This window comes from Solanum lycopersicum, chromosome 9 (assembly GCF_036512215.1).
Source record: "Solanum lycopersicum chromosome 9, SLM_r2.1".
Lineage (NCBI taxonomy): Eukaryota > Viridiplantae > Streptophyta > Magnoliopsida > Solanales > Solanaceae > Solanum > Solanum lycopersicum.
The window spans coordinates 61621226-61684572 of NC_090808.1; the positions used below are offsets into that span (position 1 = coordinate 61621226).

Here is a 63347-nt window from a genome sequence, read left to right on the forward strand (position 1 = left end):
GCAAATTATCAGCTTCGCATGACGTCATATTCAACCTCTTCATATCCCCAACATATATATAGTAACAAATGGTCTTAAATGATTATGGAGGTTAAAATTCCTTTTAAATAGTCTAAATTCGTCGCACATATAATTTCATCATATATGTCGAATTTCTTGTAGGGAATCTTTAATTTTAGATCAACATATCATAGTAATTTGTGGGCAAATACTTACTTACAGTAAACTTCCTTTGAAGTTGAAAGATTGTGTATTCGATCATCGAGCGGCAAAAATATATTCTTGTCTCTTGTCTCCAACCTGATGATTCAACTGATTTTTTTTAATTTTGAAAAATATACCTTCCATTATAATTTTTAGTACTCATGATGATATTAATTAGCAAAATAGAAAGGTCTAGGAAGCTCTCAACTTTAATTAAAGGCCCTTGATAATGGGAAGTGAGTAGAAACTAAGTACTTTTCAACGCACATATCATAGTGGGAAGAAGCTGATAATTAGTTTTTAAAAACAATGTATTATTCATTAGATTAATGAAACCACTTTCTTAATTTCTAACTTCCACTAACACAAAGTCTTATGATTTCTACCATATCTAAAACCCTAAAAAGTATCATCTTACATTTTATAATATGTTTTCTTTATATTTATATTTGAAGTCAAAAAAGTCACCTGCGTTGCCAATTTTGTCTAACCATCGATAGTGAGATTTAATATACAATAACAATCGAGATGTGTAACATGTTAGAATATATAAGCATTATATAATATGAAAGTTATTTTGTTTTTCTTGAAATAAAAATTATATTCATATTGTAGAAATGGTTGACCATAGTAAAGAAAGATTTGATACTATGTATATGCAAGGGATCATCATTTATAAGAGATTAATAGTTTCATAATAAAATGCCTGATTATTTTATTATATATTTTGTTAAGGATGCTAATTAATTTCGAGATCATTTATTTAATTATTTATACTAAAGTATTTGAATAAATTATCTTATATAAATGATTGGATCGGATAAGTAGTACCATGTAATATCTCAACTCATGAGATATCTTTGTCTATTTTATAATCGTTTGATTCACAAACAAAATTATATTTCACTATTATAGTACTGAAATTATGATTAGGGGACTATTGTATTCCACCTTAGACATAGGACAAAATAATATTAATTTGAATGAGATAAGAAGATATATATTCAAAATTAAGTTTGTGATTAAAGTTATAATTAATTAAATAACTATAATTTATATTTTCAATTAAATCAAACATAATTTTTATCTTATACTTAATCATCAATATCCTATCATAAAAGCTTTTAAAATAAAATTAATGATTCGATGGTGTATGCAATAAGCATCATTAATACCTCATTTGTTTGCATTTAATGGGAGTTTGAATCTTAATCATCAGATTTGCCTCATCAAGTGTGTTTGTTTTTAAGGATTTAATCTTAATTATTTAGATTTAGTTTATTAAGTTCGTTTGTTATATTTTCTTATAAGTCTTTTAATGAGTCTCAATATATCTGAATAAATCACATATGTAACACACTCTTAACACCATTAGACTCAAAAATAAGACTCCTATCTTAATTTGACTACATGCATCACAATAACTCATAAAAATTGTTTTCTTATTTAATTAATTTAATTAATGTTAATTACAAGTTTACGGTTATAATTTCTTTTATTCTTATTAACTTAATATATTTTTTACCTTTCATAAATTAATCAATATATTTGAATTGATAAGCACTCCCATGATATAATATTTAGCATGATTCTAAAAATAAGAAAGTATTAGTTATTTGATCGATAACAATAGCAAATGTCTATTATAAATAAAATATTTTCCTAAACAATATATTTATTACTTTATATAAACTACTTTACGTTGCATTATATTAGATTTTCAAAGTTTTTGAATGGAAAAAATAGTCATATTAATGATGTAACTTGATGTTAAATTCTTAAAAGATAAATCATATTACCTTGTTACGGTAAAAATATTCAAAATATTATTCTCTATATAAAAAAACAATTTTACTATGAGGTTTTTATAATATTTTACTCATATTGCATTTAATTTTATATGCATGCACATTCAAAACAGATTGTCCCAATAATTCAGTGTAAAGATTTGTTAAAGAATAACAAAAGTTTCACATCGGTGATTAATGAGATGGGTGGACTCCTTATAAGGCTTGGTTGATCCTTCTCTCTTTGAGCTAGCTTTTGGGGTGTGAGTTAGGCCTAAGACCTAATTTCACATGGTATCAGAGCAGGGCCCGTCTCACCCGATGTTAGGGTCTCCAAAATCAAAATTGCCCACGCACCAGAGGCTAAGCATTGGGCGTGAGGTGGGGTGTTAAAGAATGACAAAAGTCTCACATCGGTGATTAATGAGATGGGTGGACTCCTTATAAGGCTTGGGCAATCCTCCTCTCTTTGAGCTAGCTTTTGGGGTGTGAGTTAGGCCTAAGACCTAATTTCACAAGATTTAGATACAATATCTTAATAGCACATCTAAATTTTAATGCACAGATTAATATCCAGATTCAGACGTCTTAATTTTAATAAAAACAAATGAGGTGTAAGTCATTAACTTCATTCGCATTGACTTAATGGTGTCGCGTGCAATTACTTTAGATAAAACTTTGTTCACATTGACAAAAGATATAAATCATTCAGTACTCAAATTATTATTTCTATCATTATAATTACATGTACTTCACATTACTATCAGCTACTATTATAACTAGAACTGTTGCTTATAATGATAGAAATAATAATTATATAACTATTTTTTAAAAATATATTATGTGTTTTTAAAAAAAAATTGACATATTGTATTATAAGTATATTAAAATATGTGATAAATATCTATCAATAAAATTTGTATTATATGTGAATAATAACTTATTCTTTATAATATGTAGTAAAATTGTACTATAAATATTTTAAAAATGATTAAGTGAAAAAAAAATTATTATAACTATAAATAATAAATATTTTTTAATTATAATATATTTACGTAAGTTTCCTCGGGTCATGTTGTTTTGTTCTGATTTGTAGGAATTAATGGAGTTACGTGTTATATCTCTTTAGTCATTCTATCTTCTTTTTTTTTCAGGAGTAAGTTGTTTTATGGACTGACCCTATTTTTGTAAAACTATTTTGTTGTGTATACAAAGCAAGTAATTTTCCAAGAATTGTTTTCCAAAAATACAACATCAATCACTAATTATAGAAATCGAACTATCAAAAAGTCTAAAAAATTTAAAAGAGGAGAAAGATTAACATATATAAAAGAACACACCACCAACTTCATAATCAAAGAACGTATATTAATATATGACCAATAACTTTTCTCAAATTAAGTAATTAACGTCAGCGCCACCCCCAAATGAGTCTTACCGTGCGTGATTCAGATTGGAAAAATTACATAGATTAATATATTTTAAAAAATAATTATTGAGTTTAGTGATAATTTTTATTTATTATCATTTATAGCAATAATGTAATAAATCTGTAATATGTATTAAAAGTGAATTATTTATGCAATATATTTGAATTGTTTTTGAAATATATTGTGTTTGTTTGGTAAAAAATGATCTATTATAAGTGTATTAAAATGTGTGATAAATATATTATCCATCATTAATACTGTATTATATGTGAATAATAAATTGTTCTTTGTAATTTATATTAAAACTTGTATTATAAATGAATTAAAAGTGATCAAGTGAAAAAAAATATTATTGATATAAATGATAAATATTTTTTTTTGTTGTAGCATATTTTTGTATGTTTCTCATTCAGATTTAGTCAAAGGTTCAATAAAAGCTCGGAGTTGGGAAAAAATGATGAAATAGGAAGAAACTACATAAAAACGTATTTAGTCCAAATTCTGTTGACTAAAATGACGGATAAAAATATGACGTTTTAACTCCCTATTTTTAGTTGGAATAAACAACAACAAATACTTCCATAATTTTTTCAAATTAATAAATCCCTATTTTTACAAAAGTCTTGTTCACTAAAATGATTATATTATCAATATAACAGTCTTTTTCGTTTTAACACTATATTATGATATATTTTTTCTTTTTTAAAATGATATTATGGACTTATTTATAAAAACAAAAACAAAAAAAAAAGAATTGAGTAGTAAAAGGTTGATTTAGTTTCAATAATGTTCATATCAGTAATTAACAACAATGAAAACTCAAAAATATATCAACACAATTCACCATGAAAAGAGATTTACGATTATTTTATCATTTTACACCACATATGTGCTCGAGAACTATTTTTCCCTTTTCACTTATAATAATAATAAAATAAGAAGAAGAAAAAAAAACAATTTTGGACATTTAATTACTATTTTTATGTATAGTGAACAATTTAATACATTTAAGAGGAAAACAAAAAGACTCCTAAAAAGTTGAAAAGGAATATACTTTTGAACATTCTCAGGTGTTTTGCATATAAATATTCAACTCCTTACTCCTCTTTTATTCAACGTATCTTAAACCTTTTTAACTTCTATTTGTCACAGCACAGGTGTGTGTGTCTCTTTTCTTTGCGCTTTTTGGTTAAAATTTTGTATATGAGTCACATCAATTGATTTTAGAGATTTTTTTATGATTGGATTGAATTTAGACTATCTAAATCAAACTTGGTGGGCAAAGGCCTCTAAATATATCCATATTTGTTTGTTACAATTTTTGTGCTCCTATTGAATTTCTTTTCTATGCATGATTTTGCGTTGTATCTTTTTGTTTTGTGCTTAAGGATTGTGGTAAAATAATTTTTTTGTTTTGAATTGGTAATGCCCTGCTATTGGAAACTGGATTAGATTACATGTTGAATATTTGTTTTGATTCGCAGAAAGAAGGAAAAATGGGTGGGGATATGAAGGTTTTGAACGCACTTGATTCAGCAAAAACGCAATGGTATCACTTCACGGCAATTATAATAGCTGGTATGGGATTTTTTACTGATGCCTATGATCTCTTCTGCATATCTCTAGTTACTAAGTTGCTTGGACGTATTTACTATCATGTTGATGGCTCTTCGAAGCCTGGTTCATTACCTCCTAATGTCTCCGCGGCTGTTAACGGTGTTGCTTTTTGTGGTACCCTTGCGGGGCAACTCTTCTTTGGATGGCTTGGTGACAAAATGGGACGAAAGAAAGTATATGGCATGACTCTTATGCTTATGTGTATCTGTTCTATTGCTTCCGGCCTTTCTTTCAGTAGGGATCCTAAGACTGTGATGGCTACCCTTTGTTTCTTTCGATTTTGGCTTGGTTTTGGAATTGGTGGTGATTACCCTCTTTCTGCTACTATTATGTCTGAATATGCTAACAAAAAGACTAGGGGTGCTTTCATTGCTGCTGTTTTCGCTATGCAAGGGTTTGGGATCCTGGCAGGTGGTATTTTTGCTATCATTATATCTGCTGCATTCGAGGCTAGTTTCAAGGCGCCACCCTATCAAGTGGATCCCCTTGGTTCAACGGTTCCTCAAGCAGATTATGTGTGGAGGATCATATTGATGGTTGGGTCACTTCCTGCTCTTCTCACTTACTACTGGAGGATGAAGATGCCTGAAACGGCTCGTTACACTGCTCTTGTAGCCAAGAATGTGAAGCAGGCTACTGCAGATATGGAAAAGGTTATGCAGGTTGACATTGGGACAGAGCAAAAAGAGCCTGCTGCTGTTTCTACTGTAAAGTCTGGCAATGAATTTGGATTGTTTACGAAAAAATTTCTTACCCGACATGGACTTCACTTGCTTGGCACAACTAGTACATGGTTTCTTCTTGATATTGCATACTACAGCCAAAACTTGTTCCAAAAGGATATATTCAGTGCTATTGGATGGATTCCTGCTGCCAAGACTATGAATGCAATTGAAGAGGTTCAAAAGATTGCAAGAGCCCAAACTCTTATCGCTCTCTGCAGTACAGTGCCTGGCTACTGGTTCACGGTTTTCCTCATTGATAGGATTGGCAGGTTTACCATTCAATTGATTGGTTTCACAATGATGACAGTGTTCATGTTTGCTCTAGCCATTCCTTACCACCACTGGACTCTCCCTGGCAACCATATCGGGTTTGTGGTTCTCTATTCACTAACCTTCTTCTTTGCCAACTTTGGACCCAACGCCACCACATTTGTCGTGTCTGCTGAGATTTTCCCTGCTAGATTACGGTCCACTTGCCATGGAATATCAGCTGCATGTGGTAAGGTAGGGGCAATGGTTGGTGCATTTGGATTCTTGTATTTGGCTCAACCACAAGACAAGACCAAGGCTGATGCAGGGTATCCTGCTGGAATTGGGGTGAGGAATTCACTCATTGTCCTTGGCGTAGTCAACCTTCTTGGATTATTTTTCACTTTCTTGGTTCCAGAATCGAAGGGGAAGTCACTGGAAGAGATGTCGAGGGAAAACGAAGACTCAACTGAGGAAGGAGCCGATAACAAGACTGTTCCTGTGTAAAAGCAGTTACTAGTTCCATTTTATCCTTCATATGTTCTTATAGTTGAAGCTATTTGTATAATGTATCCTTCATATGTTCTTATAGTTGAAGCTATTTGTGTAGACATTATACGTATTAGGTTATCTGTCATTGCTGCAACTCTGCGTTCCATATGTTTGTATTTTTTGAAAATCTCTTCTTGCTCTATAATCATATACTAAAGAGTGATTATATTAAAAAATTAGTTTTAAATAATTACATGAAATCCTCTTGAAAAATGCATAATCAAACGCACTTAATTGAGAAAAAGACTTTAAATATGTCATGCATAGATAAAACTTTTCTCAAAGTTCAATGACATATGTTGATCTTATATGACACAGGTCGTTGAGTATATTTTAGTACTGTTGCGCATTTCAACTTGCCCGTCTACATTGAACAATTCAAGTCAAATGTGTCGAGTTTCACTTAGTATAGTTAGTTTATTGGAATTTCAAACTACTACTTAAGATCACAACTATAAAAAATCTTTTATTATTTTTTTAAATTTGATGTCCAAACAACGTTTAAATGTAAAATGGAATAATAACTTAAGTAGCACTCAATACACATCTTTAGTGTCTCAAAGCAATTGAAACTAATTGCAATGTGCTTACAAAAACACATGTCATGTACATTTCATACCTAAACTTATATAAATGTTCCTCTTTCTTATAGAGCTGTAGACCAGCTACCAATAGAAAGAAGACAGACATGACTCATGAATTTATAAGAGGAATTACACCTTAAAGAAAAAAGAAAAAGGACTAAAAAACAAGAAGATAAAATCACAAAAATAGAGTTCAAAAATTGAAATTAATAATTGAAAAAAGAAAATGAAAACAAAACTTTAACCACAGGAGATGCTTGCTGCAGTGACCACCACTAAGCAACTCCAACTATGATTTTTTAGCCTGCATTAAGTGTGTTGAGAGAAACCAAGTCATTTCATGTACCGAGAACTTAAGGGTCGTGGATTTTTACGCGGGGAGAAATTTATCCACACCCGTTGTTTATACCAAACCAATGAATACATGGCATTTGTCTTTCATATGCACTTCTATCACATGGTTAGTTGATATATGAGAAAATTAATGTGGATTGGTAGGGGACTGGGAAAAGGTTGAAGACTACTTCAAAGAAACTTACCTGTTTCAAGTACTTCTTATGAACCTTCAATGCCTCATCTAATGCTTTTCTTGCATCCAAATTCCCAGATATTTCGCCCAAGATCTGGAAACTTTTTGTCGTCAGCATCAATGGACATAATGTTGTGGAATACACAGATAAAAAAGGACAGAATAATGACCTCTACAACATCATCAAGGCCTTTCGCCTCTTTCATAAGTCGCCTATGCTTGGTCTCTAGAACACTTGCAACCAGGAAAACAGAAAGAGCACTATTCGGTTCCGCACCAGTTTTCAAATTGTTCCTTTCAAACTTCCCATATTCCTTCAATTTATGCTTATCATTCGGTTTGTCATCATACAATAATTCAGAAAGAAGGGGTTGCCTCTTGTCATCATATGATGAATATATGTTTGGATTGTATTCCATGGCCCACATCACCTGGATAATAGAAAAAAAAAAGATCCATCAGAAGGGAGAAATAACTCCTACTATCTACATTTTCTCATGGCTCCCATGGTTCAGATGTTATGAAGAACTAGTTCTTTCCCATTGACCTTTTATGTCAAAACTTATGCTCTTCTAGAACACAAAATTTTGACATACAATTTCTATTAAACAATCCTTGAACGAGAAACGTAATTAAAGCAACAAATCCTAGTGCAAGCTATTTCGCAGTATGTATCTTATTCTTTTATGATAACCATGGTATCCGGACAAGCTTGCGTGCACCTTGATTAATTACACGGGATACCTTCCCCCTCCTACCAACAACATGTACCAGGTAACTCTATCCACCAAGGCTAGAACAGATGGAAAGAAATCAACTAGTAATTTGTCTCTAATGGGATGTGAACCTACCTCATGATTCTTTACCCACTTCATTGTCCACTAGGTCACTGCTATATATATAACAATAATAAATGGAAAAGAAGTAGCTTCTCACCTCCCAGAGATAGAGTGAGTCAACGAACGAGAACTCCCTGCGGAAAAGTACCATCAGCATGCGAAATGCAAACAGATATTCTCCACCATCTAGCTCCTCTGCCGATAGAATTATAGCTGTTGTGAGAGAGATAAAAGATATATAGAAGGAGTACCATCTAGTCCTATCCTCTCCTTCGTGTTTTGATAGTAAAGTAAGATAATATGTGGCATTCTCAATGTGTACTTGCAAAAATTTTACAAGTATTTTACATGAACCAACACTTGCAAAAAAGTAGAAATGCACATATGAAGGCTTTCAAGACTTTACTATGATTAACTTATGATTTGTTACTAGGGCCCCAATGACAAAATGCTATAGTAATTTGCGTCAGCCATCAGAGATATCTAACCATTAGAGATTGTAATTTTGTTGTTCCGTTTCTTCTAGCTTAAGGTAAGTTAATCTCCAATCACAAAAGTCTAGTAAAGATTTACCCTGCACAGTGGCCAAGATATGTACAAGGACAACTATTTCCTGTCCGAAACTCCAACCACATTTGTTAAAAGCTGAAACTACTTCCTTTTGTACCTATTCTGTCCAACTATAACTCTTAAGAAGTTTGACTCAGTTTTTAGATGGAAAAAAACTATCATCCATGGTATCTCTCTCTCAATCCTTTTCTCACATTCCTTTTCGAATGATGAAAGTTGATAACTGGAAAAAGGTACATGGGCTCCTACAGATAGTATCATGAGAACACTTGAATTTATCATTCACGATATTCCAAAATCATATTTCATCACAAGACACCAGTAAATCATTCAAGACGCTACAACCGAGATTAGGAAAGGAAAAGCAACAATGTCACGAAAATCTTCAGTTCTCTACTATACTCATGGCAATAGTGACTAAGATGATTAACAAAGACTAGGACCCTCTCTTACCCAGGTGTTGATGAAGCTTAGGATCGACGGTTTTAACAATTTGAGCTAGAGTACTTAGCTGAGACTGCACTCCAATAGAATCTGTGCTGCACTTAAAGTTCTCTCGCTGTTGAAATGAAAGTTGAGTGATTATAAATAGAAGGAAGGTATAAGCAGAGGAATGAGCACAAAAGGAATGCATCAGATGAAAGAAAAATATCAATAACGAGAATACAAATATATGTGCAAGTTACACCCCTCTTCCGGTGGTATGCAAGGTTTACCTGACCAACTTTACCTTGCAAGGGAATCATTTGAAAAAAAGAAAGATATTTTTAACTTGAAATATGTTTATAGCTAAATTCAAGGTAGATCACTAAAGAAAGAAACTCCAGCGGTAACTTTTTTAAATAGTAGTTCAAACAATGTTATGACCATTATGGTGTTTTTACTTTTTGTCCTTTACCTTTTGCTATTGCAACTCATGTAAGGTCTCTAATAATAGCATCTTAAAAAGTAACCACTAATAGAGCATTAACAACAATAGAGACGTACCAATCGACGCATTGCACGTTCGAAGCACCAGTATGCATCTGCTTCATTCTCAAGTAGAATTATCATTGGAGAGCAAATATCACTCATTCCTGTATACATAAAATGAGAGGGGATGTTGATGAATGACTTTGATTATATTGAAAGACAATGTCTTATACTCCTATAATACCTTGAACATAACCAATATCTTTATCCATCCAGGCATAGACAGACAGTACATCCCAAAGTTTTGCTTGATTAGCTTCACTCTCGTAAAATACAAGAGTACGATCCGTTCGAACAACATCCAAACCTAAATAAACATTGTAAGCCAAGATAGTTTCAGATATCATTAAAAAAATCAGTCTATCTTGAAACACCAGCTTCTTTAGACAGGCCAAAAGATTGGTTTCTAGATATTTCATATTCAAGCAACCAATGCATAGCAGAAGTTGTACAGCTGTACTAGGATCATGTTGATTACTATCACTTTTTCATTAAAAATTGCTCACAGTTCTTTAAAATATTTTGCTGTCACAAAGTTCAAACTCACTCCAAAAATATACCACGTTGGAGTTAAGAGAGAGCAAAGATTGAGTGACTCCATCTTTCAAGTGAACAACAACGAAGTGGAACTAAGCAATGCCAACATGCTTAGTAAAAGGCTTGTACAATTGACAAGAGTAAGGAGAAAAGCAGAGAGAATCACCAAAGACTCTTGGTACTTTTTTCTATTATGTATGTAAAGTGAAAACCAGCATATGCTTTCCTATTATACTGCAGCATTCTTATTTCATGTCCACAAAACCTGTGGAAGGGAAGCAGATAACTCAATTACCTAGGAAGCTTTCTCAAAGTGATGTACAAAATTCATCTCGCTATTGACCAGTCAGCATTGGATGTTGTTTGTTGTGGAATTTATATAGATCTATTTCTTGATATTGTACAGAGATGTTGATAGATAGCATATCTTTAGGATTTCCTCTTTATTTCTTTCCTTAGTTAGCTTCTAATGTTATTGTATTCATACATGTTTACCCTAAGTTGCTCGAACTCAGGTGCAGGTGTTCGATATAGGGACCTAGAGGTCGGATCCTTCATGATCTAATTTATAAGATTCAGGAATATGGATACGGGTGCGGTGATTCGCCTAAAATAATTAAAATATCTAAAAATAGAGTTATATACAACCTAAATTGTGAGATATTGTGTGGAGAACTTGAGGAGAATCATGAAAGAAGATTAAAGGAAAAGGGGTGACGTAGAAATTTCTATATAAAAGGAATTCCATTTTCTTTAATTTCACCTTAATTTTTGTATTGATTACAACAATCATTAAACTGTCCAGACTTTCCCCATCGATTTTGGTCAAAGTACCCAAATACAGTTGACCAAATCGGACATGTACCCCGCACCCATATCGTGTCAACGCGGGTAATGACGCCAAAAGTGAAGAGTTTGAGCAACTTAGTGCTTACCTATTGAATAAGATAAAAGTTATTTTCTTATAATTCCTTGCACATGGTATCAAAGCATAACCGAAGTTGTGAGACTTGAAGTTGTGGTTGCTGGAATTAGCCGCTGCTATATTTTTGGTTCGTGTTACTTCACCACTGGTGGTCTGTCTTACTGATTTGACATTGCCTTGAGAGTAGCCAGTTGATTTACGGTGGTTTTCTTATCATTGGACCATGTTTCGAAGATTTAACATCAAGATCAAGGTTCCACGATTTTTCTTTTGGTGATACTTTACTTTAAATTCCTTTCTCGGCTGCCATGTGATCTGTTTGGAGCCAGAATACTGTCTGATCTCTACTTCTTCCTCTTTGTTGCTTTGATTGGTTTTCTGTTGGGAGCCCTTGGCTATTCATATTTTAGTTTCTTGTTACTCTGAACTGCTGGATATTCCAACCATATGAACTCTCTTTTGGGTTATTTAGTTTTCTGTATTTGAGTTGAGCCTTTTTGTGGAGTTGACTAGTCTCTTGGTAAGACCTTTATATTGAGAGTTTTGGTGATTTTTCTGTTATTTTGCTTTGATATTGTGAGAATGAATGATAACAAAATGGAAGAGTTTAGAAAAGGTAAAGTAAGGTTGATGTTGCTCATAGGCCATCATTGGACAAAATAGTTTTGGTTTCGGCAGAGGATTATGCTAGATTCATTCAGTATCAGAAATCACTTAAGGAATCTACTTCAGTTACTACCTTTGTCGAGTCAGGGAAAGCATGCCTAATTACCTTTTCAAATAAATGAGTGATTGATCCAAGCTCCACAAATCACATGGGTAACACTAATATTTTTTCTAACTTCCAGCCACACAAAGCTCCATCGCCCATTACTGTAGCTGAGGGATCAACTTGTACCAATTTTGGATCTGGATCTGTTAAACCAACCTTATTTATTACCCTATCATCTGTATTAAGTCTCCCATACTGGCCTTCAATTTTTTGTTAGTAAACTAACGAGAGACCTTAACTATTACATCTCACTCTTTTCCGGTATTGTTTGTTTTGTGATATTGGAAAGAATTAGGTTATTGGTAAAGTACATGTACCTTATGATCTCTACATCTTTGATGAATGGGAGCCTTGGTCTGTTGCATTCTCAAGTGTTATTTCTTCATTTGAAGCACACTATCGATTGGGACATCCTTCACTATCTTTATTAAAGAAGTTGTCCCATGTTTCGGAATATTTCTTCATTGGGTTGTGATTTGTGAATTATGTCGATTTGCTAAACACCATCGCACCTCATTAAGCCCAAGGGTTGATAAGCGAGTAGAATCAGCTTTTTGAGTTAGTTCACACAGATGTTTGGGGACCATATCCTATTGTTTTCAAAACTGGACATAAATATTTTGTCACTTTTGTGGTTGATTTTTCTAGAATGACGTGGATATACATTATGAAGAATAGATCTAAAGTATTTTCCCATTTTTGTGCCTTTTCTGCTGAAGTTAAGACTCACTCTGATACTACTGTGCACATGTTGAGGAGTGATAATGCTAAAGAAAACTAGTCAGAATCAATTCAGTCTTATATGAGGCAACATGGGATTCTCCACCAGTCATCTTGTGTTGATACGCCTTCTCAAAATGCAGTTGCGGAAAGAAAAAACAGGCTTCTACGTAAGACGACTCGGGCACTATTTTTTTAAACAAAGGTTCCTAAACAATTTTCGGTCAACGTAGTCTCTACAGCTTGTTTCCTCATTAATCGTATGTCATCTACTCTGCTTGTAGGTAATGTGCCCTATAACATTATTTTTCCAAATAAGTCCCTATTTCTGGTGGAACCTTAGGTGTTTGGAAGCACTTGTTATGTTAGAGATATTCGACCATCAATTACCAAGTTGGATCCCAAGTCCTTGAAGTGTGTTTTCTTGGGATATTCTCGCCTTCAGAAAGGATATCATTGTTACTCTACTGAACTTGAAAAATATTTCGTATCAACTGATGTAGCCTTTTCGGAGGCTACACCATTCTTCTATGCACCTCCCAAGTGTACGAGTTAGGGGGAGAAAGATGAGAGGTTAGTGTACCAAGTTACCAGGGCTATACCAAAATGATCAAATGTTGTTTCTCATTCATCGTCCCGTTCTTCAATTGAGCACCAATGACTAATCTACTATTTGTGCCTTCAGCATCAGTTCCATCTACTCCAGCAAGATCGCCAGTTGTTCAGATTTACTCTAGGAGGTGGGAGACTAATGATTCCTATTCTGCGCCAGATCCTTCATCATCATATCCTACTCTTAACTGATCCTGTAGAAAATCTTGACCAACCTATTGCTCTTCGCAAAAGGTATACGCACTAGGAAATCCATATATTCCATTGGTAATTTTGTTTCCTATAACCAGTTATCTCCCGCATCTAGATCTTGGATTGTATCGCCAGACTCTACATCTGTACCCAAAACTGTTTAAGGAGGCTTTGAATCACTGAAGCAATGCTTGAGGAAATACACGTCTTAGAGGAAAACCACACATGGGATATGGTAGACTTACCTGGTGGAAAGAAACCAGTGGGAAGCAAGTGGGTATTCACAATCGAAGTTCATTGAGATGGCTCTGTATAGACACTTAAGGCCAGACTTGTGGCTAAAGGGTATGCTCGGACTTATGGAGTGAGTTATTCAAACACATTCTCTTTGATTGCCGAACTCACTTTTGTACGCTTGTTCATTTCTCTAGTTGCATCTGAGAATTGGCCTTGTATCAATTGGATATTAAGAATGCATTCCTTCATGGTGATCTCCACGAAGAGGTTTATATGGAGCAACCACCTGGTTTTGTTGCTCAGGAAGTATGGAAAGGTTTGTCACTTGAAGAGATCCTTGTATGGCTTGAAACAGAGTCCTCGAGCTTTGTTTGGAAAATTTAGTGAGGTCGTTTAGGAGTTTGGACTCAAAAAGAGAAAATGTGATCATTCAGTCTTTTACTGGCAATCTGTTGTTGGAACTATCTCCCTGTTGTATATGTCGATGACATTGTCATTGTAGGCAGTGATTTGCAAGTATCTCTCCTCTCAAGTCTTTCTTACATAGTAAGTTTCATACTGAAGACTTGTATAGTAGTCAGTATAATTCTCTTCAACTCAGAATCAAGAATACACCCATCAAGTAACGGAAAAAAAGGACCCGCTTATCTCAATGAATTTTAAGCTTATCAGAGAAATTAATAGGCGAGCCTGTAGGTGCCCTTTAGTTGTACTTGTAACAATTTGCCAGTGGCTAAGCATCATCTTTATGGAATTACAGTCAAGATACACACATAGTCTCTAAATCCAAAAAACCCTTCCTACATCTGCAAACTAAGTACCCCCGACATGGCCTAATTCCACTTCCCAAAGTCCATTACAGCTATATCTCAACTTCATAGAATTACACTGACTACTATACAAATATGTACCGACAAAATTGAGAAAAAGAAGCAACTTTAGATGTATCACTCCCTTTATCTATTTTGATCGGTGCATCTGCATTATCTTATGCGGGTAGATCTGACCTTTGAAATGGGCTGATCGATTGAATTGTCTAACAACTAAGAACTGCAATCCCAGAACCATATTTATGTTGACCATGTAAATAAATGCAAAAGTTCTTTGGTTCTCCTTTTTTTGTTGATTACGGTGGTATTTCGACCAGCTTGAAGCACATCAATTGATCCAATGGATATCCCAAGTAACTCCACCAATCAAATTAGCAGATGTGACCATTTACCTATTGTCGCCTCTGCTGGTATTAGAACCTTGATTCTCAAGATTGTTACTCCAACAGTTCCAGTACTAGGCTACTTCATTGGAGCTTCTCTTTTTAATTGGTTATTTATGTTTGTCATTTGTTGGTAACTTATTAAGACAACTACATAACTCAAACACCAATAGTTGTGCACGAAAAATTTCTAAGAAAATTTAAGAGAGTTATTGGCAAAGAAAGTTTTTGCAGTACTGGTCAAAGAGATGAAGGAAATAGAGGAAGAGATGCTGGTTGATTCTAAAAGTCAGCATAAACTGTATATATAGAGAGAATACGAAGTAGCAGAAGTACGAACCAATTTGATGCAAGCTAAGCTTCCACTGAAGCACTTTCTTGTCAAAATCACCATTACCAGCTGGCATGGCATCACTATTATCAGGTGAATTACTGGTACTAGTTGCACACTCTATAGGTTGCCCATCATCAGATGCTATGGGTTGCCCATCATCAGATGCTATGGATTTCCCATTATCAGATGCTATGGTTTGCCCATCATCAGATGCTATAGGTTGCCCATCATCAGATGTTATAGGTTGTCCATCATCAGAGACTATAGCACTAGTGATGAATTTTCCACTGCCGATGACAGGCACTATCTTTTGACATTCAGATTTCCATGCAGCATACTGCTCCCTGAGAATACAAATTTCTAATCGTTAATATAGGCCACTACTAAAAATAATAAATTAATTTCAGCATACTGATATTGGCCTTAAGCGTTTGTCTTCACCAAGTCTTTTGTACATTTATGCTATTATATTTTAAAGGCCATGAATCTCAAAATTGGACTGACCATTTTTCTTCTTGGTTCCAAGTAATATACCACAGAACGGGGATCAAAGTCCAGAACTAAATGAACTCAGCCTTTAGCAGGCATTCTTTTTCTTTAACCAATGATTTCAGAAACGTGACTCAAACTAAATCAGGGCATTCAAGGAATATGGTACATTTTTACTGAAGACATGGGCATTGACATAGCTATACAATAACTTATCCCAAGACTGGTTCATCCAAATTGACCTCTCATGATAAAATTCTACAGGTATGTTGATGAAAACTATCTGTGACCGCCTCCGAACATATTATAAAACTGAAATTTGAGTTCTTAAACTTGACAAACCTCATAGCAAGTCACAAGAGGGTTGAGCTTTTTTGCAGTTGAATAAGAGAATTCAAATTTTATACAAAATAAATGAGGAACTTCATGAAATAAAAAGGGTCAGATCTTGACACACCAGGAGACAGAAGGTCCGCTATAAGAAAGGGTGGAAAACAGCATTACAGACACCATCTTATCATTTCTATGCTCAATACTGAATCATACCAATATACAGCAGGGACCACTAAATAAAGTTAACCTTAGAGATCAAAACTCTATTAAACATGAGAAAGTCATCGCATAAAAGTAAATCAATTGTAACTAGTGCTTTGACTTTCTATAAACATATAAATGTACAAAATTAGAACATGACTACTTCATATCTTAATTTTTTACTTTACATTCTAAAAACAACCAGTTTGACTATTTGGTTATCACTGATAATAATTGCTGAAACGACTCACATTACCTTCGCTGTTGTCTAAGCTGATTTCTTTCCACAAATGTGCTATCAGGGTCAAAACAACCCAACAGGAACTCCCAGGCCGCCCCTTTAATTGATGGATGAATCCCCTAGCATTCACAGAACAATTAATGAGCTTCATAATTCTTAAAATTCAATATCCAGATAAACAGCAATACAAAAATTTCTTGTTGATAAATAACAGCAAGAGGCATATTAAATGTAATTAACCCAAACTCTTCATGATGAAATCAACAGACATGCCACTAGACCAAGTTATCCAACTTTTATGTATATTTCAACAGCCTAAATTTTATACACAGCTGACAGAGAGTGTCAAACCTATTGCACACAGCAGAACAACAAAAACTAATCACTTTTATGTGGTAAGATCATGCTAGTTTTCCAAGAGATGAAAGAGGGTCCTACTTCCATTGGCTAATAACTTCCTAGAGTGCTCAAAGAGCTTGGAATAAGGTAGAATATACGCCCCTACAGAGTGAAGCTATTAATGAGGATTTGTCGGGGAGAACAACTGCAATGATTTAACGTTAACTCACAAATAGATAGGAAAATAAAACAATTTGTAATACAAATGATCTAGTTTACCCAAGGTCAATAGGTTTTGGGGTGCAAGACCACTCACAAGTCCCACATGAGATTAATATTTAGTCACAAAGGTACTCAATTTCATTTCATCATTGCGCCGATAACTTCTGTTTAACGTACTAACTATAACTTGCATTCACCATCCAAACACCTGACCTCAAAAATGTAAACAACAGGCTGGAATAACACACTCTCTGTGTCACATAACTGGATCATGAAGAATAGTAGCCATGAGAGAAAAAAAAAAGAGAGCGGCAAGACAATGAGACAATGCAAAACAAGACAAGGATCGAGTGTTGTTGCGGCTCCATCATTTTTCTTGTCTGAGAGTAAAGTAAATATTAGCTACGCCCTGAATCAATCAAAAAGCTTATTGATTTGATTCATCCCATTTCATTTATTTGGGCGAGAGGGAGGCTGTGAGTCACCTGGGCTACGGATTTTTCCGTTGGTTGATTCTAGAAATTGAAAAGAAAAAAATTGGGTCCAGACCCACAAATGAATAGGAAGCGAGGTGAGGGTCCTTTATTAAAGGGGGAAAAGAGGGGTGGGTTTTGTCTGGGGGGCCGCCTTGTGCAACTTTAGGAAGGAGAGATCTTCAACCTTTCCAGCTTCCACAACAGCTAAACCCTTCAGTATGACTATTCAGAATTTCCAAAACATCAATCTACCTCAAGTAGAATCTTCCAAAGAAATCAAACATTAAACACAATTACAATACATAAAAACTTCAGTACTTCATGAGGAAACTACAAGCTGTCTCCGAATATGAACCCGAACTGTTTTATAGGAGTAAGATAATAATTGCAAGTTGAAGTCAGCTTTCAGTCACTTGCTTGTCTCTGTTGCAGAGCATACGCGATTTAAAATTAAGTTGTTATACAAAAATTGCTTATTTGAAAGATCCAATTCTCATCTTCCATACCTGCTCTTAATTATTTAAATACAAGAACCAGTAAAGCAATACATTTGACTCATTACACGCATCCAAAGGAAAATGAGAATGTGGTATACAATACAGGAATAATGGCAAAAAAGGTATACCCCTCGTTGTATTCGTCGAAGAACACCAGCTATATCCAAATAACCTTCTTTAGAGAATGCAGCTTTCCATCTTCTTTCACTAAGAGTTTTTCCTACCTGTCCAAACAGTGTAAAAAAGGCACAGTTGGACTTAGTTGTGTCATAAGCATCTGTAATCCTTGAAGATATCACAAACAGCTAGCTAATAATAACACTTATTTCTTCAAAAGGAATAAGACAAATGTCAACAAAAAAACTCTGGCTTTTGCCATCATTCAACTATATACCTAATTGATTGATTAAACATATTTGCATTTAGCAACCACCAACGGACCAAATAAAACAACTACAAGAATTTCCACCCAGTGTTTCTTTTGAAGCCTGGTATTACCTTTTGTCCCCATTTTAAAATTTTCTGCAGATATAACACCACGCGGCATAACTTTGGGTAGGGCATAACATGTTTTGTCCGGGTGCATGTACAACGTTATGCCCTACCAAATAATCTTGCAAAACTTAAAAGCCAGAGTTAAGTAACTGTCTTAGACGATTCTATATGTGCAAATCTCCCCAACAACTACACCATCAAAGCATGGACAATGATCTTCTAGAAAAGACAAAACCGGCATAAGTTTCTAAACCAGATGAGAGAAATCAATGTCAAAGAATCAAGGAAAAGGAAAAAGACACCATCAAAGGATGGAAAATGATTTTCTAGAAAAGACAGAAATGGCATAAGTTTCTAAACCAGACGAGAGACATTAATGTCAAAGAATCAATGAAAAGGAAAAAAGACACATTTAACTCTGTCAATATGAAGATAACACACCAAATGAATAAGAACAACAAAGAACAGAATCAGATATAGTAAAGTAGCATAGAAAAGGGAAAAAAGGTGATATTTTTTCAACACACCCTTGCTTTGAATCTGGTCTTGGGAACATCAGCTAGGCATTCAGGCCTAACAGGATAGTAACTGTCTAGCTCCTCCGAAGAAGAATTCTTCATAGCACGAACACCTGTCAATTCAAAACACAAACCCCACAATCAATCCAAAACAGGGGAAGAAAACTGAACAATTCATCCACTTTAATAAGAAAAAAAAAACATACAACAGACTCATTCAGACATTTCATCAAACATATAACCTACCATCATTCTTGAAATCAAGGGATGACTTAGAATTACCCATGTCTTTGTTCAACAACATAAGAAAATACAAAACTAAAGATCGCTAAGATTTCAACATAGAAAGATAAATAATAGAGATTGATTTTGAACTGCAATTGTTATTTGAAAGTTTCAAGTACCTGTATTGAATATGATGAAGATAAATTTGAATAGATTAACTTGCTGGCTTTTTTTCTTTTTTTTAAAATTTGTATTTATTGTCTTGATTCGATTTGTACAATGAAAACAGGGAAGATGAGAAATTGACGTTATTCTCAAATTTCCACTTTTTATTCGAAATATTTTATGGTTGAAATAACAATCAGATTTTAAGGTGGTTAGAAAATATACGAATGAACAGTGGACAGGAAAAATGAAAATATTTTAAATATTACTCTCAAATTTTTTAGTTTGATACATGTGTTTTTTTTTTAAATCTAGTTAGTAATAAATAATGAGTGGGGTGGCGGGAATAGAGATTTGGGCGAAATCAAGTAAGATGAAAGGGTTCATTCAATTTATAATTTGTGAAAGTTATATTATTTATAAATAATTAGAATTATTGTTTATGTATAAATATATAGAAGTAAATATTGATCCCTCTAAATACTTCGTGTGTTTACTTTTTGAATTTTGAATTCTCTTATTGAAAAATTCGACTCTCCAAGTGAATGAGATGGGCACTAAGGAGGTAAGGCAAAGATGAAGTTTGTTGGAGGATGGGATGATACAATTAATGTGTAATTTCACCTGTGAAACTTATTTATTTCTACTTTTAATGTCATTTCTAAGGAACATGTTTTTTTTAAAAAAAATTAATAAAATAAACGTGAAATAATTAAAAAAATATTAGATACTGAACACACCCTTTGAGAATGTTTTTGTTTTCTTCTAATTGCAGTTTGATGTTCTTTTGACAAGTTTTGCTTTAAAATTTAGGAGAAAATACCCGATTTTTCTCCTTTTAAGATATTCTTTTTAAGGTTACTTATGTTACGCTAAAAGAAACTAATATTATATGATATTATAATAATCATTCAAAATAACTTTATAGTATATTGTATTTACACTAAAGTAATAAATACAAGATATATGTATTTATGGTAATATGAACTTGTGTTGCTTAATATTGATCAAATATTATGCGTTCTCAATTTTATTTCTAATTAAATATTAATACTTAAATTTATCTAAAATATAGGATGCTGAGTAAATATTTTTGGCAAACATATCATTATAATGTCACTAGAGGTTAGATTAGTTAATCAAGTTGCTTTACCAAAGAGAAAAAGGAGTAAAATTTAATCAATTGGAGAAACTAGCTTTCAATATGACCTCATAAAATATTAAACTCATATTTATAATTTATTTACTCTTTTTAATTCATATTTAAATAAGTTGAATCACTCATATTTTATTTATACAAGTGAAACTAGTAGTGTCATAGAAATTCACTAAATTTTTTTAGAGCTCACAATGGTGCAAGCGAATTTTCAAAATGGTGCAAGTGTAACACTAGAAAATTTTAAAATATTTGACCTAATAAACGGACATGACTTTCAATTTGATTTTAGTTGATATATATGTCCTTTAAATTTTGAGTTTGTACAACAGTACAAGTACACTTAAACTTCTATAAATTTAATAAGTAGACATACGCATTTTATATGACAATTCATATGAAATATACTAGAACTGATTCGTATTATGGCATGCATGAGTCATGACATATATTATGTTATATATAATGATTGCGTATATTTATTTAACTTTATATAAATTTAAAGGGATAATGCACAAGTACCCCCTCAACCTATGCTCGAAATCCCAGAGACACACTTATACTATACTAAGGTCCTATTACCCCCTGAACTTATTTTATAAGTAATTTTCTACCCCTTTTTAGCCTATGTGGCACTAGTTTGAAAAGAAAAGTCAACCATCATTGGGCCCACAAGATAGTGCCACGTAGGTCGAAAAGGGGTAAAAAATTATTAATAAAATAAGTTCAGGGGTAATAGAACCTTAGTATAGTATAAGTGTTCAGGCATAGGTTGAGAGGGTACTTGGGCATTATCCCAAATTTAAATATATATTTATATTCACACAAAGTTGCAAAACAAAGATAATAATTATGGCTTAAGTTAAAGAACGAACTTCACATTTCAAATTTCAATACTTCTTCTTGAACTCTTAACACACCATGCTAAATACAATAATAAAAATAACACTACACACACATTTAAAATGTTAAATATTAAGTTATAAACAAACTTTTTAATAATAAACTACTTATAGCATATTATTATCAAGTTATAGCATATCAAGAAAAAATATATTATTTTCATTAATTTTTTAAAAATAATAATTAACTTATTTAAATAATTACATTTATTATTCAATTACTTATTTAAACCAATGTAGTTAATTAAATTTATTATTTTAAGTTACCTTTTTTAAACAAAACTCTTAATTAATATAATTTAAATTAAATATTATATAGTTATCTTTTTTAAGATAACTACAAAATAGGGATTTTATCAATATCTAAAACAACTGTAAAACGTTATCTAAAAAAAATAAATTTATATTCCCCAAATTTTTGTTCTTCCCCAAATCCTTTCAAAATCATTACCTTTGCATGCCTATCAAAATTATTCACCAAATTTCGCATGCCTAAATTTTTATTTTCACCGAAATTTCGCTCAAAATCGCTTCTCTCTTAACAGTCTTCTTCAAGAATTCTCAAATATTTGCATTCAAATCTTCAACTCTTGCGCTAAACAAACCGTACAATGTCGAAAAGAGGCAATGAAACACCGAGAAAAAATAGAAGATTGAATGATGAAGCAAGCTCAAACGATTTTCATGCTCCATCTTTCAAAATTTTATCACAAACACAATCTCAACCTTCATCTATTAAAGTTAAATCTAGATCAGGGAAATCAAAAATAGAAAAAAAAACAAACAAACATCCAAAGGAAAACGAGAAGAAGGGAAAAGGGAAAGAAAAGAAAATGAATCTGAGAAAAGGACGAAAGAAAGAGGAAAGAAGAGGAAAGGAAAAGAAATCGAGGACTCATCAGATTCTGAATCTGATTTTGTGGAAGAGTTGATAAAATCAAAATCTAAAAAATCAAGAGCCTCTGAAATCGATACTTCACATTTACAAGAAGAAGAAGAAACAATTAAACACAAAAAAAGTTCAAAGGTTAGTAAAAGTTAATTTTTTAAAACTTTTTTATGTTCTGTTATTTTTATTTTCTGTTATTTTGGTATAAAATAGTTAATATATAATTTTTGTGTATATAACTAATGTATAAATTGTGTGTGATTCTCTGTATGAAATTACAGATTTCTTCATATTACAATATCAATTGCTGAAACATGTATTTTTTATATATGATTCACTATATGAATTGTGTATGATTCACTGTATATATAAAATGTGTATGAATTGTGTATAAATTTTTTTGTGTCAAGTTTTTTCATACAATTTTTTTTTCAATTTATATACAGTGATTGTGGTTTATACACATCTCTATTCGCCGAATACATGAGCAATGGTGTTTTTGATATATCACATATTGATATTGATTCAAAATATTATCGTCAAAGATATGCTACATTACTTTGGAATTATGGAAAATCAAAGAATGATGAAGGCGCAATCAGTGAAAGTGAAGTTACAGGCACATTTGCTAGCAAGAAAGGTGGACCTCGAACTCATAAAGAACAAGTTATGGACACCACCAATTATTCTACTCCAAAATTCCGTATCGGGAAGTAGAAATCTTCATGGCACAATGTACATTTTTTTGAATGAATTGTTTTTTTTTTAACTTATGAACAATTTATGTATTTTCCCAGTTTTTTTATTATGACTACTGATGGTTTAATATAAATTATTACTGATTATTACTAAATGTGTCTCACTTTAACATATATGAACGCTGTATGAATCATGTATGAAAATTATATCAATTATGAATGTCATATTACAATTTGATATATAGTACATAGTAATGTTAAATTATTCCATAAATTTGTTTTGCATGAATACTATACACTTTCAAATACAAACAGAAACAGATATTAATTATATTACTGGTATAAATAATGTATGAAAAATTTATGAATTATATCATACAATTATACATTAATAAATGTGTATCACCTTCTTGCATACATTATTCATACCAGTAATATACATACAATTTGTTTCTGTTTGTATTTTGAAAAATTATATTTTTCAAAATACAAACAGAAACAAATTGTATGTATATTACTGGTATGAATAATGTATGAAAACTGTATGAATTATAACATATGATAATTTAATATGTATAACGTAAACATACATTATTTTTTTATATGCAAGTATTGAATTTGTATAAATGTATAAATTTTGTATGTAGTCCCCATTATGAATGCAATAACTGAATAAATGTTATATGATTATATGAATTATTATTGTTAAAATTTGTTAATATATGAACGGTTGTATATACAATGTGTGACATTTGTATGAAAAGTAATATTATTCAATAAAAAAAACATTTTATAACAATGTAAACCATCAAAAACACATATTTAACAGTACGACATCATTGTTTTTGTACAGGATAATTTGAACAAGTCTTCCTATTGTGTCCAACCCGATGGCATCTACTGCATGTGCTTTTTGTCCTCTTGAATTTCACATCTGCGAACCCCTTCCACCGTTCAAGTTTGGGTCTTCCTGTTGCTCTTTTTGGACTAGGCGGCATCAATTTAGGATCTGAAATATAACTTGGTATATCCCATGTACTCTCGGATGGGATAGGCTCGACAGGAATGGCATAAGCATCTTTGAAATTCTTGAGGCTATAAAAAGCATAACAGAAATCTGCTTCATGTAACTTCCTGTACCGGAGAATAGCAATTGCATGACCACACGGTATCTCATAATGTTGAAATCTTCCGCAACTACACATCCTTGTGTTCAAATTTACTATTTATTTCTTTGCTCCTTCAGCTACAGCATGCAGATCAACAGTTGAAGGTGTCACTTGTGAAAAAAAAAAGAATTTATACATGCTACAGATTAGTATGAATTAAAAATACAATACAGTGAAACACATACCCTCATATTGCACGACAACGTAATACTTTTCTGTAGATAAATATCATATTTTTTGGTCAGATTAGATGTAGTCTTATCAGCCTCCTCATTATGCTTGTGAATCCACCCCTGAATTAAAATTACATTCAGTGCGTCCCATAATAAAATTATAAATTTATTCATACATAATTAATACACACTTCATACACAATTTATATACAAGTCACTGTTTAACACACACTTCGTACAAAAATAATACACACTTCATACACAATTTAATACACAATTACTACACTGTTTATACACTATTATAATTTAATACACAATTAATACATTGTTTATTACACACTTATTACTATTTTATACAAAATTAATACACAAATCATACACAATTTATATACAAGTCACATATATATGCAATAACAAAATTTTAAATTAATACCAAATTAAAACATTTATACATACTGCATACTACACAATTAACTACTACACACAAACTAAAATACACTTTCATACTCAATTTATCCAATTTAATAAAAAAAATATACAGTTAATTCAAAATTTATATAGAATTCATATATATATTACAAATTAATAACAGTTACGTACAACTATAAAAATTGACTTTTGTATATATTGTTCATATACTATTTATATACATTAAAATACAAAATGTATACATTATTAATACAAAATGTCAGATTTTGTTCTACTGTTTCAAAAACAAAAAATTTGCAAATTGATCAAAAACTGTAAACTTTTTAATTTTAACCAGTAATCACATTTAACATCATTCTTCGTTTTAATTACACATGAAAATAAATTTAATATTAGGAAATATTTATTAGTGGAAACACTTAATAAATGTATCACAAAAAAAAATATATCAATTGAACATATGCAATATAACATGAGAAAAAAAATACGACACATTAATAAAATATTAGAAAAAATTAACCTAATGAATTCCATTTGCCACCATGTTTAATTAAAATTGACACAAATTTCTCCATCAAATCAAATCTAAACTTTTTCAACCTTCAATTTTAATTGTTTTTTTTAAAAAAAAACGATAAAATATGACAGAATTCGAATATATGAATATAGTTAAATTTCTTGAAAAAAAATGATACAAGTTTATGGAAAGAAGATAACAGAATACAATTTTTTAAGGATAAAAAATCAAAACTAATTATCATTAAAAACGGATTGAGATAATTAAGGTGCATATCTATAATTAATATATTTTAAAATCCCTTAAAAGGTGCACATTTTGTTATCAGTTAAAAAACGTTAACTACATTCACGGAAATTATCCAATTTTAATTAATCATTTTTTTATTTTATTTTTCATCCTAATTTTACAGAATAAATATTAATAATATTTTAATTTAAATAAATGCTATAAGTTGATATATTAAATGTTACATAATGAAAATCAAAATCTTATGCCATAACTTGAGAATATAACTACATAATATGCTATATACCTAATTTACACAATACAATACATATCACATATTTGCCTTCTTACGCAAAATTTTCCATTTTAAATACATATCACATATTTGTCTTTCTTAAGCAAAATTTCCAATTTTAAATGATGTGACAACAAGGTCCAAAAAGTGATTAGCCCACTTTATCCATTTTTGAGAATATTGGGTTATTCACAGTCCAATAGCAAATTTTGGGCCTAAGCCCATGTTAGTACATAGAAAAACCCTAGCAGTATATTACTCCTTAAAGCTTCTCCATTTGTAATCTGCTAGCGCTTCTAATCCTTCAGATCGCCGAAAATGGTGAGTCTATACAAATTTTACTTTTTTTTTTTTTCAGATGTTGAAGTTCATGAATGTGTTCGAATTTGATAATTTATGTATTTTGGTTTTGTTTTTTTAGCCGTTCAAGAGGTTCGTGGAGATTGGAAGGGTAGCCCTAATCAACTATGGAAAGGATTATGGAAGGCTCGTTGTTATCGTCGACGTCATCGACCAAAATAGGGTAAATTTTTTTCTGCACAATTTGTACATTTTGGAGCTGCTTGCTATACTTTTGTGAAGAAAAATAAAGATTTGATTTTTTTTGTTCTGTGTTTTTATTCTTGCGAGTTGTTTTGGAGGGTTTAATACAGGGCCTATGATGGAATATTGGAATATGCCTACATTGTCTGATCATTTTAACTTGATTGAGCAAATGTTGACTGAGGCCTTGTTTAATGATTCAGCAAGAACACCTGCTTAGATTGTTTATGAGGGAATGAAACAACAGTTTTGCTAGTGCAGTAATCTGAAAGTTCTGTTCTATTTTAGACGTAAATATTTGAAATGTGAGCTTTGGAATGCCCATAAGTAGAAAATAATACCCACCATTGTTGTGATTATAATAAATGTTTGTTTGGAAGAAAGTAAAGATTTCATTTTTTAGTGCTGTGTTTCTTTTTGCAAGTTATTTTTTGGAGGATCTAATATAAGGCCTATGATGGAATATGATAATATGCCTACATTGTCTGATCATTTTTACTTGATTGAGCAATATTGACTGAGGCCTTGTGATTTACAAAAATACTATGTTTAATAATTTTCAAGGAATATAGTCTTTTCTGTGTGTGATATAGGGTTGTCAAGTATGTGTTGTGTGGAATGGAATGTAGTTTTTCTTTGTACAGTTGTGTAGGATTTTTGAGTGACCTCATAGCTCCATTAAAATAGGATCAGTTTTGTGCTTTGTTTAAGAGGTAATGTTTGATATATAGAAACTATTTCTACTTGTTTCCCATAACAAGACTTATTTTCTGGCGATGCAGGAAAACTCTTCCTACCTCTGTTTGTTTTGGTTTAGCTTATAGATGATATGTGTTTGTTTTCTTGTTTCTTTTACTTTGTAGAATAGAGTAAAATAGAATGGATACAAGGATTATACTTTACAAGGGGAATTTGAATGTTTATATATCTTACCCCTGAAAATGAAGTGGTAACATTGTATGATTTACTCTAATTTGTATAGTTGGTAGTTTGCCTTGATCAGTGCCAAGATACCCTCGGAAACTGAATTAAAATTTAACTCATTTTCACTAATTTTTTGTAATTATAGGCTCTTGTTGATGCTCCAGACATGGTGAGAAGCCAGATGAACTTCAAGAGGCTTTCACTTACAGATATCAAAATTGACATCAAAAGAATTCCAAAGAAGAAGACCCTGGTTGAGGCTATGGAAGCTGCTGGTGAGTGGTCCTTACTAGTTCTTTTTGAAATTCTACAAGTTGCAAATTGGCAATTGGTTTAGCACTTCCATCTTCTTTAGAAGGAGAATAAACCTCAATTTATCTGGTTCTCCAGATGTGAAGACCAAGTGGGAGAACAGTTCATGGGGAAGGAAGTTGATAGTGCAGAAGAGGAGAGCTGCACTTAACGATTTTGACAGGTTCAAGCTTATGCTGGCAAAGATTAAGGTGCGGTTGTGCTCACTATTTAAGTTAGCTTCATTTTGTTATCTGTGCATCCAATCATCCGTCCAGAGAATGTAGAGTTAGTTTCTGGATATCAATCACTAGGCTGAGTTTCCATTACCTGCTAGATCAACATTTGAATGTGCATCTTATTGTGTTACTAGCTTTAGTTAAAATCCTAATGCACTGTTGTGTTTGCATTGCGGTTTACCTTAGACCTTGTTTTTCTTTCTCCTAACAAGACCTGATATATGTATTTTGACATTGCAGAGAGCTGGAGTTGTGAGACAGGAGCTTGCTAAGCTCAAGAAGATTGCTGCTTGAGAACTTTCTTATCAGTGTCATTGATATATAGGATTTTTGGATCTTGTATTTTGTTTAGCTTTGAGGGATGTTATTTAGAACAAGTCTGTTATATTTCATGCCTTGCTGCAATATTAAGACTTTTTGAGATCATTTTTGTCTGAGATTTTTTGTTTAATTATGATGGGAAGCTACCAACTTCTGCTCATCTGCTCCATATTTCCTGAAATTGCTTGATGTCCTACGTCGTAAAAAACTCTTCATTGTCACTCTGATGAGGTCTTGGACAGGCTCTTGGTGTGTAAATTCAAGAATTTCTCTTGGTGATGAAGAAAATTAAACAATTATTGCGTATGGTTCAAATATAAGAAATCTTTTTGTGCATGTTCTAAGTTAGCTACAACAAATATGTCAACATTCTTTAGGGACAGGCTTCATGCCTCAATAACCCATAAAAATCTTGCACATTTTATTTGGTTCCCTTTAATTCTTGAGTGTCTAAATGAAATTTAGTAGCAAATTTAAAGGATTGTTGATATATTAAGCAAATTAAAAGTACATATTACTGATAAGGATGTCATCTGATGAGCTTTCATACCTTAGTTAACATTAAACTGCAAAATTTACAAAGCAAAGAAGGTGTAATCATAAAGTAAGTTTTTCATCAACTCGTTTGTCATAATCCAAAAGCAAATTATGGGAGATTTTGAGTTGTACTGCTACGGGCAATTAATGTTGATTTGGGTTTTAGCTTTATGCTAGTAATTTGGGAAATGGAGAATAAATGAGCTGCCTTGAACTGGTAGTTATAATCATCTCTAGAACCTTGAACAGAATTTCTCCACTACACATTCGTACATCATCATCATCAAATATTTAATATTAACTTAGTACATAATACTCATCACTTCTTTGGATGAGGCTAAATAGCGTTACAATGACCAGAAACTCTTCAGGAAAAACAACACCAAGTTATAATGAAAAGTTGGATTAAGCTTTAGTTTTCATGTAGAAAATTTCAATTTACAGCACAGAGACATCCTTTTATAGGATCACAAGATTCAAACAACGAGAAGATTTCTCTTTACAAGTGCATCCCTTCCTTTACTTCCTGATTGAAAGAAGCTCAAAGCTCCGAAGAGGGTCATCTCGGCTGCCCTTCGTAACTGAAGTTCGGGAGAACAGTGATGGTTTCGGTTCAGCTCCAGAATGAATCCTTTGTGTGGCAGATAAGCGACCACTGCTTGACACTAATCTGCTGCTTGAGCGACTCTCTGTAGGTTCACCAGAAGAGCTCGGTCTGCTACTTGAAATCGCAGCCCTTCTAGACGAGCTGCAATTTCTTGAGGTACGGCCTCTATCTGAATCAGCTTGCTGTAAAGTTATAAGCATATACTTCTTAAAATTATTTCAGTCAATTTTACTCTTTTACTGAAAAAACAATCATTTCAAAGATGGACTATATACGAACTTAAAGACAAGTACTACAAAGTGGTGGTTAGACCAACTTTGTTGTATGGGGTGGAGTGTTGGCAGATCAAGAACTCTCACATTCATAAAATGAAAAGAGCATAGATGAAGATGCTACTACGGATGTGTAGGTATACTAGGAGATATGAGATTAAAAATAAAGATATCTGAGACAAGGGAGTGACTTCAATGGAAGACAAGATGCGGGAAGTGGGATTGAGATAATTCGTGCATGTAATGAGATGCACAAATGCCCTAGTGCTTAGGTGTGAGGTTGTCTATGAATGGATTCTGGAGAAGTAGAGGTTAACCGAAGAAGTATTGGGGAGAGGTGATTAGACATGACATGACACAATTGCTATCTCACCGAGGATATCACCTCAGGTAGGAAAGTCTGGACTTGGATTCAGGGTAGAAGGATAGTAGTTAGGAGTGTGTCCACACTAGTAGGTAAGAGTGTATTAACTTGCTGTCGATTCTAGTAGTTGTGTAGTATCACTCTTGTTTCTTGTTTTTTGATTTATGTTATTATATGTTGTTTCATGTAGTTTGATTATAGTACTGCTCTGCTACTATCTATTGTTTAATTACTGTATGTTCGTTTTCTAGACTGTTTTCCAGGGGTTCATCAGAAACAGCCACTCTACCTCTGAGGTAGAGGTCAGGTTTGGAGTACACTGTAACCCTATGTTGCTCGGACTCTTCGAAAATGTCAAGGACTGCGTGTGGGATCCTCCAAGTGTATTTTTTAAGGATCCGACACGAGTGCAGTAACATTTTGGAGAGACCAAGCAACTTCGCCGTAACCTCCCAAGAGTATGTTGCTATTGTTGTTTACTATATATGAGATCCTAAACTGTAATTCACTAATTAAGCATTAAAAGCTGAATGCTCATGCAAGCAAACCGATAATATTCTCCATTCCCACTGAGAAAAAAGTTACTTTAATACGTTTCAGAAAGAGAAGGATCAATACCACATCTTTAGATGAAGGTATATCATCTGAAGTCTTGTGTCTGGAGTGTTCCCCATGCCTACCAGAACTAGAAGCATTCCTCCGCGAAAATGCTCCAACGGCACCAGAAAACCTGTCCCGAATATCCTGTCCCACTAGATTACATGCCAAGCATCAAACAATGATAAATTCAGTAGTTGCAAACTCAGTATTCGTATTCTACATGAAAAAAATATCTCCAAACATTCACCATTTGAATAAACAAACAGAAGTACATGCTGGCTCATAATTTTGGGCATATCATCTAAGAAATCAAAAGTCAGAAAGGATTACAATAAGTACAAAACTTCAGGTCAAGGAAATTACCTGATGTCCTTCCCGGTCTTTCAGCAGATGGCACAGCATTTAGCGGCGCACTTCCACCAATATTCTGGTGGCAAAAAGAAATGCACACTTCCACCTTAAACAATTTAAGAACAGATTTTCAACAACAGTCAAAACAATTTATATAAGCACTTACACGTCCTCTAGAGCTAGCACCGATCTGAGGATACTTCAAAATGGTCCAATCAAACACATAGTCAAACTGATAACCTGCACCAGTGAAAAAGTTGAGATGGAGAGATCACAACACATACTTACAACAACAACAAACCAAAGTAATCTCACAAGTTGGGCCTGGGGCCTGGTAGGGTAGTGTATATGCATACCTTACCCCTACCTTTAGAAGGTAGAGAGGTTGTTTCCTATAGACCCCCGGCAAACACTTCAGGTTTAGATTGACTGTTACAGCTCAGACAACTTAAGACTGGAATAGTAAAAGTGAGAGAATCACAAATATACCTTCACGAATAAACAAGTCCCTAAAAAGCCTCTTCAAATATGAATAGTCAGGTTTATCTTCAAACCGTAATGACCGACAATAATGGAAGTATGATATGAACTCAGACGGATATGATTTACAAAGCACCTGTTAGAAACATCATCCAATCCTGTGTCAATTTACTCATCTGATCACTCACATCATCAGCAGATAATATAAATTAAAGGCAAGACAGGCTGGACGAGATAACAATTGGCTTAATAAGATAAATACATTTTTAAATCATCCATTTTTGGTATAAGTACATCTTAAACCACCTATCTTGACACTAAGAAGTGTATTCCAAGGTAATTCTATCACAGTTGACAAAAGGACGTCCACTTGTGAGAAAACAACTGCGTTTCACAACAGTGGTGAAGATGACATCATCAAGAATCATTAGTACTCATATATAGTACCTCTATTGGTGTCAACATCTTCTTCTCACTGATTTTATCATATTTCTGCTTCTTAGTACCAGCTTTCAATCCCTGCCATGGAAGACTGAGCAAGAAAAACTTGTCATCAAGTCATGAACATGTGCATAAATTTGCAAATGCATAGGAACTGGCCAGAAACAATGACAAAAAGAAAAAAGTGATAAAATCCAACCTTCCCCTAAGAAAATACATAAGCACATAACCCAGAGATTCCAGATCATCTCTTCTGCTTTGCTCTGCCAGGGAAAAAAACAAGCACATGTTTTATCAGTTACAATTGAATCTGTGGCTTACCATACCTGCAGTTACTTGACAACCTAAACATTATTAACCTACCAACTCCAAGGTGCGTGTTGACACTTGCATAGCGAGCTGTGCCAGTCAGATTCTTGTTTTCCCTAAGAAAAAATATTGACATAATACCATGTAAACGGCAGCTAAAACACATATTTCTCACAAATTGAACAAATCAAAGAATAATAAGACGTCTTTTCTCAATATATTCCTTTTGACTTCTCTGTCATTAGGAACACAGTAAGGAAACAAGGATAAGATTGTCACAATTTACTCGGAACTCGTTACACTAGAGCTTGATAATATTAAAGAGTAGAATTTTTTCTCAAATGCAGTAACGTCAGTCAGCTCAAACAAATTCATAACGTGATCAACAAAATGATACAGCAAGGGCACCAAATATAAGAGTTAAGCACCAAATACCAGCGACTGATATATTAATTAATTGGCAATATTAATGTAAATTAAAAGAGGACACCCAGTTCCATAAACTTGAAAAACGAGTTTGCCTTCCACAGTCTCCCTTTCAAGGATACATTGTGACATTAATGTCATAAGCACCATATAGCGATTGATATACTTAAGTTACTGGTAATATGTTAAAACCATATAAGTAAATGCAAAAATACCATAATCCATTATCATTAGGCTATTCCACTCATTAAAATTACCTGATGATAAATTTAAAGCAATATTTTTTAATTCTTTTCTGTTTTACATTCTAAATTTGGACTTAACTAACTAGCTTCCAATCTCAGCCAGGAAAAAACTGGTCAAAATTTTCCCTAAAAAGTAAGATAGTAGCTTTTCTGGATTAAACAAGGTACAAATACAGAGGCAAGAAAAAACAATGGGAATGTGTCGAACTACAAAACATCTTACATATCATGCTTCCCAAAGTATTCATGAAAAGACTGTCTACATTTCATAAGTGATCAAAATCAATCTATCATGTATACTCCGTATGTGATCAAATAACAAGTATCAAAATCAATCTATCATGTATACTCCGTATGTGATCAAATAACAAGTATCAAAATCAATCTATCATGTATACTCCGTATGTGATCAAATAACAAGTATCGATATCAATCTATCATGTATTTTTCCATCCAGTGATGCATACACGAGTCAACAGATTGTCCAGTGAGTGTATGTTGTCCCCTTGTCTTATGGATTGATGAACAGGAAAGGCAAAACACTGTTAGAAAGTTCACTTTTACTAGACACCATGCAGCTACGATTTATTAAGATTATTACCAGAGATTTCCTGGCCCATTTGTCAAGTACCTCTAGGATGGACCTACTCTCCAGCAAATCCTCACTAATGGTTGAGAATAAAAGTATCTGGATGATGGTGATATGATAGGAGCAATGAAAGAGGATAAATATGGTTCCTTTTCACTGTTTTTACTTTTTATTTTTAAAAAAATGAAGTGATAATAAGATTCATTGTTGCCATCCAACATTACCAATTTCAGAAAAAAAAGAAAAAAAGAAAAAAGAGGTTTCATTATTGGTATCCAGGGGACGCAACATGTTTGAGCAGAAAGGACGATCAGCTCCATTCCGGTATGTCTATACTAAGGGCAGAGCGCTGATGAAATCCAAAAATACAATGGGGGTAGTGATGGGGGTTAGATTTGACCAGCTAATAACCTAAAGAGGCATCTAGCCAAAAGGAATCATTCAGAAGCAATGTTGAACAATCACTAGTATTTAGTGTGGTAGCTGTTCAAAATCAATGTCAAAAGCATTCAGAAAAGAACATCATAGTTGCAAGGATTAATCGAGTAACAAAGCGGTTAGAGTGTACTACCTGTAGGGTATATGCTTGTGAGTTTGGAGGTCCCTATACTTTTTGGCAAGTCCAAAGTCAATTGCATACACCTGTCATTTGTATTAAGAATTGAGAACATTAGGGAAAAACCTTGACATCAAACACTTTGTTTTCTTTAAGCTTTAACTTCAACATCACAATTTTGGAAGCCAATGGACCGGTTTTGTTACAAGTAAAACAAAACTGGACTTAATGAGATGAACTTTAAGTCTTCAACTCAAACCCACTCATTAATTAGCCATTCATTAAAAATCTTATCATGATGTCACACACACAATTCAAGTATCATCATAACATAAAGTCCTAGATTCCATATTGATACCTTATACCTCTCCAAACGACATAACTCAAACTTTCAGCAACTAAACCAGAAGTAAATCCCATATTATAGCAAATCCATTTATGGAGAAAGTAGTACTATCTTAATTATTGATTTCATAAGCTCAAACATCCTCCATAAAGTGCATGATTAGCACTTCCAAAGTACAAGAGAATGAATGGGACAATCAACCAGTAAATTCAGCCCTGGACTCCCTCCATATATAAGTTTCATTTTATATAAACAAAAAATATTGCAATATAAGGAAAACAATTAAACTTGGTTTACTTTCAAAGAGAAAAATCACTCTTTAATTTTATTTCCAAAATACAACTACATTTAATGAACTTCAGTCAGCCCGAGTCTGAAAATTGACCAAGGTATTATCCAACCCTCAACGAGTTTGATTATCAGAAACCAAGCAGCTAGGGGTGGCGATACGGCGGTGTGGTGCGGATGCGTGGCGGGTTGAGCTTATCGCGCAAAAAAAAAAAACGCACAAACCATTTTTTAAAGCATTTTCAACCCTCTCCACCTCACCTACATAAACCCATCCGGCATAAATCTACACCACTTAATTATTCTCATTTTCATTTGTCTAAATCATGCAATTATAACTTGCCTCAAATTTCAATCTCAGTTCATTTTTTTCTCTATCCATGCAGTTGTTAATATAGCTACTATACTCAGATACTATCTAATTAGTAAGATAATAATAAATACTTGTTTCAGGCCAAAAAAAAAAATTGAAACAACCAATCAAAACCGATAAAGACACCACAATCAAATTAAACACTAAACCAAAGCGATAGTGTTCTCTCATAATTATTGTTAGTTTCAGAATTATTTACTTCGTATCCTATTTTTTTCTTCTCCTTTTCTCGTTTTGCTTATCATTTTGTTACTGTGCATAATTTTGTTCTCACGTTCAGTGTAATGAGCTTATAAACCCAGCAAATATGACTAGGAAATATTTCCTGCTCTTCCACTAAAAGATAAGAATATTATGTAACCGTTATTAAAGGTAAATAAAACTATGTTACAAGGACGAAATTAGGATAAGAAACTGCAATCCGCACCACAACCGCACTATTTTTTCAAAAAAGAGTTTCAACCCGCCCCATACCCGCATAAACTCAAACCCACCCTACCCCGCATAAGACCAAAATCCACTCCACCCTGACATCCGTACAACAGCAGCATAGAAGAGCCATTTGAAACAAACATAAAGAACAAGAACTGAGACACTATTCATCCAACACAATGACCAAATTATTATTTACAGTTCTTTTAAAAATTTGATTATCTGAAAAAGAAACCAACGAATATTAATTTTTGACTTGAATAAACTCCATTCATTCACAAAATTCTGACAGAAATGAACCAAAACCTGATTTGCTTTGCGACCAAGGCCCATCAGAAAGTTGTCTGGCTTTATGTCTCGGTGAAGAAATCCTCTTGAGTGCATGTATTCAACTCTATTAATCTGAAAGACACATACCCCAAGATTATTACCCTAAAATGCATAAGCAAACAGGAACAACAGTGATTTTCTTTTAAATGGGAAAGAAGAAGTACTTACTAGCTGATCTGCAAGCATCAACACTGTTTTCAACGAAAGCTTCCTATTACAATAGTTGAAGAGGTCTTCCAAGCTCGGTCCAAGAAGGTCTATGACCATTACATTGTACTCACCTTCGACTCCAAACCATTTAAGGTTGGGAATTCCAGCTACATCAGAATGGCATAGATAAGAAGATCAATCAGAACATATGGCATCCTCATTCTAAAATCTTTTTGCAAAGAGGGCTACTTAAGTGAGGGAGGAACGCTTACTTCCTCCTGAGAGAAGCATATATATTTTTGATTCATAGTGCAGTTGAGGGTGCTTTGTCTTGACAGATTCCTGATATTACAGTACCAAGAGAATGAATTCATGAACATATAGTGAGAATAGTACTGTTGCATCAACCATTAGAGTATTCAACTCCCATCAAAATATATGTCATTTACTATATGCTCGGCATTTATTTCTTTATCAAGTAAAATTTATTGATGTGAGACAAGCACAAAAACTGGTTAGATGTATATTTGCTCGTCAGCTAATAAACAATAGACCTAGTCTTACTTTCAACTTCCAAGAGCATCATGAAAGACAAAAATAGTTTTTTTCTCCACAGGTTATGATACCACAGAACGCAGAAGCTGACTGTCAGGTATGATTGCTGCTTTCCAAACTCTTCAACATTTACGTATTTACTGGTGAAAATGCTTAGATATTAATCCAAGGAAAAAAGAGCATTTTCTAAGCATCCAAAAGTGTAACATAGGCGTCAATGAAGTGGATGCAAAAACGGGATTAAAACCCCAGTGATGACAAATAAAATGCTAGGTGATTCTTTCAATCTGTCCAAGCCTCGGTGAGAGAGTTACTCGGTCCCTATGCTGGTAGGGGTAACAGATACGCGGTAGAGAAATCGATGTGAGCAAAAGCAAGGTTAGCAGGAAAAAAAAGGAACCCATTGTCGTTACTTGACAAGAAAAACCGGTTCTAGAAAATTAAGTCATTTACACAACTCAAAACATACTTTCTGATTCCCCAAGTTACAAATGTTCCTATTCAACACATCTTAATAGATCATTCAACCAAAATAGAACAATTATGCTTGCTCTCGTGCTTAATTATTACTAGAGAAATCTAACAACAGATATACAACTTAAAGTAATGTGATTACCAAGGTAATTATGGTAAACAAGGATTTTCCAATCCACCTTACCCATTACATCTGAATAGACTAAATAGGATACCATGACAAAACTCTAATACTACTAAAGATGAGCTAAACATCAAGTTAACAATAAATGCATTAGACATTACACAAACATAATAAACAACATAGCAGCACAAATTCCCCAGCCAGTCAGTCAGTTGTTCAACTGCACCTCAATTACAACTAATTACGATTGATTGAATACATGAATCCTCATTCATTCCCGTCTTCTATTCAGGTCCATTTCATTCCAAAACTAAATAATTTCTTATTTCAAGACAAATCTTAATGTACACAAGGTCTCCAAAACTCACACTCATTCCTACAGTGATTTTTCATGAAAAAAGTAACTAGTAAAGAAACACGGCATTTTTGGTTGGCGGTAAAATACCAGCTTAATGGCAACTTCTTCTCCATTCTGTAAATTCACACCTGAATCAAATTAAGCAGAATCAGATATGAGTAGCTACAACTAAGAAAACATAGGTCAAATACCAGCAACAAAGTCAATAATCGAAACAAATCCAACGCAATTAAAGCCATAAACCTAATAACATACCTAAATAAAGTTCACCAAAAGACCCACTTCCGATCTTCCTTCCCAACTTAAACTTCCCACCCACAACATGATCCATGGTAACTGAACAACTCCACTTCAAGATTTCAACAACCAAATATTTCAACAGCAACAATCACACGTTCCTATTCGAATTTCCACCCAATATACGTATCATAAAAAAAATCCAAAAAAACAGCCAGTTATGGATCAAATCCCAGAAATGGATAACACCAATTATCGTTTTCAACTTAAAAAACTAATCTTGAGCTATGATTCTCAACTCAGAACCAATTAAGATTGTCAATCGGCTACAATTTTCAAATACCGACAAGAAATTGAAACCCTAATTCATAAAACAAAATCACCGATCCCCATTGATCAATTTTTTTCGCATAATCAATGTACGAACCGATATATACATATATTTTTGTTGATTTGGTTCAGCTTCATTTGCAGATGAAGAAAAACAGGGGACAAATTAGCGACAATTGGGGAAAAAGAGAAAAACAAAAGCAGCTTTTTTTTTTTGCACGAAAAAAAGGGAAAATGATTATTGACTGTTTTGAAAAGAAAAAGGAAAAACGAAATAATTGTTTGAATTAATAGTTTTGTACAACGTGCGGGTCCGAATTTGGTAAAATTGACATTACTTTATAAGGTTAGAAATTATTCACTACTTAATTAAAGAAATAAAATCTTATCGGTAAAAAATAAAATAAAAGAAGATGTTATGTATCAATTTGTATTATATTATTTTGATGAATATCATGTTTAAATATATTATTGTCGTTTCTTATTTTTAAATAATATCATATATATTAATAATTTGTTATTGATGTATAATTATTATTTTTTTAAAAAGGTAACAGATACGTGATAAAATAAATATAAAAAGAGAGGATAACAAAATAAAATAAAATCACTAAATCTAAGTAAAGATAAAAATGTGGAAAACTAGATTTTCAGTGGTTTCAGTCAAGTTCGAAACTTTTTGTCAGCGAAAGTAAGAGATTTGCCTTTTAGATCGAGCTCATCGCATCAGGTTTGCCTAGTGCGGGTTATCTCTACTATGTGGCTCGCGAGCTATTGCATAGGAGTAGAGTTTTTAATTTGTGCGCTGCAATGGATAACGACTGCGAGTTTTTCTTGTCATAGAAAAAAATAAAATTAGATAATTATGCTACCACGCTTACATGATGATGAATTTGATAAAATAATATGTAAAAGTAGTATTTGACACAATAAATTGCTTTATCAGTTTAAAATTTTTAAATTTCAAATAAATGTGATTATTTGATTATCAATATGATAGTATCCTGTCTTTAAGATATAAATAAAATTATGAAACTTTTAGTACGATAATTTTTAAAATTGTATAACTCTTATTTTGCTTTGGTCTTTGACTTTTTTTACTTCTGCATCAAAAGCTAATAAAATTTGTGTAGATTCACAATAAGATTCTAAATCGTCATCATCAATTCCCCTCTATTTTAATTTTGAATATTTTTGCTATAAGGCTATATGTGTGGAAATCATTGTTTTGTATTTTATATTTACATTTATTTGATTTTGATTTTTTAGTTGAGTTGGTATTCCAAAGTTTTAGACCTTTTCTAATCTTTCAATTAAATAATTTTTATTAAAAAAATATTTAGGATTAGTCGAGCGTCGTGGTTGGTCCATGAAATTTCTATCCAGCTGCGAAATTGACTACTTTTCAAGTCATTGCTAGGAAAAGGAATTGTAAATGACTCATTCAATGATCCAAATTTGTTTGATTAACTTTTTTCAATTAAGCTAATACGCGAGTTTTATTTTTTAGGTGAGCACTGGATAAACCCTCCACTATGTATATTGTTGTACATATTATAATAATTAACCATCTAATTTTGCTATTTTATTTTTTAGATGTAATTATGACTTCTTTGACACATTAGCTATTGTATATACATATAGTAGTCTACCGATTCCCTCCGTTTATTTTAGTTGGTTCTTATATCAAAATAAATATTTCATTTTTCTTGTTTGTTTTAGCAAATTTAAGATAATTTTATTATTTTCTTCTCAGACTATTCTTAGTATTAAATGAGTATATAACTTAGTAAAATACACTTCTTATCAAGATTTTCTTAAGAAATCTGTCAGATTAATACAGATCAAGTTATATGAAACAGAGAAGTTGATTTGGCATTGGACATCAAGGAGATCATGAGCTAGAATTAGTTTCAGAAGGGGGTGATAAAATGTAAGTAAATTCTAATTGCAATAAGTTTGGTAATATAATTAAGCGTAGTTAATTTTTTATATTTCATGTGTCAATGTTCAAAGTTTTTTTAACCTAGGATAAACAACGGCCGTTATAACCTTTGTTATAATCTCTGTCTTCCGAGTGAACACTTTGTGCGCACTGGATAAATCCTTCATCATGTAATAGCTTGCAAACCGTACAAGAGATGTAAACTGTACTAAACAAGTCTTATGCGACAGACTCGACTTAAAAGGCATTGAAGAGAAATAATTTCAAATTATCCACACGAATGACCACCCTCTAAACCAACCAAGTCATCTTAAAAGACTAGGCTCAAAAGTTATACACAAGGAACCAGAATCAATAATTTCCCCTGAACATTAAATAATGCCACTAGACTATGGCCTATGTTACATAGTCTATATATGTAGCTAAACAATAATGTCAACATATATACTATGGCTTATGATAATTGGTACTATTGTACAAGCAATTTAGGTATATAAATATCAATGATGAATGAAACTATATTTTGAGCTAAACAATAATGTCACATTATTTAAGCGCATATTTGTATGATAAAAAACTACTAAATAAAAAATGTACGTAAAAATCTTGATGCAGGTCTTTATGAAATTCGATAACTTTTTAATTTAATAGGGTTGTTACTCACAAACAAGTTATAGTATATAACAAACTAGGAATGTTAATAACATGCATAATAGTCAATCACTAATATGTTGTTGTTGATGAAATGATATAAACAGTGAGAATTTATAAAGTCGATCGTGTAGTATGATATATTGTTGTTGTCTAATAACAATAGTTAGTACATATTCCAAATGAATCTTATCTAGAATTTGGAGAGGTCCATGCAGATGCAGTAAACAAACTAGTATCCTTCCACCCTAGCCTTAATGTTCCATCACCTTGTACTAGGCTATAACCATGAGCTGGTGGGAACATATTTAGTATCAATTGAGCTTGTGCCATTGAATTTGTACTCATTGGCACTTGAATGAATCCATTTTTTGATAGTTCACTCCTCCAATGCCTAAACTTATCCTCCCCATTTCTTGCTGGCCCTCCAATTGCTAATATGTTATTGATTTCTCTGTAAAGTAGGCCGTGTTCGACACTATGCCTGCTTGAATCATCACTCTCCAAGAAGGCTCCTAACGAGTCGAATATGGTTGAGTAGTAATGGAGGGATCCCACGAACCGGTCCAAGAAACTACCCCCTAGTGCTATTTCTTGTTCTACTAGTGTCACAACTCTTGGTGATAGTTGTTGGAGGAGTCTCATTGTTTTCCAATCAGGGCCAGTGGCATCATACAAAGAGTGTTGCACCCAATGTATGGCTATAGCCTCTCCCCTGCTAATTTTGAACGTTGATATGTCGATTTCCCCTGTTTTCCCCACAACTGGATGGAACTCAAATGACATACCAAGGCGTTTGGCGAAATTGGAAAGTTGTTTTCCTGTCTCAATCAATAGTTCCATTGATGTACCTACTCCTGTCATTGTAACATGTGGAGGCCCTTCCATACGAGTGGCGAGGATGTGAAACAAAGCCGGCCATTGTAGACCTTGCATGATGTCTACATCAATGATATGGACTCTGTCTCGACGATGAAATGCCTCAAGGATTGCTTGGTTAGAGGTGAAATGTGCAAATTTTATGAATGGTGAGATGTTGTTGAAGGCTTGTAAAGCAGTATGAACAGTCTTGTAATTGATCAAAGGGGAACATATACCTAACCATGAGTTGATGACTCTACTTGCCATTGCTTTGGCAAAATAAGCCACTACTCTTTCAGCACAAGAGGGTCCATATGGTGATGCCACTTGTGTTAACTCAAGTAACACTCTATGAGCTTCTCCCAAATTATCAACTGATATAGCAACAGCACCTTCCAAAAGAAGTGTGATCAAGTTTAGTCCTTGTTCATCTAGTCCACTCATTCCTTTAACACCCATCTCATCTCTCGCTACATGATGATCGTCATGAGTACTAGAGTTCCATTCATGTTGTTGTTGTCCTCCAATCCCCTCAGAGTTACAATCTCTTCGCGCAATTTTCTTAGGCCTTAGCTCTCCTAATAATGCAGAGACATGATATGTCGCTGTGTCTGTATCACTAAATTCATTTTCAGGCAAATCTTCAATGAGTAGTTGCCTAGTGACTTGCTCAACCCATTGGGAAAGTTCATTTCTTTGATCAGGATTATTAGCGCGATTTTCGGTGATTAATGTCTTGGAGGGATGATTAGGGGAACAATAATCCCATTGTTCATTGGGTTGATCAAGAGGAGTATGTTGATGGATTAATTCAGACTCTCCTTTCATCATGTTTTTATAAAGATAAATGAAGATAAAAATTTGAGTAGATGAGGAGAATTGAGTTGTCTTATAATAATAAAATGTACAAAGAAATGGTCGTAGGTTTAGGTTATTAGTTTATGATTGAATAAATGTGGCCGGCATAATAAGACATGCAAATAAAGATGAGATATTAATGGACAAACCATATGACAGTTCAAATGCTGATTTTATCTTAATTAATTTTATTGTTTTTACATCATCCTATAAAATAATTCCTAATACATTCTATTGATCTGTTTCTTTTTGACTCATCAATTAACTCCCTTAATCAAAAGTTTAACCTAAGGAGGTCGATCGAGTCAGGGATCTCCTAGAGGAAAGGTGTCAGATCGCAATCCCCTCGTGTTTTCTCGATCGAGTTTATCATGTTATTTATGGCTAGTAAATATAGTTGATAAAAAATTAAGTTATATATTAATGATAAATCACGCATTATCATTTTATTAAAATAGTAACATCCAAATGCGTGTCACTGAAATGGAAGGTACATAGACACAAGCCTTTTACTTTTTTAATTTCCTATCGAATGTTCATTAAAGTTAGAAGTAGGATTGTTTCGAGCTATAGTTAGTTGTGCAATAATATACCATCTTACTTCAAATCTTGATATGCATGTAGAAGCAAATATTTATATATCGACATGCAGAAAAAATAACAATAATATAGTTTTAGAAAGAAAGTTAAATAGATTTGTTATTTTCCTTGTTAGAGATAAAATTATCGAATAGTAAAATCAAAGCAATATTATTGAGAAAACCTAGTTGATGAGCTTCGACATCTCAACCGAAAAATGAGATTTTTCTATTTAAACATAACGTTACCAACAAAATATTTTTTTTGGAATCTACTATGTAAATACAAATTACAAAACATGATTTTCACATGTTTGTTAAATCCTAGGATGTATCATTTATTCTTTACCATAAGAACTAGTTTATTTTTAAAAAAATCCACATTTTACAAGAAGCAAAGACCTTAATCGTCATTTGGAAGGATACATTATAATACATATAATAATAATATCTCGATATATCAGTCGTGCAACTTTCAGACAAACGCTATATAGAAAGAGTCGACTGTAATACCTTATTTGATAGACTTTTGTAAATCTATAAAGGACTGTGGATCGTTTGGCAGAAACAATCTGGATTATTGAGATATAAATACATAGTAATAGACCTAATAGGAAATAGAGGTGAATCCAAGACTATACCTATTTAATAAAATTTTGAACCAAAATTATTGTGTCCAAACGAACATGTACTTGCTATCAAATACTGGATCCGCGTCTGGTTACTGAAGGCCAGAAACTGAACCAGTCATTTGAATATGCCATTACTTACGCGTAATCTGGTATGGTTTCAAAGCAAGTGAAGAAAGAACAAGTAATAGAGAGACAGATCAAAGTTGTCATTCATGACCTATATGATCTTAATCAAAAGATGAGGACTGTTGCAAGCAAATTCTACCAATATTAGTTTCATATCCAACATAACAATATTTCTTTGATATCAGCCTAAATACTTACATCCCTGACCAAATAGCCACTAACCAACTGCCAAAACTTTGCTAACAACAGTTCAACAAGCTCTCTATATATCATGGAGGCATGAGATTTACAAAGCTTCCTTGGGATTTCTGAGAATTACTTGACTCTGATCCTTCTGACTCGTCCTCTGTTGAAAAACAAGGCAGAAATAGAAGAAAAAACTGAGTTCTTGACCATAGCGGAAAAGGATACTGTAACCAAAAATATCATCCAAGATGAAGCTAATTTATTTCTTTCTGAATCGGTATTATCAAAATCAAGAATTAAATAGAAGGGAAGTGTGATAGATACTCTCCTCGAAAGATGAGGAAATGACATAAACTAAAATAACATGCAAAAAGACCACTGATTCTCTCAAGATACTACCAGCATAGGACTTCAATCCCCATGTATAAAACTGTTGAGTTTGACACAGATAATTATAGTATTTCATTCTAAACCAGATGAGAACCAAAACAAACACACGGGAAGAATCAACCGAATTAGATGCATTCCTAAATAAAGAGATGGGATAGGTAAGTATACCAAATAGTGCTTTGATTGTTGGCCTCTTTGACTTGGTATTCTTCTTCTTCAGTTCAGCTGTGGAAAAAAATGAGACCTCAAAGTCAGTTAACTTTCACAGAGCAATCAAGAATCACCACAAAGGAAAAAACTTTGTCCAAAGTACTTGCATCAACTTTTTACAAGGAACACCAGATCCCTCGATATTATTCCTGTACTCTTTGGCTTCAGCTTCTTTAAGCACCGTACTTTCAAGTTTATACAATTAAGATACTAATAATAAAGAAAAAGGCAGAGAACATAGCAACTAGAAGAAGCTAACAAATGAGGTCCAGCTATTTAATATATCTTAAATTTAATACCCACTGTGCTATTGTGCTTTGAAATCATGAAGTTGGATCTCATCTTAGCTTACAAAAATGAGATCGAACTCTAAAAACAATATTACAACCTAGAGATATCCAGGAGGTCCATACATGCAGAAGCATGAAGTGATTCAAGAAGACCCCATCTATGTAAAAAGAGAATGAAAATGCTGCATCAGCAATCGTCTTAAAATATCATAACAAACATCTTATATCTTATAAATCATATTTTCTCCAGTTTGACACTCTAGTTGTTTCCGCCATGTCACAGTCCTCTGGACTTAATGAGAGAGAGAGAGAGAGAGGGAGAGATACCCATTCCAGACGCTTGATAATCATTCACGATTTCAAAGTTTTTGTACGTATAACCCACAAAGTTGATGTCCTTCGATGAGAGCATCTGCAAAAATGTAGGTAAGAATGAGATAAGGAGGGCATTGACAAAGGTGAAAAAACTGTAGGGTCCAACGAATAATGAATACGACAATAAAAATAACGGAAACAGAAAACCTAAGGATCACCATGAAAAACAAACAAGAGAAGTCCAACTGCGGACATTTCTAAAGTGGGAATCACTGTTAAGGTATGCCTAAATATCCAACCATGTAATGTAGCATCTATTAAGGAGCCCTAACGTATATCTGCTTTTTCCCTCAATCAGTTTGACTTGCTACTCTATTATTTCTGACCCTTAATCCAGTTTCAGCACCAACACTATGCAACGTCAAGTTGCCCAAAATTTGCACATTTACATCACTATTCAACTCATCAGTGAAGTCCTTCCACGACTTCAATAAAAAGGCAGAATTACCACACACAGCTTGAGAACTTCTTTGCAACATTCCAATATAGACATGGCTCGGACATGTCTGCTACACTGTTGAAAGCATCTGAACTCTCTTCACTGTTCTGATAAGCACAAATATTCCACATAGGAAAAGGTGTCTCTAGCAAGTTTACATTAAAAGTTTCTAAACAGTTCTTCGTTTAATTTTTTGTAAATGCAACAAGCATAGATTGCAAAACTTTTTAAGACAAAGGGCGCCAAAGTTAAAGGAAGAAACAAGGGGAAGATGGAGAACAGACAATTCAAGTACTACTACAGAAAAATCAACCTTATTGTTCATCAATGATAATTTACACTCGGACAAAGGTTATTTGTGAATATCTCGTCTGAAACTTCAGCAAGCCATTATGCGTGCCATGTTTATAACTATCACTAAAATTGCAGTAGAAGAGTCATACTCATCAACTCTGTGTTAGATGCCCTCCACTCTTACATGATGTCCTTATTTCCAATCTCAGCAAGTGTTATTAAAAGACTAGAAAACATTAGAAGATCTTTCTTGTGACAAGGAAATAAGGAGAAGAAAGGTTTCTATTTGGTGAAATGGAAGGCATTAACAGTGAGTAAGAAGGAGGGGGCAGACTGGGACGCAGAGATCTGAAGTTCCAGAACAAGGCTTTAAAAATAAAATGGCTTTGGAGATGACACAAGAAGACCAAATGTGTCATGAGTGGCACCCATTTAACCTCCTAGGTGGGCAAACCAATGAATTCAGCCCCAACTTATATTTATTGTTCAACTTGCGAAATACAAACCATAACGCAGAAACTCAAATCTTGTCAATGTAAGTAACACAAATCTACTAAAGTCTATTAAATATCGTCTCCCAAAACCTGAAAGTCATCACATCAAGGACATGTAATTTCCAAATACTAAGAGTATCAAAGACAAATAAATGAATATAGTAGTTTGTGACCGAAAATTAAGGACATCATCATACCATGACCAAGAGGATCCAACACGAGCTCAAACGAACAGCTCACCCTGAACCTGATGTGTTGGAGATTGGGTACACTAATGGAGAGTTGAAGTCGCTAGAAAAATTGTTGCACTCCACAAAAGGATAACAAAGAAAAACACAAGGATTCAGTACAAGGTAACATATATTGAGCAGATATCACTAGTCAACTCAAAATAGAAATTAATATGTATAAAGTAATAAAAAACTCAACTATAGCACTTAGCAGGTGTCAAGCAACAAACAACAACAGGAAAAAGTGACAACAACACTGAAGCAAGTATGTAATCAGTCCTCATGTGTGTTCTGATATTGTGGACGGATTACGTACTTGCTTAAGTAATGTTGCCACTTGGCCATGCTGATTGTTGCTTGCCACCTACTAAGTGTTGTAGTTGTTTTCATATTATTACTTTATGCATATTAATTTCTATTTTGAGTCAGCAGTGATATCTACTAAGTATATGTTGCCTGTACTGATCCCTACTTATGTTTACCTTCATTTTCCTTTTGTGGAGTGTAACGAGTGTACTAGCGACTTCGACTCGCCCTTAGGTCTAGCCAATCTCCAGCACATCAGGTTTCAGGATGAGCTATTCATTCAAGCTCGTGTTGGATTCTCTCGGTCATGGCATGATGTCTTTAGTTTTCGAACACAAGCTACTTTATTTATTTATTTTGGTGTCTTTGATAATCTTAGAATTAATATTTGGAGATTAGATGTCCTTGATATGATGATTTTCAGGTTTTGGAAAACAATATTAAATAGACTTTAAGTGGATTTGTGTTACTTACATTAATAAGATTTTAGCTTTCGCATTATGATTTGTATTTCGTAAGTTAAATAATAAATATAAGTTGGGGTTGAATTCATTGGTTCGTCCACCTAGGAGTTTAAGTATGGGTGTCACTCATAACTCGTTTTGGATCGTGACAAACTTGGTTTCAGTAATCTCATTGGTTCGGTGATCTATCACACAAGGACAAGTCTAGTAGAGTCTTGCAGTACGGTATGGGGTCGCCTTCACTTTTCTTCGAGAGTCTATAAATCTTTAGGAAAACATCATTATTTTTATTTTTTTTAACAAGGGAAACCCGCAGTCGCTACCCTTTTGGGTGCTCACAAGGTAAAACCCCGCTCCTATGCAATAGCTCGCAAACTACATAGAGGAAAACATCATTATTTCCTTCTTTCATGCGATTACTTGAATCCAATTGGTATCTAATTGATACAAATTAGTATTTGACCTCCTTGACTCAATTTCACATATGGTTAGAACAACGGCAACAAAGTGGCAACAACAACACCAGTGAGACAGGATTCATCCTTGGAAATAAGCATGTCACCCCGATTGACCACATAACATGTAATGACTGGTGACCTACATGATATTTTTATCAAGTTCTTAACGATTTCCTTGTTGATTATCATGAGCTTCTTTATAAGATGAATATAGTGTAGAGGCTTGGTGTTGAGTTTGTGAATTGTGACATACCAATTTTAAGGAGATGCTAAAGTGTGGTGGCGGTCTCATGTTGAATGTCGACCAGTAAATGCACTAACTATTACTTGTGCAACATTTTCTAGCTTTTTCATGGAAAAGTATATACCCCGAGACTTTGAGGGATATAAGGAGAGATGAGTTCCTGAATAGAGAGCAATAGGAGATAATTGTTGCAACCTATGAAGCCATATTTCATGCTTTATCCAAATATGCAACTCAGACTCAGCTACAGTCTGGAAGAGCGGATCGTTGCTTTGTAAAGGACTAAAGTGATTGAGGTCAAATTTACAGATTCAAGCTTTGTAGGTGGCTGCTTTAGCCAAAATCTTTTCATGAACCGGTTGACTTTGTGAAGAGGTAAGTGGGTGAAGCCAAATGACTTTGCCAAGGTGAGAACATTCAAAACGTTTCGTAAGGGATGGCTAGATAATGCACACCATTACTTTGGAAAGTACAGTCAGTAAATTTGTCATAACATGTATGGTTTGCTTAGCGAAAGACGAAATTATGTTGCACCAATTGAGGTCAAAATCTCTACTACGATTTCATAAATGAAGTGTATATCGAAGAAGGTCATAATATGACTACTACAACACTACCGATGTTTTCTTGGTTAGAGTTGTGAAGTATGTTGCTCTTGTAATCGACCTGATCTAAGAACGCGAATCGCTGAGCTTGAGACAGAACAAATTTGATAATATTTTGTCAGTTATTCCTTGTGTGGATCTGTGTGGGCTATTTGGGTACAATCTTCTTGATAGGTATAATGTGTTCTAGTGATGAATCTAATAGACTTTCACAATATGTACTAGTGTTATGTGGAAATAAATACGTCAATTTTCAAGTGTGGATACTAAATACTTAAAGAGTTGTCAATTGTATGACATGTTCAGATAATGAGATCCAATGTTGCATTCACATTTGAGAAACAAACTAGTTTATTATAAAGGATGCTTGTATTGAGCATTATTTTCAAGGATGATTTTAGTGGTGGATCGTTAGAACGATTTTGATTCATTTAGGTTGTGAAGTGTATCTTGAGGATTCTAAATGAGGATTGATGATTTTATCTTAAGCTCCAAAGGAGTGGATTGATATCGGAATGACAAACTTATGGGTAAAAAAAGGTCAGGTGAATGCAATTGAAGATTTTATAAAGTGCGTATAAAATTTGGATTAGTCTTTGGATTTGATTGGTATAACTGGATTTGAGGTGTCATGTCGATGAAAAGGTTGATTTCGTGGTGATGGCAATGACTAACTGAATATGATGGTAATAAGAGTAGCCTATGTGGTGATGGCAATGGCTACCAATCATCAAATAGTAGAATGGCCTTGGAAGCACATTTGGAAGGCTAAGATACTATATCAGGTTTCATGTTTTCTCGCTTTCGGCAAGAGACACAGCTCTTAATCAAGATAACTTGATGTGAAGAAGGATGACTATCTTCCCTAGGTGCTACCTATGTGGGGAAACTACAGACACAATAAATCATATTTTCCTCCATTGCAAAATAACTCAAGTAGGAAGGATGTTCCTGGCACTCAGAAATATCACATGGATAATGCCTGAAAAAATTTCTGAAACTCTATCAAGTTGGAGAGAGGCAGGTTTGTAGGTCAGAGACAGAGGAAGATGGAGAATGGTTCCAGCTAGCAGGGAAAGAGAGGAGTTCCAGATGTTTTGAATATAGGATCAATTCTGTCCGCAGATGAAGATGAAATGTATTTTTCTCTAATGTTTTGGTGTAGACAGTCTCACTCGGTAGAAACTGTTGAATTCTAGATGTACTACACTCCCTCTAGAAGACGAGAATAGCTCCTGTTTCTAAGAGTCTTTTGATGTAAATATAGTGCAAGAACAACCAATGTACTGATTGATCTTGATCATATATAGAAATATACAACGTTACGAATTTCAAGGAAAAAGAAAGTAGAACGTAATCCCACATGATGCACGAGAGTGAATACCTTCCTCCAAGGACCAGATCTTGATGCACTCTGAGAACGTGTTTCAGACTGCTGAGAACAAGAAGATAACAAAAGCGAGTTAAGCAAATAATAGTGAAACACATTAGCAGAAGAAAAAAGGTACATCAATACCTCTTCAAACTTCTCAAAGTTTTGAGTGTCCAACTCATCAGTAACTTCAGGGATGAAGGCGGCATCAATATGATAGATTCTGTCCCAGTCTATTCCTCTAAACCACGGGTGGACCTGATATAGAAGAAAGAAAAAAAAAAAGCAGGCAATTTACAATTTGCAATTACACAGAAACTGATAAAAGAACATAGAATAGGACACACCATACAACACCTTTATTTCATCAGCACCATTCGAACCTAGTCGCTGGGTAACATGGCAAAGGAGTTTGCCAATAAGATCTTCCGCTTCTGAAGATAGCTTAGCTTCCTCAGGAAACTTTAAATGTGATTTCCAGTTTACGATCTGCAGGTACAAGGATATGATTATACAGATGATAAGATTCTAAGAGATCTCTCCAGTAATTTCTTTGTGAAAAAGAACAATGGTTTGCGGAAAATCAAGGATAGAGTTGCTTAGAAGATGAAGAGATGAATCCTGATATTTCAGAGAAAGGAAAAAGAAAAGTGGAAAAAGGTTCACTATGAAGCCAATAAGAAAAAAGAGAGTAAAAAAATGTAGATATAGATTTTAGGAAAAAAGCTTTAAAATAAGGGGGGAAATAGTAGTAAATCGACCATGGCAATGTGCAGAGCTTTTCTTATGCCTGTTATGAATGATGATATGTATGATTACACTAGCCAATCCTCACTCTGGGATTCCATCATTTATCTTTCTAAGCCTCTACTCCTACCTTGTTAAGCGTTTCTTTTCTTTTTTTCTTTTGAAATTTTGTTAAGCCTTTCTTTTATTTATTTATTTCATAGAACTATCACATTGAGCTAATAAGTATAAAGTTAATGGGTGGGGGAAAAACTAATTTCGCATTCTTCCATTTCCAATTTCTATTACAAGCTTATCTTTTTAACCTTCTGCCCTACCATAATAACGTTTCTTAATTAGTACTTCTTAGGATAAACCTTTCACATCTTCTCTGGAATTAAATAAAGCAATGTAATAAAGAGTTAGCACATATAATATTGGTAATGACTGGAGATTTAGTTGGAAGTATAATCCTATGTAGGACGAGAGAAGTTCATCAGGGTGGGGAATTAATAAGAACTTAAGAACATCCTTCAGGGAAGATAATTGGCCTGGGAAAGATATTCTACAGATAAAAATGGAATTAGACAATGATCATAAAAGTAGAACTCTCTTGTCCTTTGTCCTTTTGGAGATTACCCATTCTAAAAGATTATAATATTATTCAAAAATGAAGATTAGATGATCATAACATTTGCAGGGAAGAAAGGAATTTTTGTGTGTGGGGGGGGGGGGGGGGGGGCGACGAAGACGGGAGCTAGATGATCAAACAAAATACAGCTTTTGTTTAGGTTAAATTTAAGAAACATAAAAAGTAAAAATGATCCTCTTCTCAAAAGTTTTAAGGGCATTGAATTTTCTCCTTTTTAAACTACCAAATCAAGTGGACGGGCATATAGAAATCATGTTTGCAGTTGAAGTGGTTTTCTGAGTCAAAAACAGTTAAAGTACTTCGGTTATACTCCGTAGATTTCTCAAGGCCTTGAAAATGATATATTTTCCCTAAATGACTAGAGACGCTAAAGTTACAATCGAGTGAAATAAAAGCAAAGAGATGAGATCTTTTTATTTAAAAAAATCGGTTAAAAACCTGATACTTGTTTGGTCTAAATGTCTAGTCCTTTTAGCTAAGTACCAAAAGTATGTTTTAATAGTTCTTGGCAGATGAAGAAAATATTTCAGAGGTTTGAATAAGATGATAGGAGAGCATAGTAGAACTGTCCCAATGAGGAAGATACAAATTACGGAATAAACCAAGAGAAACATATACAAGTAGATTCAGTGATGATCGTTAATGGCAGCATTCTGAAGGCTCACCTTGCGACATGTTGACATGGGATCATCAGAATAGAAAGGTGGATAGCCCACTAGCATTTCATACATAATAGCACCAAGTGACCACCTGAAGAACAAGAGCAAATGTATGCCAAATACATAAGGACAAAATATATAAGGACGTGGATTAACACCCCTCCCCCCTTCTCAAAAAAGGAAACAGGAATACACCTCAAATAACGAAAACTAGAGAGGAGAGGACACAGTAGGCAGGAGTGAGAAAACAAACTTGTACAACATGGAAAAACTTAAAACATAAGATCACATTTTCCAGAAATTAACAAAAGCAAAGAAGGTAAAACTCAAAGAGCCCGTTCATATACATGAGAAAACTGTACTGACCAGTCACACTCCATTCCATAACCTTTCTTCAGCAGGACTTCAGGAGCTATATAGTCTGGTGTACCCACTGTAGAATATGCCTGGGTTTCCGCAATTGGAGGAATTTAGTTAGTAAGAGATTGACTTCTTCTCAGTGTTATTAAAAGCAAAAAGAATGAAAAGGTAAGAGGGTCCATAGAGTTTGAAGTGATAAGTGAAGCTCACATTTTTTACAGATATTAAAATATATCAATGTATGAATGTAGTATGATAAAATTAAATTGCAATCAAAATAACTAATTTTAGCATGTAATATACAATAATGTTATATTGATCCAACTCCTCAAAGTCGAAATTCAAGAAAGGGTTGATTCTTGTCGGAATCACTTTGTGCACCATTATTTGAAGCCCACATATGAAGCGATAGCAGCTCGCTTCACAATGGCTCATACAAACACAGCTTCACCAACCAAACAAAATCAACTATAAAATGATCCACAAAACCACATGAACTTTGCTACTTCAGGTTAGGTGGTAAGAAATATGGTCATTGTGTAGAAAATACACACTCAAACCCCACAACTAATAACTCAATCCCTCTATTAATGTGGGACATTCTAAAAAACAATCAACATTTGGAGCGTGGACAATATGACATGAGGTCCAAACATTGAATAAACCAAGATTAGGGTTGTTCAGGAAGTGATACATGTTAAGAAAATAGACCTCGGTCCTAACCCACCCCCAAAAGCTAGTTCACAAGATGAGAATCGCCCAATACCATATAAGGAGACAACAACCCACTTCCACAAGCAATATGGGGCATACTAATTGTCATCATATACCAATTTTAATGATTGTTCCATCTACATTACCAACAGAAAAATGACAGTGCAATAAGAGGACAACCAGTGTCTTCTGAAAGAATAATACAGGGAAGTTAACCAAAAAGATAACCAAAGGGTGGAGACTCACAAGTGTCCTCCTATTTTTCTGCCAATGTTGTAATTGTTCTTGCTGAGTGCGTTTTGGCGCAGAAGACCCATCACTCCGAGAAGCTCCATGGGCACTATCACCCCCTGCGAAATCCTTCTCTTCTAGGGTGCTGCAGTCTAATGGCTTACAAAGACCAAAATCTGATAGTCTCAAATGACCGTATCTATCAAGCAGCAGGTTGTCAGGCTTAATGTCTCTGCAGCAAATGAAGTGTAGGGGAAACAATATTAGGATGGGTGTTTTTTTTGAAACTGTTATTAGGATGTTTGAAGAGGTCCAGAACAAATGAAGCAATAAAACAAAACAAATTGCAACCAGGTATCAAAAGAAGTTATGACCTGTGTATATAGTTATGTATATGGATAGATTCTATAGCCAAAACAGTCTCCGCAACATAAAATCTGGCTTCATCTTCAGTTAGTGTATCCTTCCTCATGAGTAGGGTCATCATATCACCACCAGGTAGATATTCCATGATAAGATAAAGAAACTCGTCATCTTGGAAAGAACAATACAGTTTGACAATGCAATTACTGTCCACCTCTGCGAGCAGATTCCTTTCAGCTTTTACATGCTCAACCTAATAAAATCCAACAGCTAAGGACCAGTAAATATAGTAGCAGAACTTAAGGGAATATGATGTTCATACTCATATACCTGTCCTCTACGAAGCATTTCTGATTTCTTAAGCTTTTTCATCGCATATACATGACCCGTTGTTTTCTCCCTACAAACTCTTACCTGTAATGGGAAAAAAGACGAACGTTTACATCCTTTAGACTTTCTGAGACGGGAATTTCCTATCCACAGTTCATGATATCGAGCTCAGAAATATTTTGCAGCTAGAGCAGTGTGTTGAAAGTATAATGCAAGCTCCAGCATATTCAACAGATCATTAGTCCGACTACTACATTAGCAGATCATGGGGCAACCTGCTTATATGATGTCATCCCGTAACTGGCAAGATTCAACCTAATGGAGATTCATGACAAACTTGTGACTCATGAAGGAGAGCACTACCCAGCAGAAAACACAAATTTTCTATCTTTGACAAAGACATTATTACGAAACCTTAGGTTTTACATGAGAAAGAATGAGAACTGTATCAACTGGATCTCTACAAAACCTTTTTCTCGATAGAAGCAACACCTTACAATTACCTCGCAAGTTAAATTAAATTGAAAAAGGGAATAAAAAACTCAGGTAACAAGAATGTGTTGCCCATTTATCCATCCAAGAAGGCTTGATTAAGGGGCAGATCCTCATGAAAGGGTGAGGTGAGAATTCCTTATTGCTCATTAGAAGGTCATTAGATTCACACAGAAGCTTCAGATGTCTAGTTTTTTATTTTTGCCCATGGAATGACAAGTAATTGTGAGGGAAAGGAGTCGCTCCTCACTCTGTTACTTAGATTTCAACTTCAAGTAGCACCATGGAGAATAGGCCTAAAATCACCCTCTATCACTAATTGTAGTGTGATCTCTAGCTCTGCTCAGCCACCTCGAATGGATGACACTCTGAAGTTCATCTCAACTACAATATATATCTGTATCTCTTAGTGTCTAAGCTAATACTATAGGAGAAGCATATCCAGCAAATCATCTTTTAAGAAGAGGATTACAAGTTTAACACTTCTTGTGATAGAATTAATATCAATCACATATGGGCAAACTATCCCAGGCAGTGGCAAGTAGAATCCCAAGAAAAGATGGAAAAATCCCATCTTCTTGCTTGAAGTCTTGAATAAGCTCTAAGAAAGACCCCCTTCCCATCCTCAGAACTGATAAAGTGCAAGTAAACAGCTCCTCAATTTCAACCTATTTAAAGGCACGTACTCATAGTGTTGTTGGTCATATTCATGGTTGCGTAGTAGTACATTCTTAATTTTTCCCCTTTGACAAAAATATAGACTACATCACATTATTACTATGAACTACACATACAAATAATATTATCATGAATATCCATACTGAAGCCTTTAATTTCATACAGAGTTCATCCACCAGGAGAAGAAAGAACTTGACAGTTTGAAGTAACATGTTGTGGTTCAGGGACCCAAATCTAGTTAATGTGGGAATGACTTTATTGTCTTGTCATAAAGTATGATATAAGTTTTAACTAGAAATACATGGACATAATATATGCACTCTAAGATTATATTGATAGAGAGAATTTGATATAATATGTTCTTACATATTTCACTCTCCAAATATATGTATACATACATTAAGTTATACACTCTAATATGGCAGAAATGCTGGAAAGATTAGTCGCTTTGGAAAAGTCAATAAAAAACTCTTGAATCTAGCACTGTATAATAATTTTGAAGTAACTCTGTTCACGATAGTTTCTACCACCAGAAGAAAGACTTAGCCAATCATTTTGACCTTCACAATTATTAAGTCCCAGGCTAAGTAATCGACTCCTACAGGATTCACTAACTGGTATAGAATTACCTCCCTAACTACAGCACACCTCCATCGGGTCTAATAGACAGCTCAGAAAATATTTGATCGAACCTTATAACTGGCCAAATTCACTTCAAAACTCAAAATGTTCTACAAGCTCTTACTTAGTAGCTAAGGACTCAATTATCTCCTTATTGCCGCCTTAAACAGTTGTCCAACAGTAATGCAGCTGCACCGACATTTAACATCTATACATATCACCTTCTCATGCTTGCATTCAAACATAGAAATCTAGACTTGATCTGAGTTTCCTAAGAAGCTTACCCAATCAGTAAGTAATCTCTCCTTTCCTTATTTAGAACTTCCTTTTCTTTTTTCAAGCAAACATCATAAAAACACTTAGCCAAAGTAGTGTTTTATATGTTAGATTTATATGTTAACGTGATTATATGATGCAAATATCACAGGAAAGTAATTAGCCAAAGTAGCATTGACCCACAAATTACTAATCTTATTTTACGCTCTAAAAGGTCGTTTTGGTACGCGAACTTAATTATACTAGGATTGTAATCCCTGGACTAATTTATTCCACCAGGAAAATGGGATAAAATTATAAGTTGGATAGGATAAGGTGGGATGTCCCAGGATTAAGCCTAGGATAAAATTTATACGCGTTTGGTAAGATGGTATAAATTTATCAACGCAGTATAAATTTTGGGTCATGACAATTCAGCATCTGCATCTTCCAGATTTCAAGGGGAATAAAGATGTAAAATTTACTATTTCATGTGAGATGTTTACCACCCACATTCAGAACAAGCTAAAATGAAAACTGTGGTTATAGAGGATTGTAGTAATATCAGAATAAAATTGTACAAGAAACAAACAAAGATGTTAACAGCCAATTAGCTATTTCAATAGAGATATTACCTCCCCAAATGCACCCTTTCCAATCATTGTTAGTAACTCAAAATCATCAGCTCCCATTTTGTGCCTTTGCAGACGCATGTATTCTGTTTCCTTCTTTTCATGAAATTTCAGTAGATTATTTTGATCTTCCTCTGAGACGTCAGCATCTGCAAGTTTCTTTTCCAGTATACTTCGGCTGGTGACCAAATATTAAAAGAAAAAGAATATATTTCAAAGCACTTCGTAGGGAGGATAACTCAGAAATATCAAGACTATGCAATTCTTAGGCAGAGCAAAAAGGTCGAGGGTGTTCTTCATTATGTAGTAGATAATTCTGCCAAATCGGGCTAATGAGCTAGACCATGCACCATCTTCTAAAATGAATGAATTAACAGCTAACCAGCAAGACCATGCAGTTCTTCCAAAATGAATGAATGAACTGAATGAAAGAAAGTATTAACATCTGGAATGATGCGACACGAAAGCCAATCCTACTTTTTCCTGCAGTCTCTTCCATGCATTTGAAGTTGGTTAATTGACTGGCACAGTCATCGAAGTAAGTTTGACTAGTATGCCATATTTCAATTATACAAGATGCCTTACAAACACCACATAGTTTTACCATGCCACATTTCTCCGTTAGAAACACCTTTAGTGGAATTTAAATATAAACATTTGGAAAAGGTAAAATATGTACTTTATTTATGTCTGTTCCTGCTGATGCAGGAAGGTGATCAAACCTAGCCTTTATCACGATTCGTGACATCATTTTTGTAATCATTATGCAAACCAACTAACTAACTCCAAGCTGAAAATAGATGGGGTAATAGATTATCAACCATTTGGAAAGATAGGTTAATCTTCTCATCAAATAGCAGATATAAGCTGGAGGAGAGCATATAAGTAATGTTTGCCAAACCAGTGTGACTGGACAATTTCTTCATATAAAAAGAAAAACAGATAATTTTGTCATAACATTTGACATGTATGCAGTATACTGAATATAATATAGGGACAATAAATGACGCTCATGTTTTATAGTTCTTAATTGTGTACAGTTACAAGATAACAAAGCAGATAAAAGCGAGTTATTTGAAGCAAAACAAGCTTAGATAAGGAAACAGCAGGAACATTTACCAACAACCAATTTTACTTTAAATAATTCCTCGAATGGGTTTTAATGGAGATGAAGAAAGAGCATAATTCCTTTTAACTTCTAAAATATAAGCCCTTCATGGAAGTTGTTGAAAATGAGAAAATTCACAACCACACACCCATGATAAAATTATTCAAGTGTTCTCCTTTTTTCTCCTAAAGTTGCTTAATTCTTGCAGGGATGCTAAATATTACTAAAAATGTAAATTTTAACTCATGATACTAAAGATGACTCATAAAAAAAATACTAGCAAGGATGACGTACCGCTCCTTCCTGTCCTGTAAATTTCTCATCTGCTCCTTGTAATGATTCTCAATGTACTGCTTCGCTGCAGCAACCCTCTGCTTTGTCACATTGGAAGCCTCTTCAGCTGACATAGGCGGTTGGGGCTCTTCTCTTCCACTACCCGATAAATCTTTCTTCCTGGTTGACCTTAAGCGATCCCGTGGTTGGAACTTCTGGAACCAACTTCTTGCTGAATCCATCTACTCTCACTCAGCTTAATAGATGATACACTAGAATCTCTTGAACCACAGACTCATTGTAAACTGACTCTACTCATACCCCAAAATCAAAAACCTATCAAATTCACAGTCAATAAACATGACAGCATCAGTCAATTGCACAAAATTCCAAATTTTTCATGGTTTCTCAACAAATCAATGTATCATCACCGCACCATGGGACAAATTATAACAGCCCATGAAAAAAAAATGAATAATTTCCTACCAAGATCAAGAATTTTCCTCAAATCTTGTAAAATTCAGAGATTTTAGCAACGACCCACGTAGATTTGATGCATCAAAACTAAAATTTTGATCTAAAAATTGAACAAAAAATAAAATCCATAAACACCAAATCAACACACAAGGAAAAAAAAAAAAACAGGCTTACCACCAAATCTTTGTGCTGCAGTAATCCGATTGTTACGATCGTTATATACAGATTAAAATTATAACAAAATTTGAAACAAATAATATTTTTTCAACAATTTTCCATTGAAACGAAAGAGGGAAGAAGAGAGCTAAAGCGGCATTTCGTTGGTTTAGAAGCTAAGGTCAGTTTTTCTTATTGCCCTCTTCGATTCCCACACTCCCTTGTTTTGCCCGCCTTCCATATTTATACCCATTTTCTCTCACGTTATAGAAATAGGTTTAAACTAATACAATCATATTTATTTTTTAATCCAAAGTTTTACGTTTCGATAAAAACGGATCCAGAATTTAAATTTTACTTCATTTTTATAACAATCTCAAGTGAATAACTAGTAAATCACTATTATTATTGTTATGTCGCATTTTCTGAAAGTTAATTTTACTTAAATTAGGTTACATTAATTCAATATTGATATTTAAAAATTATACGAAAAGTATTGTAAATTTTGATATTTAATATATTAATATAATAAAAAAGTATATCGAAAAATGTTAGTTATAATTCTTGTATTTTAATTTTAAAAATATTATAACAATTAAAAGTGAACGAGAACAGAGTTTACTTTGAGATTAACGTAGGATGTCTCTTCATAATTGAAGTTGGTGCATTTTCTTAGAGTAGTAAATAAGTAGTAACTAACAAGACATGTGTCATTACGTAATTATAATGTAATTATAGTACTTGGTTGTACAAGTATAATTATTGAAAAACAAAATATGTGTCTTATAAGAAATAATACTAAAGTTTTATATTAATAGATATTTAAATTATATATTATTTTTTTAAAATATAGTATTAAATAATTAGAGGTTTTGTAACTATTATTATTGTAAAATTATATTGATTTTAATTAATGAAATTCTAACTAAGCTGATATTTTGCAAAAAAAAATAATCATGAATCGCAGGTTTGATAAAAAGTTTGTAAATGACTCATTCTTTCTAATATAGATTAGGACAGAAACATAGCTAAATAAATTGGAAAAATTATTATAAATAAACAAAAGATAATTAATGTTAAAAGATTACATATTTGAAAAACAAATAAAAATTAATAATAAAAACAAAAAAGGAAAAGAAATTAAAAGATCTTCATGAAAATTAAAGAGTAATTATTTCTTCTGTTACACCAAACCAAATTAATTTGTTGACCAAATAATTACTTAATTACAAATATATGTCAATATTATTTAGTTCCATCAAATCTAACATTTTATGAGTCTTTAAATAGATATTTAATGATCCTTAAAAGGTTTAATATATCTCTCAATTTTGTATTTTGAGTTAATGTATTCTCGTTATAAAAGTGGTTCATACATATCTTTATTGTTATACAAATGATTAATATATATGTTTTTCTTCTAATGAAAATGAAAAAATTATTTCATACTTATCACATGTACTTTTATTTTATTTTTGTCTTTTTTCTGTTTTAGCTACTTATTTTAAAGTTCTTATTTTAATAGTTAAATTTAGTTATGTTTCACTAATTTTTTTATAAAATTTATCATAGTTATCCCAATGTATTTTTTGTACAAAATATAAAACAAAATTACAATATAGCCGAAAAAATAGTTTTGAGTTATAATACAGCCACAAAAAAAAATTAATCTTTTTTCCTTTACACTAAAGAATGAAAGGAAAAAGATAAAATAAAAACAAGAAACTCTAATAATATTAATAATCAAAGAAGTTTAAAAAAATTATGTATGAAAAAAATTAATATATTTCTTGAACTTTGCTAGAATGATCACATAAACTCCTAAATATTAAAAAAAAAGTCAAAATAAAAATTTAAAAACCAAATTTTTCATTTCCGTAAGATAAAGAGTATATATGAGCTCTTTTTGTAGCGGTAAGAATTTGTGTAAGTCATTTGTATAACAGTTAGAGAATAATTAGTCATTTTCATAACGATGAGTATATCAATTCTAAATAATAAAGTTAACAAGTATATCAGATCCTTTTTAAAATCATTAAAAATCTACTTGAGAACTCATATATAGTTAGTTGGATTTGATGTAATTACATAATATTGACATATATGTATGAACAAGTAATTATTTGGCCAATAATTAGGTGTGACGGAGATATAATTACACTATTTAATTTTCACAAAAAATGAGAATTATTGACAATTAAACGATATAACGAAAAAGTCATTTTTAATTTCTTTTCCTTTTTGTTTTTATCATTAATTTTTATTTCTTTTTTGAGTAAAGGAATATTGACTTCATGCATACAAAGTTCTAAATACATATATTAACTACTATTAGATCCATCTCTAATATCTGATACAAGTTATTTTTTATCAAAGAATTCACTCTGTATTTCTTAATAACCAAGTAAAGGGAAATAAATATCTTATCAACCATATTGAGCCAGCACGATTCATGATTCTTAATATAATATTATTTACTTTCAATTAAATTTGTATAGTTTTTTTTTTTTAAAAAAAAGCCTCATATTATTAAAAGTGCCCAATATTTTATCTATCAATGCGAAACTTTATTCGTATATCAACAATTTCCTTTTGAACTAATTAAGTCATATGATTAATTACCATGATTCACAAATTAGAGATTTTACATGTTTATGTGGCAGCCACGTGTTAGAGTATTTATGATCACCAAAGCTCCAAGTTTGGGTATAACTTTAAACTATCAGCAGATATCATAATATATTCTATTTGGCATTATTTTTATACAGTTAATTAAATAGCAAAATTTTTTATTTTAAAAAAATTTAACGAGATTTAATATTATAAAAGAATCTAAAGTATAATTATATTTTAGTAATTTTTTAAAACTATCATTAGAGGTCTGAAGTGCTCCGTAAAATGATTATTAATATATGTTTGTCTGAGCAACTACTTCGTACACACAACTTTTACTAAATTGCCTCACATTTTTACCGTATTCAATATTTTTATAAATATTTTTTTTCAGCTATCAATTAATATGAAACTTTGTCGCACACTCAACAATCTTCCTTTAGATTTAAGTTTTATATGACTAAATATCATGGTTCACTAGTTGGAGAAATAAATAAATATGTTTCTTATTCATATCGCGTAATAATTATCCATTTTTGACTAAGTTCACATAATTTTTTTGTAAATATTTTTTAGCTATTAATATAAAATTTTGTTTGCACATTTATCAAACATGAATCTCTTTTCATTTTTGCTTCATTTATCCTAGAGTGACCGTGAAAGAATTATTTCAAAGAAATTAGCTTGTTAAACCAACAAATATATAAGTAAACAAGAAATCAAGTTATCAAATTTCTCTTGGTTCCATAAATTATATTAACAAAAATATTTCCTTATAGAAATATAATAATAATTATCTCAGAATCATATCATATCATTACATAAATATAAAAGAGAATTCTATGCCTGTCTACGAGCGTTATAAAAAAGGAGAATCTCTTTTCAATTTATTTATAAAAATTTTTGACTTTGTGAAAGATTGTGACCATTTCGAAGGGTTGCAACTTTTTTCAAATAGTTGTAACTCTTCCGATAAGGCACAATAATCATTTGTTCACACAGCCCATTATTGCCTATAAATAGAAGGATTTTCTCTCTTAAAACAACGAAAAGTCTCATCATCTTCTTCTTCTTCTTCTTCATCTTATGCATAATTAAATACACATGTATTTTCTTCTATGGCTCACCGACACCATTGCTTATGTTACAGATCCTAATATGTATTTTTATAGAAATTAATTTATGTTTATGTTATTAAAGATAGATGATAAGATGCTATAATTTTCATTTTCCATTACATTATTAATGTTTGTTACTACGTAATCTTATATGTAAAACAATATAGTGTTTTAATCAAATATTTTACTTTTAATAACGGATAGATTTTAAATACATTTTATAAATTTCATTGATACTAAATTCTTACGCGAAGAACGAATAATTTTACTAGTATATTATTTATTTCTCAATTTGTGCATATATGCGTACACAAACTTATAACTATACTAATCGATTATTAGTATTGTTTATTATTGGTAGTCCCTATCAAATCTATGAGAACGTGGGTGCTCGTAGTATTATTCTATCAAATGCAAATCTAATTAAGTAGTTACATTAATTAACTAATATAATTTTGTTAAAACTTAATGTAATAATTAAATAACAGAAGTTGACTAATTACTAATAGGATCACATGATATGTAGGCGTGT

At 33.0% G+C, this 63347-nt stretch overlaps 6 protein-coding genes and 2 non-coding genes across 11 annotated transcripts; 4 read left to right on the forward strand and 4 right to left on the reverse strand.

The window, feature by feature from the left end:
• The first annotated feature begins 4531 nt into the window (after positions 1 to 4531).
• Positions 4532 to 6755, forward strand: LOC101251617 (inorganic phosphate transporter 1-4). Of its 2 annotated transcripts, none has more exons than XM_004247187.5 (2): positions 4532 to 4578; positions 4906 to 6755. In XM_004247187.5, the coding sequence occupies exon 2, from the start codon at positions 4918 to 4920 to the stop codon at positions 6517 to 6519; it is 1602 nt and encodes a 533-aa protein (XP_004247235.2). In that variant the 5' UTR covers positions 4532 to 4578; positions 4906 to 4917; the 3' UTR covers positions 6520 to 6755. The 2 variants fall into 2 exon arrangements, with proteins under 2 accessions (XP_004247235.2, XP_069145391.1); XM_069289290.1 differs by lacking the exon at positions 4532 to 4578 and adding an exon at positions 4684 to 4816.
• A 334-nt stretch (positions 6756 to 7089) lies between these two features.
• Positions 7090 to 20095, reverse strand: LOC101251919 (TBC1 domain family protein). Of its 2 annotated transcripts, none has more exons than XM_010328147.4 (12): positions 19816 to 20095; positions 19421 to 19524; positions 18527 to 18622; positions 16880 to 16983; positions 15607 to 15944; positions 10243 to 10365; positions 10074 to 10162; positions 9540 to 9645; positions 8614 to 8711; positions 7848 to 8108; positions 7688 to 7771; positions 7090 to 7452 (listed from the first exon to the last, which is right to left on the reverse strand). In XM_010328147.4, the coding sequence occupies exons 2-12, from the start codon at positions 19511 to 19513 to the stop codon at positions 7438 to 7440; spliced, it is 1407 nt and encodes a 468-aa protein (XP_010326449.1). In that variant the 5' UTR covers positions 19514 to 19524; positions 19816 to 20095; the 3' UTR covers positions 7090 to 7437. The 2 variants fall into 2 exon arrangements, with proteins under 2 accessions (XP_010326449.1, NP_001316529.1); NM_001329600.1 differs by lacking the exon at positions 19816 to 20095 and adding an exon at positions 19658 to 19809 and having other exon boundaries at positions 7118 to 7452.
• Positions 20096 to 26446: 6351 nt separating this feature from the next.
• On the forward strand, positions 26447 to 28680 carry LOC101252219 (large ribosomal subunit protein eL14). Its single transcript, XM_004247189.5, has 5 exons — positions 26447 to 26578; positions 26679 to 26780; positions 27870 to 27999; positions 28115 to 28227; positions 28495 to 28680. Exons 1-5 carry the CDS (start codon positions 26576 to 26578, stop codon positions 28546 to 28548), a joined length of 402 nt encoding a protein of 133 aa, XP_004247237.1. The 5' UTR covers positions 26447 to 26575; the 3' UTR covers positions 28549 to 28680.
• On the forward strand, positions 26908 to 26990 carry LOC112942243 (small nucleolar RNA SNORD34). The gene has a single exon (XR_003248329.1). It is a non-coding gene; the product is annotated as a small nucleolar RNA SNORD34 (small nucleolar RNA).
• On the forward strand, positions 27247 to 27328 carry LOC112942241 (small nucleolar RNA SNORD34). The gene has a single exon (XR_003248328.1). It is a non-coding gene; the product is annotated as a small nucleolar RNA SNORD34 (small nucleolar RNA).
• A 647-nt stretch (positions 28681 to 29327) lies between the features above and the next one.
• Positions 29328 to 38664, reverse strand: LOC101252521 (casein kinase 1-like protein 7). The gene is made up of 14 exons (XM_004247190.5): positions 38038 to 38664; positions 37870 to 37910; positions 36544 to 36613; positions 36290 to 36438; positions 36098 to 36193; positions 34368 to 34438; positions 32591 to 32652; positions 32427 to 32490; positions 32234 to 32318; positions 31796 to 31922; positions 31473 to 31546; positions 31319 to 31382; positions 30974 to 31107; positions 29328 to 29901 (listed from the first exon to the last, which is right to left on the reverse strand). The coding sequence occupies exons 1-14, from the start codon at positions 38111 to 38113 to the stop codon at positions 29632 to 29634; spliced, it is 1383 nt and encodes a 460-aa protein (XP_004247238.1). The 5' UTR covers positions 38114 to 38664; the 3' UTR covers positions 29328 to 29631.
• A 2394-nt stretch (positions 38665 to 41058) lies between these two features.
• On the reverse strand, positions 41059 to 42655 carry LOC101248329 (scarecrow-like protein 23). Its single transcript, XM_004247305.4, has one exon. It carries the CDS (start codon positions 42635 to 42637, stop codon positions 41135 to 41137), a length of 1503 nt encoding a protein of 500 aa, XP_004247353.1. The 5' UTR covers positions 42638 to 42655; the 3' UTR covers positions 41059 to 41134.
• A 1410-nt stretch (positions 42656 to 44065) lies between these two features.
• Positions 44066 to 59384, reverse strand: LOC101253125 (uncharacterized). Of its 2 annotated transcripts, none has more exons than XM_010328150.4 (14): positions 59103 to 59384; positions 58473 to 58787; positions 57074 to 57248; positions 54393 to 54476; positions 54074 to 54315; positions 53715 to 53931; positions 52761 to 52840; positions 52401 to 52485; positions 50715 to 50846; positions 50502 to 50615; positions 50370 to 50417; positions 45404 to 45488; positions 44745 to 44801; positions 44066 to 44346 (listed from the first exon to the last, which is right to left on the reverse strand). In XM_010328150.4, exons 2-14 carry the CDS (start codon positions 58691 to 58693, stop codon positions 44270 to 44272), a joined length of 1617 nt encoding a protein of 538 aa, XP_010326452.1. In that variant the 5' UTR covers positions 58694 to 58787; positions 59103 to 59384; the 3' UTR covers positions 44066 to 44269. The 2 variants fall into 2 exon arrangements, with proteins under 2 accessions (XP_010326452.1, XP_004247240.1); XM_004247192.5 differs by having other exon boundaries at positions 50370 to 50420.
• Between the last annotated feature and the right edge of the window lie 3963 nt (positions 59385 to 63347).

What these genes read in the sequence shown, in the direction of transcription:
- LOC101251617 (XM_069289290.1), top strand. Translation starts at nt 4,769, where the DNA reads ATGCATGATTTTGCGTTGTATCTTTTTGTTTTGTGCTTAAGGATTGTG. An exon ending in TTTTGTGCTTAAGGATTGTG is followed by an intron (nt 4,817 to 4,905) that starts GTAAAATAATTT and finishes TTTGATTCGCAG; the next exon opens with AAAGAAGGAAAAATGGGTGG.
- LOC101251919 (NM_001329600.1), bottom strand. Translation starts at nt 19,715, where the DNA reads ATGTTGTTGAACAAAGACATGGGTAATTCTAAGTCATCCCTTGATTTC. An exon ending in CCTTGATTTCAAGAATGATG is followed by an intron (nt 19,525 to 19,657) that starts GTAGGTTATATG and finishes TTGAATTGACAG; the next exon opens with GTGTTCGTGCTATGAAGAAT. An exon ending in ACTCACTCTATCTCTGGGAG is followed by an intron (nt 8,109 to 8,613) that starts GTGAGAAGCTAC and finishes TCTATTATCCAG; the next exon opens with GTGATGTGGGCCATGGAATA.
- LOC101252219 (XM_004247189.5), top strand. An exon ending in ACGTCATCGACCAAAATAGG is followed by an intron (nt 26,781 to 27,869) that starts GTAAATTTTTTT and finishes TTGTAATTATAG; the next exon opens with GCTCTTGTTGATGCTCCAGA. An exon ending in TTATGCTGGCAAAGATTAAG is followed by an intron (nt 28,228 to 28,494) that starts GTGCGGTTGTGC and finishes TTGACATTGCAG; the next exon opens with AGAGCTGGAGTTGTGAGACA.
- LOC101252521 (XM_004247190.5), bottom strand. Translation starts at nt 38,113, where the DNA reads ATGGATCATGTTGTGGGTGGGAAGTTTAAGTTGGGAAGGAAGATCGGA. An exon ending in TTTTGGTGAACTTTATTTAG is followed by an intron (nt 37,911 to 38,037) that starts GTATGTTATTAG and finishes AATTTGATTCAG; the next exon opens with GTGTGAATTTACAGAATGGA. An exon ending in AAGACCGGGAAGGACATCAG is followed by an intron (nt 31,108 to 31,318) that starts GTAATTTCCTTG and finishes CATGTAATCTAG; the next exon opens with TGGGACAGGATATTCGGGAC.
- LOC101248329 (XM_004247305.4), bottom strand. Translation starts at nt 42,637, where the DNA reads ATGATGAAAGGAGAGTCTGAATTAATCCATCAACATACTCCTCTTGAT.
- LOC101253125 (XM_004247192.5), bottom strand. Translation starts at nt 58,693, where the DNA reads ATGGATTCAGCAAGAAGTTGGTTCCAGAAGTTCCAACCACGGGATCGC. An exon ending in ATACATAACTATATACACAG is followed by an intron (nt 53,932 to 54,073) that starts GTCATAACTTCT and finishes CATTTGCTGCAG; the next exon opens with AGACATTAAGCCTGACAACC. An exon ending in ATGGTGCTGATGAAATAAAG is followed by an intron (nt 50,616 to 50,714) that starts GTGTTGTATGGT and finishes CTTCTATATCAG; the next exon opens with GTCCACCCGTGGTTTAGAGG.